Source organism: Myotis nattereri, assembly GCF_964212035.1.
Source record: "Myotis nattereri genome assembly, chromosome: 3".
Lineage (NCBI taxonomy): Eukaryota > Metazoa > Chordata > Mammalia > Chiroptera > Vespertilionidae > Myotis > Myotis nattereri.
In genome coordinates, this window is record NC_138077.1 from 53,740,658 (window position 1) to 53,802,609 (window position 61,952).

Consider the following 61,952-nt stretch of genomic DNA (forward strand, 5'->3'; position numbering starts at 1 on the left):
TGCTTGCTGTCCCTAATTTTATTAGACTTAAGACAAAATATACATACAACCATAACCTAAAAAAGTACAAAGGTTTCACTTGCCTTAGCCAATTCTTATCACAAAGATTTATCTGAAACCATACAATATATACTTTCATACAGAAAGATGCTTGTTTCTCTTCTAACAAAAGAAAATCTCAAATCATATATGTTAGATAATTAATTTGAAAGAGTATTAGTGAATCAGTTATTAGTCAAAAATTCTGAATAGGAATTAATGTTAAGCTCTTTTACAATGAAACCTTCAAAATATTGCCAACCTGAAGTTTTCAGCATAAGGTGTTTTATTTCAAGTCCCATGGGGGCAATTATCTATAATAAGATTAAGAACATTCTTAACCTGGGTTCAGGTTGGCACTGTTCCAGGTGGGTGAGTAAACATTTTCTTGATAACCCAATGAAGAGTTTGAGGCTTAGATTGTTGCATGTTGTAAACAATATGAAATTTTTAAAAAATTATAATATCTACAGCAGTATAAAGTTACAAAATAAAAGGACCATTAATCAATTCTTTTCCTAAGGTCTATGACTAACAGCTGTCATATTTGAGGCCTATAAGAGCAAATAGCAATATTCTGTGTTTTCATGAGACACTTTCTCAGAAGGCCAAAAAAGAAAAAAACACACAACCAAACCCAGATACTATAATGTGGACATTATTATTATTACATATATGATTAGAAAGAAATTTGCCTTCCCTTAATCTTTATCCAGTATATTAGAAGATTTTTATAATAATTTTGATCATTAAAAAAAAAGGACTATAATAGCTGTGGAAGCTGTAAACCAAATCTAACACAACATGAGCCGATACAACACACCTCCTCTTAAAATCCTCTTCTTTGTAGTTACCTAATTGTCCCTAAATGTTATGTTAATTTTGTACCATGTAGTGGTTTTTAAGAAATTGAACTAGAACAAAGCAACCCCTTTGTCCTGTGTTTTTTTTACACACATATTGTATATACAACTTTTAAAATAGCTGCACAATTTTACATCTCATTGTTAAGAGAAGTGCAGTCCGAGCAGACCATGCTTCTCAATATATTAAAAATATTAAATAAAACCCAACCAGTTTCATACTTTTCTAATAGTCAAGCTGGCTGGGGGAAAAAGGGTCTGAAAAAAACAAAACAAAACAGGCAGTTGTAAAACAGTACCAGTCTTTCTTCAAATACACACTACTTTAAAATCTTGCTATTTCCTTCTTATCCCTTTTACAGCATCTCTAAGATCTCACCTTAAAAGTTGGAAATAACACATTGCTAGCTTAGAGACAAATTCTGTTGCAACATGCATATGTCAACTGCCCACTCAACCAACTGCAACCCTGAGGATTTTTCTGGCCCAGTAGAAAGAGGAAACACTAAGATTATCTTTGCTGTAGAGTTGCTTCTACAGTTAACAATTTCATGTGTTTTTCAGGATGTTTCTTGGACATGCATGCATGACACTGTCACTTCATGATTTTACTTTCCACAAGCAGATATCTCCTCCACTCTGTCTTTCATCCCAAGAAAGCCACTGTCATCCATCCAAAGGTTTTCCAAGGTAAACCAAAGTCACTTCTGTGTTGCCATACACAGCAGAAACTGCTGGATACAAGCAGGCCTTTGGAAGTCCTCTGAAGGCAACCCCCAGGAACTCATATCCACGTTCAAAAGCTAAAGTCTTATCTTCCATGTCCAAGATGACTCGAATTCTTTCTCCTATCTGCAAACAGATATCAAAAGAAGATTAGAGAAAAAAACCATCAAGTGCATAGCTAATAGAAACATAATACAAATGAACAAGCTGAAAATATTATTAAGAATATATTACCTATAAAAACCAAAAGAGAAGATTTCTGGTCAGGGAGAAACTTCTAGATTCTAGAAGAATATATATCAATTTCATCATAACTGCTTGATTTGTTTTCAGTTTAAGACTTACATGGAATCTATATTTAATACTGAAAATTCAAATGTCCCCTGGATCAGTACTCTAATCTTATTTACTCTGTTTCAAGGCTTTGCTTAAGAAGAATATCACTAAACTCTATAACTTGGTATCATATTTTACCCAAAAAAGGCTATCTAAGTAATCTTTTCAAATTACTATAGTATACACACACACATACACGGGTATTAGTCATCCATAAAAAAATAGGCACCTTGCCCTAGCTGGTTTGACTCAGTGGATAGAGCATCGATCTGTGGACTGAAGGGTCCCAGGTTCGATTCTAGTCAAGGACACATGCCTGGGTTGCGGGCTTGATCCCCAGTGTGGAGCGTGCAGGAGGCAGCCTATCAATGATTCTCTCTCATCATTGATGTTTCTACCTCTCTCTCCCTCTCTGAAAAAAAAAATAATAATAATAATTTTATATATATATATGAATGACCTGGGTTAGCTTCCCAGTCATCACTTATTAAAAAAAAAAAAATGCACCTTTGATATATGCTACATGGATGCACCTTTAACATTATGCTAAGTGAAATAAATCAGACACAAAAAGACAAATATTGTACGATTCCACTTATAACAGGCACCTAGAATATTCATATTCATAGTCAGAAAATGGAACAGAGGTTACCAGAGGCTGGGGGGTGAGAGTCAAAAATGGGGAGTTATTTTTTTTTTTAAATATATATTTTATTGATTTTTTACAGAGAGAGGAAGGGAGAGAGATAGAGTTAGAAACATCGATGAGAGAGAAACATCGATCAGCTGCCTCCTGCACATCTCCTACTGGGGATGTGCCCGCAACCCAGGTACATGCCCTTGACCGGAATCGAACCCGGGACCCTTCAGTCCGCAGGCTGACGCTCTATCCGCTGAGCCAAACCGGTTTCGGCGGGAGTTATTTTTTTTTAATGAGTACAGAGTTTATGTTGAAGATGATAAAAAAGTTTTGGGTATAGATAATAGATGGTTATACAACACTGTGAATATATTTGATGCCACTGAATTATATACACTTACAAATGGTTAAAATTATATCATTGTATATATTTTACTACAATAAAAAGTACATATCTATATATATAAAAGCCTAAGCGACTATGACATGCACTGACCACCAGGGGGAAGACACTCAACACACAGGCATGGAAACATGGAACAGACTGATGAATCTCAGAGGGAAGCGGGGAGCCAGGAAGGCGGGAAGAGATTAACCAAAGAACTTATATGCATACGGGTTCATGCACTGGTGGGGTTCCTTGGCCTGGCCTGTGGGAATTGGGCTGAAACCGGCAGTCTGATATCCCCTGAGGGTCCCGGATTGCGAGAGGGAGCAGGCCATGACAAAGGACCCCACCAGTGTACGAATCCATGTACCAGGACTCTAGTATACTATGAAATATTTATATAGCCTTTAAAGTTAAAGCAGTTCTATATACAATATGGAACTTATGTAATCATGAATAGCCAAATCTGATTATAGTTTCTAAAGATCATAATAGGCTTTTTAATAGTCATTTTGTGGGCACTGATCTGAAACACTTATAAAAACAACAGCACTGATTGTTAAACTAAACTGGAAGCATAATATATTCAGTTATTTTCCCATTTAGAAAAATAGGCAAAGAAATGAGGATGTTTTTCTCTTTATAATTTGCATCTATTAAAAGTTGTTGCACCTATATACGTGGAGGCAGAAAGTCCTAACATTTGTAATAAAAAATAGCAATTTAATACTTCCCAATTATGATAATTCCTGGTGTTATTAATACTTCCCTTTGTTGTATTTCTTATCACAAATAACTACTAACATCTGTTTTTTTCCTCCCTTTGACCATCACCCCATTTAATGGACCTAAACACATCCTAATTATCATCACCATTTCTACCACCAACAAAACATGAATAACAACAACAAAAATAGAAAAGTTAATATTTTGTTGGGTATTTGTTGTGTGCTTTATTTGCATATCAATCCTAGATGTTATCCCTATTTTACAGAAGATGAAAAAAAGACAGTATCGCTCCTGGTGAAATTTGCAACTTTGCTTCACCTTTGACGGAGTGTACAGCACGCACACAGCAAAAGGAGCAGAAAGCAGAAGTCTTACTAGCTTCAGGTGTCAGAGGGCAAAACTTGGAGAAGATAGAGTAACTGGAACCTTAGAGTAGGAGCTCTAGAAGCAACAGAACCACTAAGAGGATGAGCCCCACAATCTGAGAATAAACCCTGCCCAATTCTGTGTGATTGCTCTTATTACACAGATACAGAGGAAACCTCTAAGGAACTAGACCAGTGGTCGGCAAAAACGCATTAGTCAACAGAGCCAAATATCAACAGTACAACGACTGAAATTTCTTTTGAGAGCCACATTTTTTAAACTTAAACTATATAGGAGGTACATTGTTATTAACTTAATTAGGGTACTCCTAAGACTTAGGAAGAGCCACACTCAAGGGGCCCAACAGCTACATGTGGCTCGCGAGCCGCAGTCTGCCGACCACTGAACTAGGCTGAAAAAAAAAGCAATGAGAAGTAAAAAAAATAAAATTGAACAAAGCCATTAGCTGCTGCACACTATGGGGGAGACAGTTTACAGTAGGAGTCAAGACAAGTTAACTGCCTGCTAGAACAAGAAAACCTACATTCTTTAGACAAAGCAAGTTAGAGGAATAAAACATTCCAGATACACTGCATATAATGTACAATATCCAGTTTTCAATTTGAAAATTGGTGGATATGAAAAGAAACAGTAAAGTGTAACTCCTATTTGGGGGGGGGGGGGTACAGTCAATAGGGGAAGAACCAAGATGGTGGCAGAGATAAAGGGCGGTACTCGCCACTTCTCACAACCACATCAAAATTACAACTAAAATAAACCACCATCATTCAGAACCACCTGAAAGCTGACTGAATGGAAGTCCAACTAGAGAAGAAAAGAAGAAAGCACAGAGACTGACAGGAGGAGGGTGGGGCAAAATGGGCTGGTCCCACACCCACATGTGGCATTTTTCGCAAATGGGAGGGATATCTCAGCTGCAGAGGCCTCCTGTGCGGAGCAAGGATCCCAGCCCCACACCAGACTCCAGCCCATGGTTCCAGAGCTGGGAAGAGAAGTCCCCATAACTTCAGGCTGTACAAACCAGCAGGAATTGCGGCTCAGTGATACAGAGGCTGTCCGAGTCCTAGCAGTTCCTCTTAAAGGCAGGTGCACAAACTTACACAGTCCGCTCTCTGAGTTCCAGCACTAGAACAACGGCTCAGAGAGATCCAGAAGCATACAGGGTGCAACTGGACTGTCTGGCATCAGAGCAAGAAGAGTGTGTGGGACCTGACCGGTTTGGTTCAGTGGATAGAGCGTCTCCCTGCGGACTGAAAGGTCAAGGGCATGTACCTTGGTTGCGGGCACATCCCCAGTTGGGGGTGTGCAGGAGGCAGCTGATCGATGTTTCTCTCTCATCGATGTTTCTGTCTATCCCTCTCCCTTCCTCTCTGTAAAAATCAATAAAATATATATTTTTAAAAAGTGTGTGTGTGTGTGTGGGGGGGGGGACGGGACACCTTTCTCCCACACAGGGGTACCTGCAGGGGTTATTGTTCCTATACTGAGACCTCCCCCATCACAGAGCTGACTGGCAGCCACATCGGAGTTCCTGACAGTGGTTAGCACCTAAGTACCTCCCAGGAAGCTCAGAATTGGCAGACAACACAGTAAGCTGCAATCATCAGAAAAGCAGAATCCAAGGGGAGCTCCAGGCTCAGTGGATAGAGCGTCAGCCTGCAGACGGAAGGGTCCCAGGTTCGATTCCGGCCAAAGGGAGCTCCGTGGAGGCACTAATCTCTGCTGCTGAATGCCACTTCGCTTTCTTTTTTCCTCTTTTTTTTTATTTTCTTTCTGCTTTATTTGTTATTATTTTAGTCTCTATTTTCTCTTTCATATATCTAATTTTTCTCTTCCCCTTTCTTACTCTATTTTTGTCCCCTTCCTCCTGCTTTCTCATCTTTTTTTCCTTTTCTTATTTTTTGGTCTATCTGCTCTCTCCTCTATTTCCTTTTCAAATATTTTTCTTCCTTTTCTCTTTTATACCATATCCTTCCCCTATTCTTTACTCTGACTTTCTTTTTTATCTCTGCCCTTTCATATTCCTTTTTCTTCCCTTTTTTTCTCCTTATATTTTTTTCTTGGTTTTCTTCTATCATTCTTGCTCTCTTTTCTCTTGCCTAATTCTTTTTTCTTTTGTGGTTCCTTTTGTTGTTGTAGGGGTCTTGTGTATCGTTTTATTTTGTTTGTTGTGTTTTTTGCTGTTGTTAATCCTCACTCAAGGATATTTTTTTCCATTGATTTTTGAGACAGAATGGAAGGGAAGGTGAGAGACAGAGAGAGAAATATCGATGTGAGAGAGACACGACTGGTTTCTCCCGCACGTGCCCCTACTGGGGCCAGGGATCAAACCTGTAACAGAGGTACATGCCCTTGACCAGAATTGAACCTTTGATCCTTCATTCCACAGGCCAATGCTCTAACCACTGAGACACTGGCTGGGGCTATTTTGTTGTGTTTTGTTCTGTTCTGTCAGCACCTCCACTAGGGCTCGTACGATGTGGTTGGGGCTAAGCCTCACAGTCAGACAGCCTGAGAGGAGATTCCATTCACGAACAGGACAACATTCAAGACCCAATTACAACAGAACTCAAATAAGTCACACAAGGGACATTCCTAGAGCACCCAGCTCAGGAGATCTAAGAGACTGAGTCACTGGGTCCCACAAAACAATTACTACATAAGACCAACCCACTGGGAACCATAACAGTTTGATCTAATAGATGGAAAAAAATACAAAGGGACAGCAAAAAAAGGAGACAAAGAAACAACCCCGACATGAAAGAAAAGAAGGAATTGCCAGAAAAGGAACTAAGTGAAATGAAGGCAAACAATTTATCAGGTAACTAGAACATACAATGAAGTCAAGGCAGTCTCTTCAATAATGGTGTTGGAATAATTGGACAGATAAATGCAAAATGATGAAACTAGACCACCAACTTACACCATACACAAGAATAAACTTAAAATGGATAAAAGATTTAAATATAACTCGTGAAACCATAAAAATCCCAGAAGAAAGCATAGGCAGCAAAATATTAAATAAACAAATGGGACCACATCAAGATAAAAAGCTTCTGTACAGCAAAAGAAACCATCATCAACTTGAAAAGGAAACCCACTGTATGCGAGAACATATTTGGCAATGATACATCTGATAAGGGGTTAATTTCCAAAGTATATAAAGTATTCATACAACTGAACAAAAGGAAGACAAACAACCCAATTAAAAAATGCGCCCGGTCAGGGTGCCTCAATGTTTGGGTGCCGACCTATGAACCAGGAGGTCACGGTTTGATTCCCATTCAGGGCACATGCCTGAGTTGCAGGTTCGACCCCCAGTGTGCAGTGTGCAGGAGGCAGCCAATCAATGATTCTCATCATTGATGTTTCTCTCTCTCTCTCTCTCTCTCTCTCTCTGAAATCAATAAAATATATATATTTTTTAAATGGGCAGAAGACATGAATAGACACTTCTCCAAAGAAGACATACAAATGGCCAAGAGACATATGAAAAAATGCTCAACATCACTAATTATCAGATGCAAATTAAAATGATAATGAGGTACTACCTCATACCTGTCAGAATGGCTACCATCAATAAATCAACAAACAACAAGTACTGGCAAGGATGTGGAGAAAAAGGAGCCCTGGTACACTGCTGGAGAGAATGCAGAATGGTACAACCACTATGGCAAACAGTGTGGAGTTTCCTCAAAAAATTAATAATGGAACTGCCATTTGACCCAATGATGCCACTTCTAGCAATATATCCTAAGAAGCCTGAAACACCAATCAGAAAGAATATATGTACCCCTATGTTCATAGCAGCATTATTTACAATAACTAACATCTAGAAACAGACCAAGTGCCCATCAGTAGATAAAGGGATTAAAAAGCTGTGGTACATTTATACCATGCAATACTATACAGCTATAAAAAAAGGATCTCTTACCCTTTGAGACAGTATGGAGGGACCAGGAGAGTACTACGCTAAGCAAAATAAGCTAGTCAAAGAAAGACAAGTATCACATGATCTCACTTACATGTGGAATCTAATGAACAAAATAAACTGAGGAACAAAAAAGATCCAGAGACATTGAAGCATGCAACAGACTGACCTATTTTGGAAGGGGCGGGGGGGGAGGGGGGGGGAGGGAGTGGGAAGAGATTAAGCAAGGAACTTACATGATATGCATTGTCCATGGATAGACAATAGTGCAGGGAAGGCCTGGGGAGGGGAAGGAAGAGGAGTGTGTGTGTGGGGGGAGGGGGGTCAATGGGGGAAGGGGACATCTATAATACTTTCAACAATAAAGATAAATTAAAAAAAAAGAAGAAAGTAAAGGAATGGGGGGAAAGAGGCACCTTGCACAAGAAAGTAAACATTAGTAAGTGTAAGAAAGTTCAAGTGGCTATATTAATATCAGACAAAATAGGAAAATAGACTTAAAGACAAGAAATACTGCCCACCTGGTGTGGCTCAGTGGTTGAGCGTTGACCTATGAACCAAGAGGTCCCTGGTTCGATTCCCAGTTAGGGCATGTGCCTGGGTTTTGGGCTCAATCCCCAGTAGGAGGCGTGCAGGAGGCAGCCAATCAATGTGTCTCTCTCATAGATATTTTTATCTCTCTAAGCTTCTCCCTTCCTCTCTCTAAAGTAAAAAAAAAAAAAAGAAAAAGAAAAAAGACAAGGGATATTTCTGGAGTCAAAGAAGGTCATTTCATAATGATAATAGTTAGTCAAACTGGGAGATATAACAATGATAAGTATATACGTATGTATGTGCACCTAAGAAGAGACAGCAAAAACTGACAGAACTGGAAAAAAAAAAAAATTAGCAAGTATAGTGGAAATTTCAACACTACTCTCAGTAAATGATAGAACAGGTAGAAGGAAAAATCAGTAAGGATATAGAAGATTGAACACCATCAATCAACTTGACATAAATGTCATTTGTGGAATATTCCATACAACAATAGAATATATGTTCTCTTCGAGCACACATGGAACACTCATCAAGATAGATCATATGTTGGGACTAAAACAGGTCTCAATAAATTTAGAAGAATTAAAATCATACAGAGTATGTTCTCTGAAAAGCAAAGACCAAAGTTTTTCACTACAAAATCACCACAAGGCTAGTCACAGGATTTTATCGCCAAAGTCCAGACACTCTTCTCCTTAGAGCCTAAAAGCACAGTGAAGAATTCTATGAAAAAAAATCCTCCCAGGTTTTTCTACCTCAGGAAACTGAATATATTTCTTAGTTCTTCTACTTTAGTATTCCTGACTTGAGGTTATTACTGAGGCTAGAGCTTTCAAGCCACATGTTTTTCTGAAATATGCAATCTATAATTCCTTAAAATTTATAATTTCTTATCAGATTACTGTTTTAGACCTATGGGAATCATATAGCTTTTACAAATAGAAACTATAATTTTGACCCTAAAATAACATAAATATGATACAAGGCTAAGATGAAAAGAATTTTAAAATGCAGAAGTTTGCCTGATCTTGCCAGTCGTTATAGAAATTACTGACACACCCAGAGGCTTTGAATTCACAGATTACTAAGTACCAGAGGATATGTGTGTGCATGCACACAGGTGCATCAGGGGGGTGAGATGTCTAGAAAAAGCAGATTTGGATGTGCCATAAAGGAAAAATGACAATCTAGAGCACAAGTTGGCAAACTATGGCCCTGAGCCAAATCTAGCCTACAGCCTATAAATAAGATTTTATTGAAACACAGCTATGCTCATTCATTTACATATTATTTATGGCTGCTCTTGTGCTTTAAAAACAGAGTTGAATAGTTGTGACAGAGACCATTCAGACCACAAAGCTTAAAATATTTACTATCTGGCCCTCCCTGTACAGAAAAAGTTTGCCAACGCCTGATTTAGAGCAAAAATGAACTGCTCAAGGTTGAATATGTATTAGGAAACAAATATTGAGATACTAAAAACTTACTAGAGTAGCAGAGAAAGGCCAGTTACACTATTTAATAAAAAATTACCAAAAAGGACATACAAAGCCACTATATCAAGTTTTGTAAATTTAAAACAAATTAAGGCATGATTAAGGCCCACATCTAAGAAAATACCTAGTTTCTCACCTGATATTTTGGTGCATTATTGCATTGTGGAAAACTGCCATTGACTTCTCCGTTATGTAGTAGATTATTGTCCACCAGATTCCAGCCCCAGCTCTGGTCATCACTGCCCAACAGTGCCACATAACCTTGGCACTGCATAGGGGCCCGTTTTGTGGCAATTCCAATCACTGCCACAGTGCCCAGAGGGCCCTCCCACCACACTTCCCATGCATGGCGGCCCTCACTGAAACCAATCTTGGTCCTTGCACCATCAGTGCTCTGAGCAATGGGGTTTCGATGTAAAGTAAAGCCATTCTTCTTAATGTAGACATTCCTGGAGCAGTCATTAGTGCTGAAGGCATGTTGGAAAGCACGTACCTGAAAAGATGAAAAACAGACCAAAAAATAGAAGTTCGGTTTTTCTTAAATATTAAAAGGTACCCAGCCCTAGCTGATGTGGCTCAGTTGGTTGGCATGTCATTCTGCACACAGAAAGGCTGTGGGTTCGAGTCCCAGTTTGAGCACAGACCTAAGTTACAGATTCAATCCCTGGTCGAGGCATGTATGGGAGGCAACTGATCGATGTTCTGTCTCACATCAATGTCTCTTTTTCTCTCTACCCCCTTCCTTCCCTTCCTCTCTCTCTAAAAGCAATGCATGTCCTCGGGTAAGGAATAAATAAAAATTGCAAGTACCCAAACCTCAGGCTATGTGTTTTTAAATAATAAAGTTACATATTTTTAAGTAATATAATAAACATTTCAAAAAATGGCTAGTTTCAGGATGGGACACTAACATAACATTTAAAATAACTGCCAACTGTTTCATTTCTGACTAAAATTCTAACCCGAGGTATTTCTCCAAATAGACTTCTTAAAATATCAAAAGATGTTATATACAATAATCCATATATTTTAGAGATGATACTGAAATGTTTATACATAACATAATGATATCTGGGAACTGCTTTGAAATATCCAGGGTTGGAATAGGAGATGGGTAGGGTAAACATGAAACTAGATTATCTATGAATTAATCATTGGTAAAGCTTGGTGATAGGTATAGGGAGGTTCATTAAACTATTTTCTCTATTCTAGTTTATATTCAATTATTTTTATATCAAAAAATTGAGATGCACAGTTTTTATGTTGGCAATCCTGTCAACTAAAAAGAATATTTTAAGTAAAAGAGAGAACTTAGTCATAACAGCTCTAAAGTTTTGAAAAATTTTAATAACCACAAACGATATTAGATCCTCAGCCTCCTGGCTAGGTATTAGTCATACACTGAGACAGCACCACTCTCATTTTACCAAATCAAATAATCTCCTAGATAGCATCTAAATTCAACCACTAGAACTTATAAAGAGATAGCTATTCAGAACAGCTTCCCCTGATAGGAAAGGTTAGTTAACCTTCAGTAATTACCACTTTTTTAAGCTTCCAAAATAAAGATAGCATAAAAAAATTGCTACTCTGTACAAATAATAACAATTTTTCATGTTTTAATAATTTAAAGCTTTTGGCTCCCCCACTTTTATTTTATTATTTTTTATTTTCTTTATTGATTAAGGTATTACTTATGTGTCCGCGTTTGGCTTTTTTTAAAAAAAAATTCTACTTTGTTCAAACTACCCAAAAACAGCCAAAGGCTGGGACCTATTGCTTTAGTTAACCCAGCCGTGGGCAAACTACGGCCCGCTGGCCAACTATTGAAATAAAAGACCATACCCTTTTATGTAATGATGTTTACTTTGAATTCATATTAGTTCACACAAACACTCCATCCATGCTTTTGTTCCGGCCCTCCAGTCCAGTTTAAGAACCCATTGTGGCCCTTGAGTCAAAACGTTTGCCCACCCCTGAGTTAACCTGATAAATCAACTCCAGAATCACAGAATTTCAGCATTAGGAAGGGCCTTAAAGGTCACCTAGTACCTCTCTCATAACTAAAAGTCAATAGCTAGATTTCCTGGCAGGTGTGGCTCAGTTGGTTAAAGTGTCAACCCAAAGGGTCACAGGTTTGATTCCCAGTTGGGGCACATACCAAGATTGTGGGTTCAATCTCCAGTTGGGGTGAGTTCGGGAGGCAACCGATAGATGTTTTCCTCCTCTCTCTCTCTCTCTCTCTCTCTCTCTCTCTCTCTCTCTCTCTCTCTCTCAAATCAATGAAGGTATATCATCAGGTTAGGATTTAAAAAAATAAAATATTTAAATAAATTAGTTAAAAATAAATAACTAATTAGAGAAAGAGCCCCAAAGAGAGTCAGGTATCCAGGCCCCTCATCTACTGTTCACTTACTATTAGCAGCCAGTACTTCAGGTTTTTTGTGTTTTTTTTTAAAATATATTTTATTGATTTTTTTACAGAGAGGAAGGGAGAGAGATAGAGAGTTAAAAATATCAATGAGAGAGAAACATCGATCAGCTGCCTCCTGCACATCTCCTACTGGGGATGTGCCCGCAACCCAGGTACATGCCCTTGACCGGAATCGAACCCGGGACCTTTCAGTCCGCAGGCTGATGCTCTATCCACTGAGCCAAACCAGTTTCGGCAGTACTTCAGGTTTTACTGTTGTATTCCAGAGCAGAGAAATTTAATAAAAAACAAACTAACCTGCTTATTTCAGATATCCCATGTTTACATAGAGGCTGTAAAACTGAAGTATTCTTACATTTTTTCCCTACCTGTTCCTATTTATAATAAACTTTTAAAAACCTGAAAGATCAAAACAGGATTAAAGGAGTAAAACAACCCCAAAATATTAACTATTGCCCAAATAACTCACGAGATTACCATAAAGACAATTAACTCATTATAAAAAATTTCATTAATATGCAACTATGCCTATCCCTAATTCTTGTAAATACCAATTTCATTTTCTCTATCCTTATTCTCTTCGTCACACTGACACTGTTGACAACCTCTTTCTCAAAAGTATATGACATTCTCCTACTTCCCAGGACTGATCTTTCATTTTAACATTTTTTTTTTCTTTTCACAAATAGGTTTTTTTAATTGTCATTAAATGTCTGAATTTTAAACAGATTCTTGGACTGGAGGCTCATATCCATCAGCTCGTTCAACTTTAGCACCTGTCTCATCCCCAGTAGCTTTTCCAGAACTGCTACCTTCACCATGAAGCTCCATGAGTTTTCCCAATTCAAACTTGGGCTTCTTCAGCATTTTGACTTTTCTAACAAAGACATCATGGAGCGGATAAATAGATTGGCAAGCCTTTTCTATGTCTTTTCCAATGCTGTCTGGAATCAATTTATTGACCACTTCTTTCAAATCATTTGTCTGCACCTCTCGGGTCATGATTTCCATCATCTTCTTCCGGATTTGGCGAACCTGCTGATGCTGAGCATAAGAGGTCTTCCGAATCTGATTGTTGCGCTTTTTAGTAAAACCAACACAGAAGAGACGAAGCAAATAACCATCGGTAGTCTTGACATCGACATGAGCTTCAATCATGGTCTGCCACTTCTTGACCATTGAGCACATTTTGTCCCGGGTAAGGTCCATGCCATGGAAATTAGTCAGGCAGTTTTTGCCCTGAACATCCTCAGTAATTAGCTTGAATTTTCTAAATGCAACTTCATCATTCTGCAGATCAGCTAGGCTCACTTCAAAAACACGACCCTTGAGACCATCAGATGCAATTTTGGTTCCTTGAGTTCGCGTAACCAGTGTTTTTCCAATGTTTCTTATATTGAACATAGCTGGTGCTTTCACATCATACCAATCTTTCTTAGAAAATGGATCAACCACTTTCTTCTTGGCTCCCTTTTTGCCGCCTTTCGTAAGGCGCTTGTTCTTGCCCACCGCCATGGTGCTGCTCAGAGAGCCAAAAGGGCGGAAGTGCCCATTTTAACATTTTTGGTGACCATTCTACCCCTCCCAATCTCTCCAGCCTCAGTCCTTAAACCTTTACCTGAATTCTTTCCAGACTTTTCTTTTTTCATAGGAAAGGGAAGCTAGTTTATTTTTATTTATTTACTTACTTTTTTTATTAATCCTCACCTGAGGATACTTTCTTTTCCATTGATTTTTAGAGAGACTGGAAGGGAGGGGGAGAGACAGAGAGAGAAACATTGATGTGATTGGTTACCATTCATCCCCACACGCCCCAATCGGTTGGGGCCCAGGATTGTGCCCATAACCAAGGTCTGTGCCCTTGACCGGGATAGATCCTTCAACTCTTCAGTACATGGGTCAATGCTCTAACCACTGAGAAAAACTGGCCAGGGCCAGACCTGTCTTTCTAAAATAGCATCCTTATTACATCTTATCCCAGTTCAGTAACCTTTGATAGTTTCATTGATGACCATATCAACTATAAGTTCATCTGTCTGGCTTTCAAAGCCCTTCAGATCTGGTTCCTATTTTCCTTTCTAATTTTGTGTTAATTTTCCTTGTCTGTAATATCATACCTGTTTTCCTCCTCCCACATATCCTCTAAGATAATGGTTCTCAACCTTCCTAATGCCGCGACCCTTTAATACAGTTCCTCATGTTGTGGTGACCCCCAATTTCACTGTTACAAACTGAACGTAATTAAAGCATAGTGATTAATCACAAAAACAATATGTAATTATATATGTGTTTTCCGATGGTCTTAGGTGACCCCTGTGAAAGGGTCATTCGACCCCCAAAGGGGTCGCGACCGACAGGTTGAGAACCGCTGCTCTAAGATCAGCCCCAATCTTACCACCTTCATAAAACTATTCTTAACCGGGATCACCCAATCTCCCTAATCTCTCTCTCTCCTACCCACCATAATCTGCATCATACAACACAATTCTGAACACACCCCAACCTCTTGATTCTAGTAAAAAACACCTTGTAGGAAGCTTACTCTAACCTAAACTGATCAAACCTCTAGGAAATACAGAGGACAGAAGAGCATGTTAAGCAACACCATGGGAATAAAATACACAAAATTCAGACCAAGGGAAACGACAGGGTAAACTACCTGATTTTTTTTTTAATGTTTTCATTGATTTTAGAGAGGAAGGGAGATGCAGAGAAAGAAACATCGATCGGCTGCCTCCTGCATACACCCTACTGGGGATCAAGCCTGAAACCCCCGGCATGTGCCCTGACCAGGAATCAAACCGGCGACCTCTAGGTTCAAGGGACAACACTCAACGAAGTGAGCCACACCGACAGGGCTTGACAACATTGTTTGTTTGTTTTTATTTTTCATTCATCCTCACCCGAGGATATTTTTTGAATTGATTTTGTTTTTCTTTTTAGAGAGTGAAAGGAAGAAGGGATGGGGGGGTGGGGGGGAGAGAAACATGGAGAGAGACACATCGACTGGTTGCCTCCTGCATGAGCCCGAGGGGTCGGACTGACCCTGCAACTCAGGTACATAACCTAGGCCAGGAATCGAACATGAGACCCTTAGGTCCAAGGGCCGATGCTCTAACCACTTAGCATACCAGCCAGGGCATGACCTGATTTCTTCAACAAATAAGTTGCAGGAATGAGAGATGGGGAGATGGAGGGTGAATTTATAGACTGAGGTAGCCTTAAGAGACATGTCAACTGTTTGCCATTGGAACATTATATAGATCTTGATTAAATAAACTGAAAATTAAAAATAAATATTTAACATTTATGAGACAATTGGAAACCTGAACACTGCATTTTTTTTATATTAAGGAATTACTGTTAGTTGCTTTATACTTTGGAGATGTAATGATATTGTGATTATGTTAAGTGTCCTTATCTTTTAGAGATGGATACTAAAAAATTCAGAAATGGAAAAATACACAAATAAATAAATAAAAACAATATATAGTTCCTGTCCCAAGACTCATGCACAACCTGGATTGTACATTATGGCTAACAGCTTTAAGACCTACTTTAGGATCTAAGTCTGAAATTTGAAGAATTATAGTTAGATGCTAAGTATGACTGAAATAATTGATGCTATTAGGTGACATGGAAAATATGAACTTTGAAAAAGAAGACAAATCCTAAATAGATTAACAGCTCCAAATACTTTCCAGTTTTATATTATCCCAAGCCTGTTCCCATCCTTCTTTCAGTTACCAGACTCCCTGGAAATCTTATCTGACTCTTCCTTCTTCTTCATCTCACTCAGCCAGTCAGTTAGCTGTCCACCTATGTGGATCTGTTCTCTGCAACAGCTCTCCCAACCATCCCCTTCTCTCCTCTATACACTTGTTCATACATTTGTTCTATATACTTGTCTTAAGTACCTCTGGTATAGGCACTAACCCCTGTCCTCTCCAATTCATCTTATAGCCAAGTTTTCCTAAAGCACAGCTCTTATTTTGGTACTCCTCCATTCAAACATCTGTGGTTTCCAAATGTAGAACAAAGCCCAAACTATATACTAACAGACTCAAGGCTATATTTCAAGCACCTCCATGATATGTATCGTTTCAGCTTACCTTTACAATCATATTTTCCACTATTTTAATTCAATCAAATGAAACTTTTCTATTTAGTCTCTCCTCTAAGCTCCAACCTGCAACCGGTGCCTATCTGAAATCTCTCGGATATCTCAAACACAGTCGATTCTATTCTACCCAAACGGAACTAGTTCTTAGTCCTGTAAATCTAGCCCAGGTGATCCCTATATTATGTAAGCCAGGTATCTAGGAGTCATCCTTAGCACCTCCCTCTTCCTCACCCCTAATTCACATCTACTGCTAAGTCCTGTAGATTTTACTTCCAAAATCTCTCCTAAATTTCTCTTCATCTGCTCCACTACCTACTTCCTAATTGACCTACTTATATTTCTAAGGTTCCCTCCACCCTGTGCTCCATACTGAAGTTAGAAATAACCTCTTAAAAAATGCAAACTAATCATATCATTAATCCCCACACTCCTAACCCCCTGTTGCTTACACTTCAGAATGACTTCCCTGTAGTTTAGCCCCAGTCTACCTCTACATCTTATCTCAAACCTGTCTCACTTTTGTTCTCTATACTCCAGCCACGCTGATGTATTTGTGTACCTCATACTCAGCAGGTTCTCCCCTAGCAGGCTCTTCTCACTTCTTGGCTTACATACCCTTATCCTCCAAGTCTCAGTTTATCATTATTTCTTTGGAGAAGGCCTTCCCTGACCTCCCTACCTAGGTCCAATTCTCCATTACTCAAACTCAGAGTGCCAATGTCCTCTCAGCCCAACCATACCTGTTACTTGACATTTTTATTTGCATATGAAGAAGGCAAGAATATGCACAATAAGCTAAGGGAGGGGGGGGGGGGAATGCAACAAAACCGGAATTCTATGACAAATAGAATTAAAGAGACACACCATCAAGGTGGAACTAGGAAGAAGTTGGCAAGGAAGTAGCCAATAATAGTGGGACAAGGCAGTATTTTGATGGTTAAGCGATGCCGATGGATATCCTGAGAGATAGCCGGATGCCCAGGACCACACTCACTTATGAGTCTGCAACATAGCAGAAAGAATTAGAGAACCCCGGGTGAAAATAAAGGAAAAAAATGATTATAAATCAGATTTTGGGAAAGGTTAGGTGCATGTGAGCGTGAAAACCTAAGTACGAAAGCAGGAAGATCTAATAAAGCCTGTTTGGAGGGGGAGAGAGAGAGAGAGAGAGAGAGAGAGAGAGAGAGAGAGAGAGAGAGAGAGAGAAGACGAGAGTATTGAAGGTACAACAATAGGGTGGTCTGTCTTTAAAGGGAAAGACTATGAAAAGTAGAATGAGTGATGGAAACGGTACCACCTGGTCCTTTAAAAAGTATCACGGAAGTGGAGTGGGTTACGGAGCCGAACTTGAATCCGAAGAGATGTTTATGGAGGGGGAAGGTGAGGGAAGGCACTGACTGGTGCCCGGGAAGGCGGGAGGGATGGGGAAGCGAGGCGCCCGACCCAAGCTGCGCCGGGAGGCACTGAGCGCGCGCCGGGGCGGCGGCGTGGCCCGCGCTCCCTCACCTTGGCCTTGTAGCTGGGCAGGTTGCAGAGGATGTCCGTGCGCAGAGCCTCCTCGGCCAGGCTGCGGGCGCACAGGCTCCGCCACACCTCGCTGTTCTCGTCGCCGTGCAGGCAGCGGTACCAGTGCTTGCACACCAGGGCGCAGCTCCGCAGCTCGGACAGCTCCAGGTAGGAGAACACCAACTCCAGCACCCGGCTGGGCAGCCGGCCCCCGGCGCCCGCGGACCCGGAGCCCGAGCCGGCGCCCGCGCCGCCGCCGCCGCCGCTACAGCCCGCGCCGCCGGAGGCTGCCCCAGCCCCCGGGGCCGGCGCCGCCATCGCCTCACCAGCCGGCCCGAGGGCCGCCGCCACCGCCGCCGCTTCCCCCCGTCTCTGCTGGGGAGGCCAAGCCTCGCCTAGAACCCGGAGCAGCGCTCACCGCCCCTTTCACAGCTCACCGCCGTCGCCTCCGCCACTCCCGCCCCTGCCCGGGGCCGTCCGCCGCCGCCCCGCCTCACTGAGGGCAGACGCGCCCGCGCTCAGGCGTCCCCCGCCCCTCCCCCGCGGTTCAGCGCGGGCGCCGGAGCCGCCCGACTCGCGAGGCCTCCCGGAGGCGCGCCCGCCGCCCCGCCATGCGGGTTGAGGGCACGAAGCAAGGGCGCACGCCCAGCTCGCTCGCGGTTCCTCTCGCCCCGGAAGTGACCGTTTGACGGAGGCGCCTGGCGCCCTACGCGGCCCGGGATTGGACGCCGGCGGGTGAGGTCATCACGAGGCGCCGCGGAGGGACGCGGAAGGAGCAGGTAGGAAGGCGTGCGGCGCCGGGGCGGGGCTGGAGCTTGCCTCGCGCGCCTTTTCCTTTCTGGGGCCTGGGGGTCCACGTTGGCTTCCCCGGGCCTCTCTGCCTGTTAAGAGTTTTCTGTGCCCGCGAGGCCCGCGTCGCCGACTCCACCGTAACGCAGGGAGCTTCCCCGGCCGAGCCAGCCTCCCTCCTCCAGCCGAGTTGGACCTTCGTCCCTTACCTTCGGCAGCCACGGCGGTGCTTTCCTGGTTAGGTTCTCATCAGAACGTGTGACCCGGCGTGTGCTCGGAACGTAAGGCCGCCACTTTTGCACTTCCCTCTCCCAACGTTTGGGTAACTACGAAGGGCTACATTCTTTTGGTCAAAATGTGGCCTTTCCCAGGCTCCCCTACAAACTCAGCGGTTGATTGATTGGTAGGAGGATTCAGGCAGAGGGTTCTTCTTTCATTAGACCTTCCGACGGGAGAAGGCCTGGGAGACGTCATTGTAGAGGGCTTCGTGGACGGGAAAGAACTTAAGAAGCGTTATTCGGTCATACTGTTTTCTTCGTTGAAAACTTTACAAAAGGTCTTCTGACAACTTTTAAATATTATTCAGTAAGAGAAAATAATAGCTATCACTCTACTAGGGTCCTTGATGCGGGTTTTTATGTAATTCTCAAATAACTCTATGAGGTCATAATTACGATAACAGGGTTCATACGTTTCTTTAGTAGTCGGTGCCACTGTCTTTATGTCGTAAGAAATCTTTCCTGAAACTCCCTTGCTGTGTATAATCCCTTTCTTGCCTGCCAGTAAAAATAAAGGGACTAGTTGCGTTCTCTTCTTTCCAGGTTTTTTTTTTTCTTCTCCAACACTCTTAGTGACCCAGATTCTTTTCATTCTTGCTAGTGCCAGTGGCACAGCTCTTTAGTCATGTTGGCTGCTAGCCAGCTCCTCCACATCAAGAGCAACTTGGGAAACCCCAAGCATGTGAAGAGAAGCTGACCTATACTTACTGCAGTGATGATGACTATGTGGTAGCGTAACCTCCGTCTTCGGGGTTTTGCTCGTTTTTCAGCTCTCAACCATAGGACATCCGAGGAGGAAGACCAGCATTTCTCTGGGAAGACGCTTAACTTCCTTTTAAATCTTCAAGGATACCCGGAATTGATACATCTGAGAAGGGGGCAAAGAACCAGGCGGAATGACAGTTTTAAAGGCACAGATACTTGGAAAGGACAACTGGGGTGTATGGCGGTATGGCTGGAGCAGAGTGTTTAAAGTAGCGATCACTCAGTTATTAAAGACGTTGCCCTTTATCCTGTTTTTTTACAGTGTAGGTGACGTTGAGCCTTTCAAGGCCCTGGTCAGGCGATTCTGATTCATGCAAATCTTTCACTTGCTCATACCACTCACTGAGAACAGCGCGGTGTGGCGGAGCCTGTGCGCCCGCAGCCTGGCCGAGGAGGCTCTGCGCCGGGCGGACATCCTCTGCAACCTGCCCAGCTACAAGGCCAAGCTGCGGGAGCTCGGGGCCACGCCGCCGCCCCGGCCCGCGCTCAGTGCTCCTCATCTCAGCTTGAGTCAGGCGCCTGGCTTCACTATCCCTCCCGCCTTCCAGGGCACCACACTCTGGATTCTACTCCACTCAGTGAGGTAACTTGTGTGTGGCAGAGTACCTCCCAGGTGGCCCAAGTAGAATTTCAAATTAGGAAAAGATTTTCTTGATCATGCCTCCTTTTCTTTATACAAATCTTTCACTTGCTCATCACCCTCCTGACCATGTCCCTTTCTTCATGTTTAGTATTCTCTCTGGTTGTTCAGAACTGCCAACTTTTGCACTCCACCCTTTCTAAAAATGCTCACAGAGTACCCCACCTTTCCCAACCCACTCTATGATCTCATTAGGTGTTGGAAGGGATCAATTATCTAATTAAAGTAATTCACAATGGGATATGATTAGTTGTTGTGCTTGACCCTTTAGGCATCTGTGTATGAGAGGTTTGTTGACTTGAAACCTCAATGTGGGGATAGTGGCACTTAACCTATTTCTGGTGGGCTTTCCAGTCCTCATAAGAGAATAACAAGAAACAGTAGCTTGACAACTTATTTCTGAAAGATTGTTTTGATTCAATGCAGATTTAATTACATTTTTTCCCACTGCCTTTTACTATAGCAGTTTCATTGTTTAAAACTTTTTGATGGTGGACTTTGGGTATGTGTCAAATAATACCAAATTTTAATCTTGCAGACTAAGTAAAGTAATTTTGGGGACTCTGGTTGAGTTATGGATCAGTACTCTGCGTGATAAATGTTGATTGATTAAAATCAAAAACCTCCAGTGTATGAATTTCTGGGGCTTTCCCAACTCTTTTTAACATTCCCTGTATTAGGTCTCTCTTTTTGTCTTTCTAACTAGCTACGTAATCAGTAAATATTATCCATGTGATATCGAGATTATAAAAAACAAATTGAACTTTTTAAAATTCTTTATTGTTTAAAGTATTACATAAGTCTCCTTTTTCCCCCCATTGACCTCTTCCTGGCCACTCTCACCCCCCAGGACATGCCCTCGTCCCCCTACCATCTGTGTCCACTGGTTGTGCTCAGATGCATGCATACAAGTCCTTTGGTTGATCTCTTACCCCCTCACCTCCCCTGCCTTCCCTCTTAGGTTGGACGGTCTGTTCAATGGTTCTATGTCTCTGGCTCTATTTTTTCATCAGTTTATTTTGTTCGTTATATTCCACAAATGAGGGAGATCGCATGATATTTATCTTTCTTCGACTGGCTTATTTTGTTTAGCATAATGCTCTCCAGGTCCATCCATGCTGTTGGAAATGGTAAGAGTTCCTTCCTTTTTTTATAGCAGTGTAGTCTTCCATTGTGTAGATGTACCACAACTTTTTTATCCACTCATCTGCTAATGGGCACTTAGGCTGTTTCCGGATCTTAGCTATGGTGAATTGTGCTGCTATGAACATAGGGGTGCATATATCCTTTCTGATTGGTGTTTCTGGTTTCTTGGGATATATTCCTAGAAGTGGGATTACTGGGTCAAATGGCAGTTCCATTTTTAGTTTTTTGAGGAAACTCCATACTGTCTTCCATAGTGGCTGCACCAGTCTGCATTCCCACCAGCAGTACAAGAGGGTTCCTTTTTCTCCACATCCTCGCCACACTTGTCTTTTGTTGATTTGTTGATGATAGCCATTCTGACAGGTGTGAGGTGGTACCTCATTGTCGTTTTGATTTGCATCTCTTGGATGATTAGTGACTTTGAGCATGTTTTCATATGTCTCTTGGTTTTCTGAATGTCCTCTTTCGAAAAGTGTCTGCTTGGGTCCTTTGCCCATTTTTTGATTGGATTGTTTATCTTCCTTTTGTGAAGTTGTATGAGTTCCCTATAAATTTTGGAGATTAAACCCTTATCGGAGATAACATTGGCAAAAATGTTCTCCCATGCAGTGGGCTTTCTTGTTTTGTTGATGGTTTCTTTTGCTGTGCAGAAGCTTTTTATTTTGATGTAGTCCCATTTATGTATTTTCTTCTTAGTTTCCATTGTCGTAGGAGCTGTACTGGTAAAGATATTGCTACAACATATGTCTGTTATTTTGCTGCCTGTGGATTCTTCTGAGATTTTTATGTTTCCTGTCTTACGTTTAAGTCCTTTATCCATTTTGAGTTTATTTTTGTGTATGGTGTAAGTTGGTGGTCTAGTTTCTTTTTTTTTTTTTTTTTGCCTGTATCTGTCCAATTTCCCCAGCACCATTTATTGAAGAAACTGTCTTGACTCTATTGTATGCTCTTGCCTCCTTTGTCAAATACTAATTGAGCATAATGGCTTGGGTCGATTTCTGGGTTCTCTGTTCTGTTCCATTGGTCTATATGTTTGTTCTTGTGCCAGTACATACCAGGCAGTTTTGAGAACAGTGGCTTTGTAATATAGCTTGATATCTGGTTTTGTGATCCCTCCAACTTTGTTCTTCTTTCTCAGGATTGCTGTGGCTATCCGGGGTCTTTTTTTATTTTAGATGAATTTTTGGAGAGTTTGTTCTAGATCTGTGAAATATGCCATTGGTATTTTAATGGGGATTGCATTAAACCTATAGATTGTTTTGGGTAGTATGGACATTTTAATGAAGTTGATTCTATCAGTCCATGAATACAGTCTATTCTTCCATTTGTTTATGTCTTCCTCTATATCTTCTTTCAACATCCTGTAGTTTTCTGAGTACAGGTTTTTTACCTCATTAGTTAAGTTTATTCCTAAGTATCTTAATTCTTTTGTTGCAGTGGTAAATGGGATTGTTTTTTTAGTTTCTCTTTCTGTGAGTTCATTATTGGTGTATAAAAAGGCTATAGATTTCTGGATGTTAATTTTGTATCCTGCTACGTTGCCAAATTCATTTATTAGGTCTAGTAGTTTTTTGATGGAGTCTTTGGGGCTTTCTATGTATATCATGTCATCTACGAATAAGGACATTTTACTTCTTCTTTTCCAATTTGGATGCCTTTTATTTCTTCTTGTCTGATCGCTATGTCTAGCACTTCCAGTGCTGTGTTGAACAGGAGTGATGAAAGTGGTCATCCCTGTCTTGTTCCTGTTCTTAGGAGAAATGGTTTTATTTTTTGCCCATTGAGTATGATGTTGGCTGTAGCTTTGTCATATAAGGATTTTATTGTGTTGAGGTATGACCTCTCTATTCCCACTTTGCTGAGATTTTTTTTTTTTTTTTATCAAGAAAGGTGTCAGGCCAAAATCGGTTTGGCTCAGTGGATAGAGCGTCGGCCTGCGGACTGAAGGGTCCCGGGTTCGATTCCGGTCAAGGGCATGTACCTGGGTTGCGGGCACATCCCCAGTGGGAGATGTGCAGGAGGCAGCTGATCGATGTTTCTCTCTCATCGATGTTTCTAACTCTCTATCTCTCTCCCTTCCTCTCTGTGAAAAATCAATAAAATATATTTAAAAAAAAAAAAAAAGAAAGGTGTCAGATTTTGTCAAATGCTTTTTCTGCATCAATTGATATGATTATGTGATTTTTCTCTCTCAATTTGTTTATGTGATTTATCATGTTTATTGATTTTCTGATATTGAACCAGCCTTGCATCCCCAGAATAATTCCCACTTGGTCATGGTGTATGATCTTTCTAATGTAATGCAGGTTCCAATTTGCTCGAATTTTGTTGAGGAAATTAGCATCTATGTTCATCAGGGATATTGGCCTGTAATTCTCTTTCTTTGTAGTGTCTTTATCTCGTTTTGGGATTAGGGTAGTGGTGGCTTCATAGGAAGAGTTTGGAAGTGTGTCTTCCTCTTGAATTTTTTTTTTTAATATTTTTATGTTTTTATTGATTTCAGAGAGGAAGGAAGAGAGAGAGAGAGATAGAAAGATCCATGATGAGAGAGAATTATGGATTGGCTGCCTTCTGCAAGTTCCCCACTGGGGATTGAGCCCACAACCTGGGCATGTGCCCTTGACTGGAATGGAACCTGGGACCTTTCGGATCGCAGGCCGACGCTCTATCCACTGAGCCAAACCGGCCAGGGCTTGAATTTTTTTGAATAGTCGGAGAAGGATAGGTTTTAGTTCTTCTTTGAATGTTTGGTAAACTCCCCTATGAAGCCATCTGGACCAGGGCTTTTGTTTGCTGGAAGTTTTTTTTATTAGTGTTTCAATTTCATCCATAGTTATTGATCTATTCAGGTTTTTTTATTCTTCCTGGTTGAGTTTTGGAAGCTTGTAATTTTCTAGGACTATGTACATTTCGTCTAGGTTGTCTGGTTAGTTGGAGTTACAGTTGTTAGTAGTATTTTTTTCCCCTTATAATCTTGTGTATGTCTGTGGAGTTAGTTTTTGCTTTACCTCTTTCATTTCTGATTTTATTCGGGTCCCCTCTCTTTGTTTCTTGGTGAGCCTGGCTAGAGGTTCATCAGTCTTGTTTATCCTTTCAGCGAACCAGTTCTTGGTTTTATTGATCTTTTGTATTGGTGTGTTGTGGGTTTTTTGGGTTTTTTTGTTTGTTTATTTGTTTTTGGTCTCTATCATTTATTTCTGCTCTGATCTTATTTCCTTCCTTCTGCTTACTCTGGGCTCTTCTTGTTGCTCTCTTTCTCATTCTTTAAGTTGTAGGGTTAGACAATTTATTATCATTTTTTCCTGTCTTTTGAGGTAGGCCTGTAAAGCTATGAACTTTCCTCTCGGGACTGATTTCACTGTGTCCCGTAGATTTTGGATTGTTGTGTTTTCAATGTCATTTGTTTCCAGGATGCTTTTTATTTCTTATTTAGTAAACCAATCTTTGTTTAGTAGCATGCTGTTTAGCCTCCAAGTGTTTGATTTTTCCCCCGTTATTTTATTGTAGTTGATTTCTAATTTTATGCCATTGTGATCTGAGAAGATGCTTGATATGATTTCTACCTTCTTGAATTTGAAGAGACTTTGCCTGTGTCCTAATATATGGTGTATCTTTGAAAATGTCCCATGTGCACCCAAGAAGAATGTATATTCTGTAGCTTTGGGGTGAAATGTTCTGAAGATGTTGATTAGTTCCACCTGATCTAGTGAGTCATTTAGGATTGCTGTTTCTTTGCTGATTTTATGTTTAGAGTATTTATTCAGTGGTGTCAATGGGGTATTAAAGTCCCCTACCATGATTATATTGCTGTTGATCTTTCCATTGATAGCTTCCAGAAGTTTTTTTATGTATTTGGGTGCTCCTGTATTGGGTGCATATGTTTACCAGAGTTATATCCTCTTGTTGAATTGCTTCCATTAGTATTATGAAGTGGCCCTCCTATCTCAACATGGCCTTCACTTTGAGGTCTATTTTATCAGATATAAGTATTGCTACCCCAGCTTGCTTATTTATTTATTTATTTATTTCCATTTCCATTTCCATTTCCATTTGCCTGAAAATTTTTTTCCATCCCTTTACTATCAGTCTTTATGAGTCTTGTTCTGAGGTGGGTCTCTTGTAGACAGCAAATATATGGGTCATGTTTTCTTATCCATTCAGCTATCTGTGTCTTTTGATTGGGACATTTAATCCACTTAAGTTTAAGGTTATTGGTAGGTACTTGTTTGTCACCATTTTATTCTTTATGCCTATGTAACTTCTTCCCTTTCTATTTCTTCTTTTTATATCAGCCCCTTTAGCATTTCTTGCATTGCTGGAATTGGTGGTAATAAACTCCCTTAGCCCTTTTTTGTCCATGAAGCTCCTGATTTCACCTGGAATTTTGAATGGTAGCCTTACTAGGTATAATATTCTTGGATTCAGTCCCTTGCTTTGCATCACTTTGTATATTTCATTCCATTCCCTTCTGGCCAGATGTGTTTCTGTTGAGAAACCAGTTGATAATCTAATGCAGTGATGGCGAACCTATGACACGTGTGTCACCTCTGACATGCAAACTAATTTTTTTTTGGTTGATTTTTCTTTGTTAAATGGCATTTAAATATCGTATCTAATAAAAGACAAAAAGGGTAATTGACCGTACCTTCACTATGCTTCCCATTGGCTAATCAGTGTGATATGCAAATTAGCCACCAACAAAGATGGTGGCTAATTTGCATACTGCAGGCAGGGCGGGACAGCACCATCCCGCCTACCCTGCCACCATCCGTGCCCAATATCTGCGATCCGGGGCGGTGGGCGTCCCGTGTGCGACCTGACCTGGGGCGGCGCCCCAACCCCCAAATCGGCCCTGCCATGTGCGCGACCTGGGGAGGCGGGGCAGGCACCGAGGGATCGGGCCTGCCATCTGCCACCCGGGGAGCGGACCTAAGCCAGCAGGTGATTATCTCCTGAGGGGTCCCAGACTGTGAGAAGGCACAAGTGGGGCTGAGGGACACCCCCCCCACACACACACACCAGTGCAAAGTCTTTGTTTTACTATGGTTGCAAATATCAAAAAATTTCTATATGTGACACGGCACCAAGAGTTAAGTTAGGGTTTTCCAAAATGCTGACACGCTGAGCTCAAAAGGTTCGCCATACTGGTCTAATGGGAGATCCCTTGTAGGTAACTTTTTGTCTCTGGCAGCCTTTAAAATTCTTACTTTGTATTGATGTTTGCCAATTCAATTATGATGTGTCTTGTTGTCAGTCTTTTTTGGGTTCATCTTGTTTGGTTTACTGTGTGCTTCTTGGACGTGTGTGGCTTTTTTCTTCCCAACATCAGGGAAGTTTTCTGTCATTATTTCTTCAGAAAGGTTTTCTATTCCTTGCTCAGTTTCCTCTCCTTCTGACACCCCTATTATGTGGATGTTATTTCGTTTTGTGTTGTCCCAAAGCTTCCTTAGGCTCTCCTCCTGCTTTTTAAGTTTTCTTTGCAGTTGCTGCTCTGCTTGGGTGGCTTAACTTGCTGTCTTCTAACTCCCTGATAAGGTCCTCAGCTTCTTTTAGTCCAGCAGTCGCCACTGGTGATCCATGAGGTCCTAAAGGTTGGCGACCGCTGTATCTAGTCTGCTTTTGAAACTTTCCATTGTGTTCTTTATTGCATCATTTCCTCTTGATTTTTCATTTCTCCTTGATTCTTACATATGTTGTTGAATTTGTCTTTCATCCTTTTCAGTGTCCTTATAACCATTACTCTGAATTCTTTCTCTGACAACCTGCTTGCCTCCATTTTGTTTATTTCCTTTTCTGGTGATTCCTCCTTTTCTTTCAAATGGGGGTGGTTTCTTTGTCTCCCCATTTTTGCTGTTCCTTTGTGATTGTTTCTAGATATTAGATCAAACTGCCATGCCACCCAGATATTTTGAGTTTGTCTTATATAGTAGATGTTTTGTGGGACCCAGTGGTGCAATCCGATCTTCTGGGCTGGGTAATCTAGGGATGCCCCCTACTTGGGATATTTCGGTTCTCTTGGTGTAATTGGGTCTTGAGTGTTATTGTGCCATTCGTGGATGGAGTCTCCTCGCAGAGTTTCTGGTTATGAGGCTCACTCTCTACCACATTTACTGAACAGCACAAAATACAACTTGACAAGTCATGACACAAAGAGAACAAAACACAAATGTACTCACAACACCAATAACCCCAATATAAGTGACCACCAGAGAAAAGAGAATTAGGAGAGAGAAAAGAGAGCAAAAATGATAAAGAGGTAAGAAGAAAAAGGTAAGAGAGAAAAGAAAGAAGAAAAAACATCTAGCAGAAAAAATACCACAAAATAAATAGATAAATGAAAAAATGCAAACAAAAGAACACCCAGAAAAAGGGGTGGGGCAGAATCTGTAGAAGCAGAGCTTATATACAGAAAGTAAGATTAAGGAATTGAATGAATAGGGGAAGGACCTCAGTTCAGTATAGAGGAGGTAGAAAGAGAATGAGTGAATAAGAAGAAAAGAAATGTAAAAATATTTAAATAAAAAGATAAAACAAAAAAATAATATTTTAAAATTTATCTTCATCCATTTTGGGAAAAGAAGAATAGAGAGAGCAGGTAGGCTTGAGTTTAGTGAGTGATACTAATTAAACAATTAGAAGAAGAAGAGAGCAAGAGAGGAGAGGGGGAAAAAAGCATAAAAAATTGGCAAAGAAAGAAAATAGTAGGGTACATGGACTTGGAGCAGAGGAGAGGAAATTAGGTATATGAGTAAGCCAACAGAGACCACAGTAATAATAACATGTCAATAAAGCAGATAAAGAAGATCAATTTAACAAGGGGTAAAAAGAAAGGAAAGAGAAAACAGGATGGAAAAGGAGAAGTAAAGAAGAAAATGGTGGGAAAAAAGATAAAATAATAAAAATAGAATGAAGAAAAAAATAAAGAAAATAAAAAATATCCTATATAGCCCTGGCCAGTTTGGCTCAGTGGATAGAGCATTGGCCTGTGGACTAGAGGGTCCCGGGTTCGGTTCTGGTCAAGGGCACATGCCCAGGTTGCAGGCTCGGTCCCTAGTGGGGGCTGTGCGGGAGGCAACCGGTCGATGGTTCTCTCTCATCACTGATGTTTCTGGCTCTCTTTCCCTCTCCCTTCCTCTCTGAAATCAATCAATAAAAATATATAAAATATATATATCCTATATAATAAAAGGGTAATGATGCAAATTGACCCTAACAGCAGAACGACTGGGAATGACTGGTCACTATGACACACACTGACCACCAGGGGACAGACAATGCAGGAGCTGCCCCCTGGTGGTCAGTGCTCTCCCACATGGGGAGCTCTGCTCAGCCACAAGCCAGGCTGAAGACTACCAGCACAGCGGTGCTAAGGATGTCCAACTGCAACTTGGGCCTGCTCCCTACTGGCAAGTGGACATCCCCCGAGGGCTCCCGGGCTGCCAGAGGGATGTCTGACTGCCAGCTTATGGACATCTCCCGAGGGGTCCCAGACTGCAAGAGGGCACAGGCCAGACTGAGGGTCCCCCCCTCCCCAAATGCACAAGTTTTTGTGCACCAGGCCTCTAGTATTTTTAATAAAAGATAAAGTTAAAAAGTGAAGTGTCATTTGTTTCAGCCAAGTTTTAATGCCCCATGGAGGCTGGTTTAAGACCCCACTCTTCTGTCTGCCACTTCTGTTTCCTGTTAGGTAGTCAGCATGAAGTTCCAGGCAATCCACCACTCCCCTGTTTGTGTCTGTCTCCACAGCCTTGGCTGGAAGCAGGTGGGACTAATCTGCCCGCTTTGTCTATATGCCTGTTATCAATCTTAATTTCTCAAGTGTCTGTGTGTGACATTGCTATAGGTGGGCAGGGTGCTGTATCGCTTTCCAGCCCAGTCCTTGAGGGCTCCTCAGGACTATTCAGAGTTTTTGTGTCCTTTGTACAGCTCTGGGTGTGGCTGTATTAGCTGTCTTGAGGCTGCTGAGAGGGGCTGATTCTTCAGGAGAAAAATGGCTACTTAGGTCCAGAGGGTCAAGAATGTTTCAGTGCCAGATTTCTGGTTACCTCTCCCCAATTGCTCTCCTCCACCGCCTCTCCCCAGACTCCACAAATCCGCACCTCCACCTGCACCGCAGCCATGGGTTAGTGTTTGTATTTGAAGGTCCTATGCACTGGGTTCAGTGAATAAAAGCAAAAACAAAACAGGCAACACAACCGTGGAACTGCTAGGGCAGCTCTTTAGGCCACCTTTCTGGACTCAGCCTCTTGCGGCCATGGACTTAGATCTGGAATCCCCTGCTGCTAGCAGCCCTGTGGACTTCCTTTCCACAGTTGGATGTTACACCTTTCCCCAAGGGATGCAGACTTGGTGCTGGGCAGCTTTCTTCTAACTCTCTTGGCTTGGTGGTCTCACGACTCTCTCCAACCCAGGTCCGCAATCCTACCATTCTCCAGGCGTCCTCTGCCCTTCCCAGCTGTGAATTGTCTCACCAGCTGTGTCTAATTAGCCAATTCTGGGTGGATGTTACTCAATTTAGATGCTCCTTCTATCTGCTCCGGGATAAGACTTGGGACACATCTGCCTATGCTGTGCCATTTTTCCCTCCAATCAGCATTCAAGTTAAACTTTTTTTACTCTGGTGCATAGAGGTTAAAGTATAGCTGACCTTAGTCTTACAAGATTAGTAGACTGAGAGTTACTACTGGTTCTATTATGGAAAAATTTACAGGAGCTATGTTGTTGCCCGCAATAATCCCTTTTTTTAAAAAAAATTTTTAGCACGTTTTTTAAAAAAGTATGTTTTAAGTCAGGGGTCCTCAAACTTTTTAAACAGGCGGCCAGTTCACTGTCCCTCAGACCGTTGGAGGGCCGGACTATAGTTAAAAAAAAAAACTATGAACAAATTCCTATGCACACTGCACATATCTTATTTTGAAGTAAAAAACCAAAACGGGAGCAAATACAATATTTGTATTTGCATGTGGCCTGCAGGCTGTGGTTTGAGCACCCCTGTTTTAAGTGATTTCAGAGAGAGGAAGGGAGAGAGAGATAGAAACATCAATGATGAGAATCATCAATCAGCTGGGCAATAATCCTGTTAATGCAAAATCCATTTATTTCATTGCCTGACCTCACACTTTGACATGGAGCTTAACCAAATCAGTTTTTTAAATTGAATTAATCTTTTCCAGAAAAGAATTGAATTGTATTAGGAAGAAACTTTTGTCTCTCCAGTTGGCATTTACTTAAGTCCCCAGTGCAAAACCCTGCCTCATTTGTATCTTAGAGAAAACCTAAAAGTCCAGCAGCGATCTAAAATTATATGCACACAAAATTTTAAAGCTGCCTTACCCATGTGGCTCAGTAGTTGAGCATGGATGGATCCATGAGCCAGGAGCTAACGATTCAGTTCCTGGTGGGGACAAATGCAGGGCTTGGAGCTTGATCCCCAGTAGGGGGCGTGCAGAAGGCCCCTGATGTTTCTATCCCTGCCTTTCCCTTCCTCTCTGAAATCAATAAAAACGTTAAATTATAAAATAAAATAATCCTAAAGCTATAGAGGACAGATTTCTAGACTTGAATGTTAATACACCATAAAAAAATTAAAACTCAAGGGTCAGCGGGCCTCTGACGGAGTATGTGGCCTCCATCTTCGGCACTAAGAAGGACAAAGTCAACTGTTCATTGTATTTCAAAATTGGAGCATGTCATCATGGACACAGATGCTCTTGGTAGCACAATAAACCGACCTTTAGCCAGACCATTGCCCTCTTGAACATTTACCGTAACCCTCAAAACTCTTACCAGTCTGCTGATGGTTTGCACTGTGCTATGATGATGAGTTTTTTGAGGAGGTTTTCACATAAATGGAGAAATACGGAGAGGTGGAGATGAATATCTGTGATAATCTTGGAGATCACCTCTTGGAAACGTGTTTTGCCGTGAAGAAGATGCGGAGAAAGCTGTGATTGACTTGAGCAGCTGCTGCTTAGATGGCACAGCCCATCTAAGCCGAGCTTTCCCCTGTGACCGAGTTTTGGGAAGCCTGTTGCCACCAGTATGAAATGGGAGAGGGTACACGAGGCAGCTTCTGCAGCTTCTGCATCTTCATGCATCCGAAGCACATTTCCAGAGAGCTGCAGTGGGAGCTATATGGGCACCGGCGCAAGAAGCATCTCAAGGTCCCAGGAGCGTCGCTCTTGGTCTAGAGACCATGGTTGCGGCAAAGGTGGTGGGGGACGGGAGCGTGACAGGAGGCGGTTAACGGATAGTGAGAGATCTGGGTGATTCTGAGCCAAGCCATTTTTACCGTATGTCTGCTAGAAAGTGTTGTAATTGATTGACCAAACCAGTTCATAATGGGAATTAAAAAAAAAAAAAAAATTGAGAAAACAAAGATGAGTTTCTGAATAAAATTTGTAGTGATACAGTAAAAAAAAATAAAAATAAAACTCTAACTTACAAAATAAATGACCAAAACTCTAAAATTCATTACAGAATTTTAAACAAAATGATATGTAACTTAAATGGCCTTTTCAATGTCTAATTCAAATTTCATAATTTAAGGTAGGATATTGACTTTATTATATAAGTTAATCACCACAGACAACAGTTCCTAATCCTAAATATTAATATCTTCCATTTTTAATTACAATAAGTGTCCTCTGGTTTATCAGGAACATTTGGCAAGAGCCTTTGTTATGTTGGAAAGTTATTTAACTAGTATTTCAATACTTGTCAGCAAAAATCAAACCACCCAAGATTCCTTAGCTTTACCTCCTTCTGAGTCATTTTCTCTCCCAAACCTCTCCATTAAAATGGAATTGCTTCAATCTGTTTAATTAGTTTAATCTGTATATTGAGTGCTTCCACTGAGATTTTAAAAAATGTATCTTTTTGTCTTTTTCCCATTTTGTCATTTTTATGAAAATTGCTTTATCTGATTTTGTAATGTTTCTATTAACTTTCATGACTGATTAGTGATTTTTTGCAGTCTAGTTAGTGATTTCTGTGTGTGTGTGTGTGTGTGTGTGTGTGTGTGACCAAAAATAGGAGGGAACATACTTTGTGTTGGGAATAGAAATTTTATGCAGATTGCCAGATTATTTTAAGTGAATTTTCAAAGCAATATTAGGAAATTTATCTGTGTACCATTGGATAAAATTGAGGTGTCAAACCTGAAAATACAAAGCAACTATGGCAATTTTTCACTAGGTAAGTTCTACCTTGGCTTGTGAAATGAAAAATTAAATTTGTCCAAATTTGTTTGTTTCCTCTTATTTGACCATTAGAGATGTATAAATTGCCCTGATTTCCTTTTTTGCTTTGCCCATGGGCAATTACAGCAGGGAAGTATGTGGCAATTCCAGTTTATAGATTGGGGTGCCTCGTATATCGGGAACCTAAATTTTGTATATAGGTACTACTATTGTATAAGTGCAAGTAGGTAATAATGTGATTAAAAATTTGTCAGTATGAAATCTGTGGACAAAAGGGGCCACATGCTAACTTGACAAGCTCAGGGAAGGCCTGCATGGCAGTCTTGCAAACTCAAAGACCTAAAGTAAACCACAAAGGATGGTCTGAAGTTAAACTTTGATTAAAGGCAGTTATGGTAGGTAGTCACCTCCTAGGCCAGTATCTTCCCTGACAAGGTCAATCTTTAACTGAGCTTATGGTCTTTTTGCATCTACAATAACATATTGAAATGTCAGAGTAGCTTGTAACTTCCCTTTTTTCTGGACCCATCTGGGCACAACCAAATGCCCTGGGTGCCGGGACAGATACCACAAATTCCTTCATTGTTATCATGTTAATTGTTGACTGTTAACTATCCTGTACCCACCTAAGTAAAAGAAGTATGTGTCCATCATTTTACTCTTTATCCAATCCCAGACTTCCCCCCTCCTTTGCTTTCTCTCACCTCTCTAATCTATCACCAATGGTTTCATGTAAACCACCTACGTCTCCTCCTTTGATTGCAATGTATAAAATAGATGAAAAACTGCCATTCTTCTTGAAATATTAATGTTTATTGCATGTAACATTATTATATTTAAAATTGTTTTTCTTGAAAATAAATTTTAAAAAGCCATTATCCAGAGCATTATCCCAGGTCATTGAGATTCTGTTTACTGGCAGTTGTCAATTGTCGACAATTTGGCTCAAGTAAACTCACAAAAATTCTTTACAGGTTTGAATGTTTTTACATTAATAAACTGACAACCAATGGGTCCAGGCTGCCTGTCACTACTTGAGGCAATTAAACAGAGACAGGGTTGAATCATATATGAGCATTTATTCCAATAATGCTGGCAGTATGGGAGAGCAGCAGGTCATCCACAAAATCTGCTCTGAAACCCTCCATAGCCAGCTGCTTATATTGGGTTGGACAAAGATTACATGGGGAAGTAGGCAAAAGGAGTAAGAATGGGTATGCAAAATGGGTATTACAGGTGGGGAAGTAGGTATTGTGTGCTGGGAGGGACTCCATTGTTTGGGCAACCGGTTGTTAATCCTTCCATGATAATAGGCAGTTACTGTATGAGTCTGTTCTGCATTCCAAGGTTGACTCCCAGGTTCCTGGGCATGCACTGCTCCCAGCCAGATTAAAATGTCCTTTCTTTAATCAGAACAAGGCAATCAGAACATGTTTAATAAAAGGGTAATATGCAAATCGACTGAACGGCGGAACAGACGAGTGCTGCTCAGCCACAGGCCAGGCTGATGGCTGGTGAGTGCAGCGGCAGTGGTGGGAGCGTCTCCTGCCTTGGTGGCAGTTGGACATCCTCTGAGGGCTCCCGGATTGGGAAATGATGCAGGCCAGGCTGAGTGACACCCCCCGCCCCAGGTGCATGAATGTCATGCACCAGGCCTCTAGTGTTTAATATTTCTTATAACTACCGCTAGTTCCCAATATTCTATTTTTGCCCCTAACAAGTACATTTAAAAGCAATAATGAATTAGTATCTTTTAGTCATTTTCTGTACTTTAAAGAATACTAACAAGCCCAGCTGGCATGGCTCACTGGTTGAGCATTGATCTATGAACCGGGAGGTCATGGTTCAATTCCCAGTCAGGGCATATGCCTAGGTTGTGGGCTCAATCCCAGGTGTGGGGCATGCAGGAGGCAGCTGATCAATGATTCTCATCGTTGATGTTTCTATATCTCTCTCCTTCTCCCTCTCTAAAATCAGTAAAAATATGGGGAAAAAATACTAACAAGTAAATTGTTTTTAATTAAGTTTTTAAATAAATTTTGTAAAATTTCTATTGATTTTTTAAAATTATTTTTGTTTATTTTTAGAGAGAGAGAAACATCAAATGTTGTTCCACTTAGTTATCCATTCATTGGTTGGTTGGTTTTTTTTTTTTAATTAAATATATTTTTATTTCAGAGAGGCAGGGAGAGAGAGCTAGAAACATCAGTGATAAGAGAGAATCACTGATTGGCAGGCTGCCTCCTGCACACCCCTCACTGGGGACCAAGGCGGCAACCCGGCATTGTGCCCTGACCAGGAATTGAACCATGACCTGGTTCATAGGTTGACACTCAACCATTGAGCCACACAGGCTGGGCTATTGGTTGACTCCTGTATGTGCCCTGACCAGGAATGGAACTCTCAACCTTGGCATACTGGGACAACGCTCTAACCAACTGAACTACCCAGCCAAGGCCTGGTCTTCATTATTTATTTAAAAGTTTAGTATCCCTTGATATTGGGTCCCTGTACAAATTTTAAGGGCCAGGAGACTTTGGGAAAATTATTGAACATTTCTGAAACTTAGTTTTATCTTTTCTAATAATAGACAAACATGGTAATTGACCATACCTTCACTATGCCTCCCATTGGCTAATCAGCACGATATGCAAATCAACCCAACCAAGATGGCGGCCCACAGCCATGGAACTGGAGTGAGCAGGAGGCTTGCTTGCTCCAGTGATGGAGGAAGCCAAGGTTCCCCACCTGCTGTGGCCGGCTCTGAGCTCCGAAAGCAACAAAGTTTCAATTATAGAAGCTAAATAGACCCCAGATACCTCCTTTCAGCCGGCCATTGCCACGGAGCTGGAGCGAGCAGGAGCCGGCTCTCAGCTCCAGTGACAGCAACAAAGTTTCAATTATAGAAGGTAAATAAATCCCAGAATTAAAAAAAAAAAAAGAAAGAAAAGAAAAGGAGAGGCTGGGAGCTTTAGTGGCCAGCCAGCCTGAAAATGTCCCTCAGCCCCTCACCCAGACTGGCCAGGCACCCCAGTGGGGACCCCCACCCTGAAGGGGTGTGACCAGCTGCAAACAGCCATCAGCCCCTCACCCAGGCTGGCCAGGCACCCAAGCGGGACCCCCACCTTGATCCAGGACACCCTTCAGGGCAAACCAGCCAGCTCTCACCCATGCACCAGGCTTCTATCCTATATAGTAAAAGGGTAATATGCAAACTGACCGTAACAGCAGAAAGACTGGGAATGACTGGTCACTATGACACACACTGACCATCAGGGGGCAGACACTCAATGCAGGAGCTGCCCTCTGGTGGTCAGTGCGCTCCCACATGGGGGAGCTCAGCTCAGTCACAAGCCAGGCTGATGGCTGCCAGTACAGCGGTGGTGGTGGGAGCCTCTCCTGCCTCCTCGGCAGCGCTAAGGATGTCCGACTGCAGCTTAGGTCTGCTCCCCGCTGGCAAGTGGACATCCCCCGAGTGCTGCCAGGCTGCCAGAGGATTGTCTGATTGCCAGCTTAGGCCCAGTCCCCTGGGGAACAGGCCTAAGCCAGCAGGTGGTCATCCCCCGAGGGGTCCCATACTGTGAGAGGGCACAGGCCAGGCTGAGAGACCCCTTCCCCTCCCCCCACCCCCATCCCCCAGTGCACAAATTTTTGTGCACCGGGCCTCTAGTTATCCATAAAATGGAATAATACCAAGCAGAAAGGTTTCAAGAATAAAAGTAATATTCTGTTGATTTAGTCTCTGGTGCTAAGACCTAGGGGTCTGCATTTCTAACCAATTTCCCAAATGATGATTGGTGTAGTACAGGTTCTCAGATTCTAACATGCATCAGAATAATCTGGGAGGCTTGTTAAACATATAGCTGGGCCCCAACTCCAGTTTGTGATTCAGTGGGCCTCAGGTGAGATCTTGACAATTTTTATTTCTAACAAGTTCCTAGGTGATACTGATGCTGTTAGTCTGGAGGCCATACTTTGAGGACCATTGGTTTAATATATATGATGCCACTTTGACCAGCTTAATAAAAATGCAAAAAGGGATAATGGTAATTATTGATCACTCATTACTTACCAGGCACTATTTTATGTGCTTTACATAGATTACTTCATTTAATTCTCTCTGATTCTATGAAATAGGTGTTATCATTATTATCATCTCCATTTTTATAGAGAAGGAAAGTGAGTCACAGAGAAGAGGTCTTGTAACTTGCCCAAAGTCATCTAGCTAGAGACTAACCTGGGGACTCTAGTTCCAGAGCGCACACTCTAAAACATTATTCTGATAAAAAAATAAACCTGATTGTTGTGCAGCCCTCTCTTAAAAAGAATTTTTCCTAATTTAAAATAAATATATTTAGTGTTTATTCTTTTTATATATATATTGATTTTTTACAGAGAGGAAGGGAGAGGGATAGTTAGAAACATAGATGAGAGTGAAACATCGATCAGCTGCCTCCTGCACACCCCCACTCGGGATGTGCCCGCAACCCAGGTACATGCCCTTGACCGGAATCGAACCTGGGACCCTTCAGTCTGCAGGCCGATGCTCTATCCACTGAGCCAAACCGGTTAGGGCTTTAGTATTTATTCTTATGTGAGCCTCACACCAAAGGCTGGAGAACCAGACTTACTTGGGTTCCTGGTTGCAAGGGAAGCCCATTTCAGCTTGTGCTAGCCTGTTGTGCCCACAATCCTGTGTTCAGCTAGGCTTTTGTAGACTTCTTCAGTTTTCTTTTTGTTGTTGAGTTGTTTAGATGTCTTTTTAAAATATTTAAATGAAATATTACTTATTGCATTTGTCTCCTACCATTAAGTTCTTAAGTAAAATATGACATATTTTTTTCCTCCTTCACAGTCTCCTCAGCCATTATGGCTGTCAAGTGGATTGGTGGACATTCTTCTCCTATTCTCTGCCTGAATGCAAGTTCAGAAGGGCTAGTGGCTTCTGGAGCAGAGGGTGGAGATCTCATGGCTTGGGGTGAAGATGGGACTCCATTGGGACATACACGCTTTGAAGGGGCCAATGACGTTACCTGTGTCTTATTCTCTCCCTCCTGCCCCACCAAGCTCTATGCCTCACATGGAGAAACTATTAGCATACTGGATGTCAGATCCCTCAAAGGTTCCCTGGACCATTTTCATGTGAATGAAGAAGAAATCAATTGCCTTTCATTGAATGAAACTGAAAACCTGCTGGCTTCTGCTGATGACTCTGGAGCAATCAAAATCCTAGACTTGGAAAATAAGAAAGTTAGCAGATCGCTGAGGAGACATTCCAACATCTGTTCTTCTGTGGCTTTTCGGCCTCAAAGGCCTCAGAGCCTGGTGTCATGTGGACTGGATATGCAGGTGATGCTTTGCAAAGAATACTTGGGTAATGTCTAGATGGGATTTGTTAGCAGAATCAAATTGATCAGACTAAATATATATCTTTGAATTTTTTATTTTCTACTAACATGAGCCAAAGCTTTACTTTTAACGCATATTTTATGCTAACTTGACAAAGCCTATTAGATTTTATTCACAAAGTAATCGTTAATTCTTTAGTCTTTTCTCTGTGTTTTAATTCAGAGAATTTGATTCAGATATTTGATTCTAAACATTCAGAGAATTCAGATATTTGATTCTAAACATTTTTTAAAAAGGGGCATGCTGAAGGAAGAGTTCATCATCCACTTTCTAAAAAAAAAAAAAAAGTTGGAGGGACTGGGTCTGTTGTTTTATTTTGTTTTTGTTTGGCCAGGGTGGATCTGTTGTTTACTTTAAAATTCTGGGGTGCATTGCCCAGCTGGTGTGGCTCAGTGGTTGAGCATTGATCTATGAACCAGGAGGGCACGGTTCAATTCCTGGTCAGGGAACATGCCCGGGTTGCAGGCTCTGTCCCCTGTAGCGGGTGTACAAGAGGCCCCCAATCAATGATTCTCATCATTGATGTTTCTCTCTCCCTCCCCCTTCGTCTCTAAAATCAATAAATTAATATATATTTTTTTAAATTCTGGAGTATGTTAATTGCATATTGTATATTGGTGGCCAGGTTTGAAGCATTATATTCATGCTGAGTTTTGAAAGGAACATCACAAAATAGCTCATATTCAGAGGAGAGTAGGTATATCTAGAAACCCCATTATGTCTGGAACTGTAGGTGTTTAAATTTTGGTTTTCATGAGGGGGAAAAGTGGAATATGCTGGTCTAAATAGAAGTCATAGGGAAGCAGATTTTTGGTTTAATTAAAGAAAACACTCTCACCCTGATATGTGTTGTTCAGTTGGTTAGAGCACTGTCCTGTACACTGAAAGGTGTTGATTCCCGGTAGGGGACTTATGGGAGACAGCCGATCAATATTCTCTGTGTTCTCTCTCGTTCGTTTGTTAGTTCTCTCTCTCCCTACCGCCCCCTCCCCCCACTTCCTCTCTAAAATTAGTACAAGCATGTCCTCAGGTGAGGATTGAAAAAAAAACCACAACGCTTTCAAATAGCCAAATAGCTTGAACTTTCCCATAGCAGATGTGCTTTCTCTTGAGAGTAAATCTCATATCACCGGAATGAGAATAATCATGGCTTCTTTTTGGTGAGCACTTAGTACTTGCCAGTGTTTTACATATATTAGCTTTCATTCTAATTATGCCCTGCTAGATAGCTATTCTTTTTTATACATGAGGAAACAGATTCAAATTTAGTGTTCACACAGCTGTATGAATTGGGATTCAAACCGCAATCTCTCTGGCTCCAAAGCCTATATTTTATCTGCATGATATTTCAAGCAGAATACCATGAATAATGTGGTAAAAAAACGTTTTTGGTTTGGGAACACATCACTTCCAGAAAAAGAACCATTGTTTATTAAATGACCTATATGCCCACCACTATTCTAGGCATTTCATCTACTTTTTCAACTATAAACAGTATCTTTCTTCTGAGACTCTGTTAATCACATCAAATATTTTGTCTTTCCACCTTCTTGGCCAGTGATCTTTGCTACTCCCCCTCTACCCTCCTCACCCCTTCAGAATTTAGAAATAGATGAAGCTGATTTTTGTTGTCATTGTGACTGCCACTTCCCCTCTCTCAGGCTACTGGCATTTAGTAGGCAGAATCAGTGGATGTCCTGCAGTCCCTAAACAGTGAAGAATTGTCCTACCCAAAATACCTATTTAGAATTATTCTAAACTTATTGGGCACAGTGAGTCTATAACCTCTAAAGTCTTTTTCCACTCTAGGTCTTTTTTATTTTTTAAAAAATATTTTTACTGATTTTTAGAGGAAGGGAGGGGGGGAGGGGGAGAAACATTGATGTGAGAGGATGGAGCCTGAAACCTGGGCATGTGCTCTGACTGGGAATCGAACCAGCAATCTTTTGCTACAAGGGATGATGTCCAACCCACTGAGCCACACTGGCTGGGGCTCTACTCCTAGGTCTTGATCAAGCCCTTTAAGACCTACGATTTTCTACTGTAGTGGTGATAATCTTCCTACTTGGTTGTGCAGAAAGATCTACACAACCAGGTGGATATCTGTTTTAAGTAGGCAGATTGTACAGTGTCTCTTTGACTAGTCCTCTTATCAGTTTTCAATCACTGGTTCGTTATTTAATTACTAGGCATGGCAATAATGCAAAATGACCTGTATTCTTCAGATTAGAAAAGAAGTGTGGGCATCCAGAATTTACCATTTGCATCCAGTTCTAGGTAGGAAGCTTTAGTAGCGGCAACTGCTAGAGCAGGATAAGAAATAAATATTTTATGACAAGGAGGCATAGGTCCTTGCTTGACTGCTAAGAATTGTTAAAAGTTCACTGTAGATTACCTTTTGCACTGGTTGTGATATAGCAATAGTGGCTAAGACAACACAACCATTCTTTTAAGAAATTATTTCCTTCGTACAATCTGCCGAAACCGGTTTGGCTCAGTGGATAGAGCGTCGGCCTGCGGACTGAAGGGTCCCAGGTTCGATTCCGGTCAAGGGCATGTACCTGGGTTGCGGGCATATCCCCAGTGGGAGATGTGCAGGAGGCAGCTGATCGATGTTTCTCTCTCATCGATGTTTCTAACTCTCTATCTCTCTCCCTTTCTCTCTGTAAAAAATCAATAAAATATATTAAAAAAAAAAAAAGAAAAAAGAAATTAATTCCTTACTGAAGGTGAAACTCTAATTTCTTCCACAATTTACCTTTTAAAACCTGATTCTCCTTTATACTTTAAGAATATCCAGCCTATAGGGGAGTCTAAGAATCCTATATAATAAAAGGCTAATATGCAAATTGACCAAACAGCAGAACAACTGGTTGCTATGATGCGCACTGACCACGAGGGGGGCAGATGCTCAATGCAGGAACTGCCCCCTGGTGGTCAGTGTGCTCCCAAAGGGAGAGCACTGCTCATCCAGAAACCAGGCTCATAGCTGGTGAGCACAGCGGCAGTGGTGGGCCTAAGCCATCAGTCAGACATCCTCTGAGGGCTCCCAGACTGTGAGAGGGTGCAGGCCATGCTGAGGGACACCCTTGACTGCATGAATTTAGTGCACTGGGCTTCTAGTATAGTTATAATATTGGGAGGAAGTTCTTATCAGGTTAATTTTGAGTTATTTCTCTCTGAGCAAATGTATTTTATCTCAAGGCAGAAATTTCATTACTACCATTCACAGTAGATATGTTCAACACACCTATCCTTGTTATTATAGAAATTATAAAAATTATATCTTTTGATTTAGGTAGGTTTAAGTAATTAGGCAAAGCATACTCAGAGAGTTAGAGATTTATTTATTTGTTTAACTCTCCAACCCCATGCTCTCCCAAAGGAAGAGAAGAACGGTCATCAATGGGCAATAGCATTGCAAAAGCAACATCAAAAGCCAGCTTCACGCCGAAACCCGTTTGGCTCAGTGGATAGAGCATCGGCCTGTGGACTGAAAGGTCCCAGGTTCGATTCCGGTCAAGGGCATGTACCTGGGTTGCGGGCACATCCCCAGTAAGAGATGTGCAGGAGGCGGCTGATCGATGTTTCTCTCCCATCGATGTTTCTAACTCTCTATCTCTCTCCCTTCCTCTCTGTATAAAATCAATAAAATATATTTTAAAAAAAATTTAAAAAAAAAACAACACTCAGAAATGATAAAAAATTAAAAAAAAAAAAAAGCCAGCTTCACACTCAGGAGAGAACGCTGCACCTTTTCCTCATGGTTTCAGGTGTTCCACATGTTCAGAGAAACTTCTTTAGTAACGAACTGTAGAAATCATCCCTGAAAGTATAGTCTTGAGTGTCCAAACTGTGATTAATTAAGACACTTGAGACCACTTAGTTTTATATTAGATGCAAATAATAATTATAGTGTATGTGAAGGTATAAAGAATAACATTAAATAGGCATGCTCGCTATCCAGGAGCACTGGAAGTATGTTCCAGTCTTTCCCTCCCCCCTCTTCTTCCCTTACAGGCTCCCCTCTTCTCTCAGTGCGTGCATCTCCCAACTCTAGGGGACCCCATGAGACTTGCAACTACAGGAACAATGGGCAGCAGCAGCTTGTCCCAGGCTAACCCCCCAAACCTGTCTCCAAAGCCCCTTTTTCTCTGACTTTCCAGTGAGCCAAGCAGCCCCACCTAGGCTCATTTCTTTCCTATAACATTTTTAGAGAACCAAAGCAGCCCCACCTAGGCTCTCTCCTAATGCTGCTTCTATCCAAGGCCCTCCCTTGTTTCACTATCCCCAGCTTTAATGACGTACTGTACTCTAAAAGTCAAAATGAAAGGAAAAAAAAGAATGAAATAGTTTTTTCTTTGGAAATCTGAAACCATCATATATTTCTATAGTATACATGACTCCCCCCTCTTCCCCTCTCCCCCCCAATATCCACACCTGGAAAGGTTGTTCTTGTTTCTGGAGTTTGAAAGGTCATTAGTACTAACACAAGGATCAGGATGATGGAGGAGACTTTTTTTCCTTTAAAATTAATCTTTACACTTGATTTTAGCCAAAAGGCTGAGAAGTGATAAATGAATCTCTTATGTGGAAAGAAATGGTTTTTGTAGGGGAAGAAATAGTGTGCATGTGTGTTTTTATTGTAGGGGGAGTAATTTTTGAGCAGGGTCACTTTGATATGATTGCATTCACTTCTAAACATTGGCCAGTTGTCCACTTTCTCTCCCTTTTAATGTTTTATAGGACTACTAGAGGCCCAGTGCATGAAATTCGTGCGGGGCAGGGGGGGCATCCCTCAGCCAAGCCTGCACCCTCTCCAATCCGGGATCCCTCTGTAGGTTTAGGCCCGATCCCTGGGACATCCTTCTCACAATCTGGGACCACTGGCTCCTAACTGCTCACCTACCTGCCTGCCTGCCTGATCACCCCTAACTACCCCCTCTGCCAGCCTGATCACCCCTAATTGCCTCTGCCTGCCAGTGTGATCGCCCCTTACTGCTACCCCCCCCACTGGCCTGGTTGCCCCCAACTGCCCCCACCCCTGCCGGCCTGGTCGCTCCCAACTGCCCCCCCCTGCTAGCCTGGTCACCCCCAACTGCCCCCCTCTGCCAGCCTGGTTGCCCTTAACTGCCCCCCCCCAGCCGGCCTGGTCACCCCTCACTGCCCCCCACCCCCTGCTGGCCTGGTCGCCCCCAACTCCCCCCCCTCACCCCCCGCATCAGCCTGGTCGCCCCACGCAGCCTGCTGTTCAGTCATGTGGTCGTCCCTCACTAACCCCCCTGCCAGCCTGGTTGCCCCATGCAGCCTGCTGTTTGTTACTGTTACTGTGACAGTGTCCTGGACAATTTGCATATTCCTCTATTATTAGTATAGATAACCTCCAGATCTTTTTGTTTTTGTTTTTGTTTTACACCCAAACTCTTGTACTTTTTTATTCTTCATTATCTCTAGTTCTCCTACTTAGGTGATACAGCTTGAACAGGTGGTTGAGAAATTGTAAAACACCTTGGAATCTTTAGCAGTTAGGAAGAACAAAGAAATATGAAGAGAATGTACAGACAGGAACAATTTGGGAATCTTCAATACTTGGAAATGATTCTTGAATTGGTAGAAACTGGGATGGTTATTAACACATGTAGATGATTTAGTTAATACAAAAATGTTTAAGCTGCTGAAAACACTTTGGGTATAGTTCATGTTTGGATGTCTTAGGAGGATAATAAATATAATCCAGATATTATGGGGCCTGTGTGAGAAAGAACTTGGGGGTAATTGCCAGTACAGTTAAGCTAGCAGATTCTGGAATGTTTATTTTCCTGTGTTCAGGGTGGGGGGTTTTTTGTTGTTTTTGTTTTGTTATTGGTTGTTTTGTGTGTATATGTTTTATTTATTTATTTATTTTTTTATCGATTTCAGAGAGGAAAGGAGAGGGGGAGAGAGAAACATCAATGATGAGAGAGAATCACCAATCTGCTGACTCCTGCATGCCCCACACTGGGGATGGAGCCTGCAAACCAGGCATGTGCCCTGACCAGGAATTGAACTGTGACTTCCTGGTTCATAAGTCTATGCTCAACCACTGAGCCATGCTGGCCAGGCTTTTTTTTTTTTTTTTTTTTTTTTTTTTTGAGAGAGAGAGATTATTTTTTTTTAAATATATTTTATTGATTTTTTACAGAGAGGAAGGGAGAGGGATAGAGAGTCAGAAACATCGATGAGAGAGAAACATCGATCAGCTGCCTCCTGCACATCTCCTACTGGGGATGTGCCCGCAACCCAGGTACATGCCCTTGACCGGAATCGAACCTGGGACCTTTCAGTCCACAGGCTGACGCTCTATCTACTGAGCCAAACCGGTTTCGGCAAGAGAGAAATTATTTTGACATCAAGTTTTAGTACTCATTTTTTGTTATATTTTCTGATATTTCTGATATAAAGTTACTTTATTAGTCTGTTGGCTTCACCCTAATAGCAATTACTGTCCACTTAGTATAATGTTATAAATCCAATCCAAAAGGATTTTCAGTTCTTTTCCTACGAGAAGTAGAAAATAAATGTTACTCTATTTCACTTATTTGGAAAGTAGACTTGATGAAAGATAACCTTCAGTAGAAAACCAAATTCTTAATATCAGCAGTAGTAATCTTATCAATTCAGATCTATGGTTTTTTGTTTTTTTAATTTATTGATTTTTTTACAGAGAAGAAGAGAGAGAGATAGAGAGTTAGAAACATCGATCAGCTGCCTCCTGCACACCTCCCACCGGGGATGTGCCCGCAACCCAGGCACATGCCCTTGACCGGAATCGAACCCGGGACCCCTCAGTCTGCAGGCCGACGCTCTATCCACTGAGCCAAACCGGTTTCAGCTAGATCTATGGTTTTGACTATGTCTAAACAAAGTCTTGCTTACCCTACTATCCATTTTAAGTTGTGAGTCATAATTCAGGGATAATACTAGATAGTATAATAAAGCTGTATATTCTCTCTAAAAGTATTAAAAATATTTTCCTTTTCAAATTGGTTACTGCAGGGAGAAAATGAATCACTATTGAGTGAAATCAATTCACAAACCTTATTGTTTCATTTTAATTAGCACTTCATTTAAATAAATTTAGTAGGTCTGAGATCGTGGTAGGGAACAACAAAAAGCCAAATATACCAAGATGTCAAATTATTCAACATATAGGTGTGGAATTTCTGCTCTTTTCCAGGCATTATACTAAGCATTAGCAAAGATGTATTAAATCTCCAAAAACTGACAAACTATTAATGTTAGTTAATAGAATAGGAATTAAATATGGGAAAGAGAAAAGCAGGCTGGAATAGTGAGGAAAGCCTGCTTGCAGAGACAGGGACTTGAGCTAAGCCCCTAGAATGGATAATTTGGGTAATGGGAAAGTAAAGGAAAACATTCCAGATACAAATTATTGCAGTGATAATCCAGATAGTTTATTTTGTTGATTTTTACTTGTAACCAGCATAGACTAAGATTAATAAATTTCATAATCTTTAATTTTATTTGCAGAGAGGGTAGAATGACCTAAAGAAAACTGGCAACTGCTTAATAATTTAGATTACATTTTAATAGTCTGGTTAATCGAAAGTTATTCAGGACCTTGTTTTCTAAATTCTATCGTACTGCCCATTGGCATTCTAGTTTTGGCACCAGGGTAGCATTCCACTGTCATTTTGTAGTGCCCTCTAAATTTTTTCTTAATATTGCTGGAAATATATCCTACTAATCAATCTCAGACTATTTTGATGATTTTATTAGAAGCAGAATAAGCATAGTAGTTTAGCAAGATGGCTAGAACTTTATTTGACTGTGTAACATCCTTTTGTTTAAAGGTGATGCTGTGGAACCTTCAGAAAGCCCGGCCACTCTGGATTACAAATTTACAGGAGGATGAAACAGAAGAAATGGAGAGCCCACAGTCACCGGGTCAGCTTTTAAATCCTGCTCTCGCCCATTCTGTGTCTGTGGCATCGTGTGGCAATATTTTTAGTTGTGGTGCAGAAGATGGAAAGATTCGAATCTTTAGGGTAATGGGAGTCAAGTGTGAACAGGAATTGGGATTTAAGGGCCACACTTTGGGAGTATCCCAGGTCTGCTTTCTGCCAGAATCTTATTTGCTGCTTACTGGAGGGAATGATGGGAAGGTAATGATGTGGGATGTAAGCAGTGAAGTTGAGAAAAAACAGAAGAGTCCTACAAAACATACCCACAGGAAAAGCACTAAAAGGGCAACTTATACCAACCAGGGTGGAAACACTAATACTTCAGTAACACATGAAGAACAGGGCAAAATTTTACCAAAGCTAAGTATTGAACATGGAGAAAAAGTGAACTGGCTCTTGAGTACAAAAATAAAGGGTTGCCAAAATATATTAGTAGCTGATCAAACTAGTTGTATATCTGTGTATCCCTTAAATGAATTTTCAATCCAATAAAAACATTTGAATAAGCAGTCAACTTTTTAGGTTTAAAAATCTTGTTTCTTTGTTTAAACTGTTTGTCATATGTAGAATAATACCATTCCATTGTATAAATTTTAAGACATTTGAGCAAAAGAAGACAATTGGGTAATACTTCATATAGTGAGTGACATTAAAATTTAGGGGAAGGGAACTAACATTAGCTCAGTACTGAACATATGCCAGTGATTTTACATATATTTCATTTTTTATTCCAAATCAATGATTTCCCCCTTTATTTTGGCACAAGAATTGAGACTTAGAGATGTTAAGTAACTTGAAAACCCAGGAAACTTGCAGATACAGTTACTTGCCTGCAAAGGATCTCAGTTGTCTTGTTAAGTCTCCTACCTCAGGGAAGCCCACATCCTGACCCAAATGTGGTCACTACACTAGTTAGAACATAGTTATTTTGGATTCTAGGATGCTATGAGGAGCCTTACCAGGCTGGAAGAGGAAACTTGTTATTGTTTGTTCTGAGTAAAGCCTAGAAGGCTTTAGTGACAATTTACCTTGTGCTGTTTCTAAGAAGAAAGTTTTAGAATGAAATCAGTTTAGTATATTTGCAGCAATCCTGGCCATGATGCAGGTAGGACCAAGAATAAACTGAAGTCACAAATAAGCTCAAGATAATAAGATAGAAAAAAGACAGAAAAGGTAGAAAGTAGAGGCCAAGATAGAGTATCAGTAGTAAACTTTTCATGGCCTGGATTGCTGTCTTCCTTGCATGTTCTTTCGACTTCTGCTTATACATCCTACTCTTACATTCAAAGTTTTGAAGAGAGAATCTGATTGGTTACCATTATCCTTGTTTGAGGAGAACCCTTTAATAAGCTTCATTTCTGTCAAAACACTTGTTACAAGTGACAGAATTCAAAATTGAATTAGTTTCAGGGAATAAAAAGGAATTTATTGATTCACATAATTGAGAAGTCTAATGATAGCTGACATGTACTACTGGGGTAGCTACACTGATATTAGTCTATAGGTGCCCCTCCTTGTGGAAAGTTTTCTTAGAGGTGAAGAGGTAGAATCCTCACAGTAATTTTGAGCCTGGAACCAGTCATGCCTAAAACAAGTGTATTCCTGAAGCCTCTTTTTTAAAAAAAAAAAAAAGCTTAAGCTATTTGAGCTAGATTTGTTTAACTTACAACTAAAGGAGTCCATTAATTGGGCAATCAGTAAATATTGTTTAGTGATTTCCCTTGGAATTTAAAGAAAGGAGAATATCTAGGCCCTAAAAAATTTATTGACAAAGGACCCTAGCTTGAGTACTGAAAGAAAGAAGATTCTAATCCCAAGACTAGGCAACTTTCTTGGCCATGTTGGGCTTTAGTTTCCTTATTTGAAAGTGAAGGGATTAAATTAGATACTCCTAAGGGGATATACCACTTTTTATTTATTTTTTTGATATGCCACTTTTTAATGAAATGTAGATACTGATATCATATCCAAGAAACTTAGCAATAATTCACATTCTTGCTCTTGACCACCCAGTTGTGACTTAATACCACCCTCTCTCACTAGTCTGGTGATAGGAGCTACAACTGCAGAAGACAGGCCCTTAAGCCATGAGCAAGGCTTATGAGGTGAAAGTCTGGGGCCAAGTAGGACTTTGGCTCAGTCAGGGATCTGAGCAGAAGTGGGTTTCCTTTGTAGCCAACCCTCTTCCTGTGGGGTGCTCCCAGTGGGGAAGATAGCCCCTTCCACTGGGCTAAAGTTAATGTTTCTCTTATCAAGTTAATTTTAAAGTAAGTTGCCAGAGGGATATTGTGGAAGAGTAAACGAGGTACCCTACTGTCACCACCACCAACCACAGGCCATACCCAACCAGAGGAGCAGAATTTTTAAAAAAATATTTCATTGATTTTTAGAGAGGAAGGGAGAGCGAGCTGCCCCCTGCACAGCTCTACTTAAAAGCTTCTGCACTGCCAAAGAAACAATTTTCTTTTTAATAGATTTTCATCGATTTCAGAGAGGAAGGGAGAGGAGAGAGAGAGAGAAACATTAATGATGAGAGAGAATCATTGATTAGCTGCCTCTTGCATGCCCCCTACTCTAGTGGGGGAATCGAGCCCACAACCCAGGCATGTGTCCTTGACCAGAATCGAAGCTGGGACCCTTCAGTCCGCAGGCCGATGCTCTATCCATTGAGCCAAACCATCTAGGGCCAAAGAAACAATTTTCAACAAAATAAAAAGGGCAACCTACAGAATTGGAGAAAATTTTTGCAAACCATGTACTGGATAAGTGGCTAATATCCAAAATTTATAAATCATACAGCTGAATAGAAAAAAATCTTAAGCTGAAAAAAAGGACATTTTTTCAAAGAAGATGTCCAAATGATTAACAGTGCATAAAAAGGTACTGAGCATCACTAATCATCAGGGAAATGCAAATCAAAACCAAGACCAATTATTACTTCGCACCTGTAAAAATACTACCATCAAGGAGACAAGATAAGTGTTGGTGTACATGTGGAGAAAAGGAAACATCTGTGCACTGTTGGTGAGATTTTAAACTGGTTCAACCACTGTGAAGGACAGTATGGAGGTTTCTCAAAAAATTAAAACTACCAAACAATCCAGCAATCTTGGTATATATTCAAAGGAAATGAAGACATATGGCCCAGCCGGTGTAGCTCAGTGGTTGAGTGTCATGGTTCGATTCCTGGTCAGGGCACATTCCTGGCATGCAGGAGGCAGCCAATCAATGATTCTCTCTCATCACTGATGTTTCTATCTCTCCCTCTCCCTTTCTCTCTGAAATCAATAAAAAATATATATATATAGCCGAAACCGGTTTGGCTCAGTGGATAGAGCATCGGCCTGCGGACTGGAGGGTCCCAGGTTCGATTCCGGTCAGGGGCATGTGCCTGGGTTGCGGGCACATCTCCAGTGGGAGATGTGCAGGAGGCAGCTGATCGATGTTTCTCTCTCATCGATGTTTCTGACTATCTCTCTCCCTTCCTCTCTGTAAAAAATCAATAAAATATATTTAAAAAAAAAAATATATATATATATATATATAAAGACATAGCACTCCCATGTTTATTACTTTTTAAAAATCCTAATTGTTGCAAGTATTAGATATTTTCCCCTTATTGCAGCATTATTAATAGCCACAATATGGAAACAATCTAAGTGCCTGTCATCAAATGAAAGGATAAAGAAAATGTGATACACACACACACACACACACACACACACACAAATGGAATACATGTACTATCCAGCCATGAAAAAAGGAAATTCTGCCATTTGCAGCAACATAGATAGACCTTTAGCACATTATGCTAAGTGAGATAAGTCAGAGAAAGACAAATACTATGACACCTCATGTAAAATCTAGAAAAATCGAAATCATAAAAGCAGAGAGTAAAATAGTGGTTACTAGGGGCTCAGGTGTGGGGGAATGGGAAAGATGTTTAAAGGTACATGTTTGCAACTAGTAAAGTCCTGGAGACCTAAAACACAGTACGGTGGTTATAGACAAAAAAAAAAAAAAAAACTGTTATGTTAAACTTGCTGAAACTAGGTTAAGATCTTAATTGTTCCTAACACTAGAAGTTATGTGATACAGTAGAGGTGTTAGCTAACACTACAATGTCAATCATCGCAATATAACTATCAAATCAATATGTTGTACACCTTAAACTGATTTTTTTAAAGGCTGCTGTTATAAAAGTAAGTCTCAAGACAAGTTTCTTGGTGCTCTTTCCAAACTTACAACCTCTCAGTGCCCTTGTATGTGGGAGATTTGGAGCTTTCTCATCGTTAATGTTTGTCTTGTTTAGATTTATCACTACGAATTTTTCACTTAAGATAAGAATATTTTTCCTTAGGCTTAACAACTTAATGCGTTTTCCACCCTTTATTTTTGTAGTTTAAAAGAGGATGTTAGGCCCTAGCCATGTAGCTCAGTTGCTTAGAGCATTGTCCTGATACATAAAGGTTGAGTGTTTGATTCCCGATCAGGGCATGCAGGAATCAACCAAGAATGCATACATATGTAGAATAACAAACTTCTCTCTCTCTCTCTCTCTCTCTCTCTCTCTCTCTCTCTCTCTCTCTCATTAATGAATTTAAAAAATTAAAGTTAGGCCCTGGCCAGTGTGGCTAAATGGTTAGAGTACCGACCTGTACACCAAAGGGTGGTAGGTTCAATTCCCGCTTAAGGGCAGGTACCTGGGTTGTATCTGTGGGAGGCAACCAATTGATGTGTCTCTCTCTTATGGATGTTTCTCTCACCCTCCCTCCCTCCCTTCATTCCGCTCTCTAAAAATCAATGGGAAAATAAATCCTTGAGTGAAGACTAAGAAAAAAATTTTTTAACTTAGGATATTAGAAATAATACAAACGAGTTATAACTGGGCAGACACAGGTCCCCCAAACCCAATAGAGTCACTCAAAAAAAGTGTCAATAACCCCTCTCCCCAGTGTCCCATTATCAATTTCCCACTCATCAATAGCAGTAGCAAAAGTAATAGGAAGAATTTATCTTGTATGACATGTTATATAGTATCTTTGGTTTGAAAAAAACTCAAAATATAAAAGTTTTAAAATAAATGGCAGGTGATTTATTTTAATCTAAAATTTACAAACAATGCATAAACCAAATGATGGATGTAACTCATTTAGAGAAAAGTTGTATATGAGTCATAACTCTGCCCAAGGTAGTATCAACTTGCCAAATTCAAAAGAACCTTCTTTAAAGCAGTTAATGCTAAATCCATGATGTGAGAAGTGATTTAGTATCAGCAAAACAGCATCAGCCATCATAATACATTAATGTTGACAATTTTATTAGTTGTAATTTGGGTTGTATTTAATATGTAGATTTGTTTTGATTTTATAGTTGCATAAGCGTTCTAAGAAGTTTATGCCTAATACTGGGTTTGATATTAAAGCAACATTATATTAAAGTAGTTTTAGTATAATAATTAAAAATAATAAATCCTAGAAGTCTAATAATTTTTTATTTTAAAAATACACAGCACTGAAGCTTGAGTGCGTGGACTTGTCGATAATGTCCCGGAAATCCTCTTTAGTGGCCTTTAGCATCTCCTGTTAAGACTAGGAGTGATGTTGCTGGGGAGCGTAGGAAAACAGCAAGGCTGGAACAAATAGCTTGCTCTGAAAGAAGGTATTCTAGAGAAGCACATGAATTTTCTGTATAAATTCTAAGGTAGCTAGGTAGGGAAACTAGTCACATTATCAATAGGAGACTTTGGGATCAAGAATGAAATCCAGCCGAAACCGGTTTGGCTCAGTGGATAGAGTGTCAGCCTGCGGACTGAGAGGTCCCGGGTTCGATTCCGGTCAAGGGCATGTGCCTGGGTTGCGGGCACATCCCCAGTGGGGGATGTGCAGGAGGCAGCTGATCGATGTTTCTCTCTCATCGATGTTTCTAACTATCTCTCTCCCTTCCTCTCTGTGAAAAATCAATAAAATATATTAAAAAAAAAAAAAAAAAAAGAATGAAATCCAGCCTGGCCGGCATGGCTCACTGGTTGAATGTTCACTATGAACCAGGAGGTCACGGTTCGATTCCATGCCAGGGTTTCGGTCTCGATCCCCTGGGGCATGCAGGAGGCAGCTGATCAATGACTCTCTCTCATCATTGATGTTTCTAGCTCTCTCCCCCTCTCCCTTCCTCTCTGAAATCAATAAAAAATGTTTGTTTTTTAAATAAGTATGTCTTAAGGTATGGATTTAAAAATATATATCTAGATCCCTGGGTCCTCTAAAAAATCTGAATCAGTACAAGTTATAGAGGTTTAATATTTACAGATGGGGAAGAGCGACCAGGGAGAGCTCAATGAGGGGAAAAGGAGACATATGTAATACTTTCAATAATAAAGAATTTAAATAAATAAAAATATTTACAGCCGAAACTGGTTTGGCTCAGTGGATAGAGCGTTGGCCTGCGGACTGAAAGGTCCCAGGTTCGATACCGGTCAAGGGCATGTACCTGGGTTGTGGGCACATCCCCAGTGGGAGATGTGCAGGAGGCAGCTGATCGATGTTTCTCTCTCATCGATGTTTCTAACTATCTCTCTCCCTTCCTCTCTGTAAAAAATCAATAAAATATATTTTAAAAATAAAAAATAAAAATATTTACAGATCAATTCACCCTTCAAAAATATTTAAAAATCTGGATTATATATTTTTATTGATTTATACATCTGTCATAATGGCTAATATTTTAAAAAATGGTGAGAACACCAAATGCTAGTAAGGATTAGAGAACTAGATCTATAATTTGTTGCTTGTGAGGATGTAAAATGGTACAGCCATTCTGAAGAGGTTAGCAAGTTTCTTATAAAACTAAGCATGCCAGTACTGTATGACCCAGCAATTGCACTCCTGGGTATTTATCCCAGGAAAAAACATATGTTCGCATAAAAACCTGTACATGGATATTTATAGCAGCTTTATTTCTGATAGCCCCAAACTAGAATCAGCCCAGATTCCTTAAACAGGTTAATGGCTAAATAAACTGTGATAATATCCACTCAATGAAGTACTGCTTAGAATAAAAAGGAACAAACTGTTGGTATATGCAGCCACCTGGATGTTCATATAGATTTTCAAATTTATTGCATGAATTTGTTTATAATACCCTCTTAGCTTTAGCCCTAGCCAGTGTGGCTCAGTTGGTTGAGCATCATTCTATGCACCCAAAGATCACAAGTTTTATTCCCAATCACGCACATACCCAGGTTATGAGTTAGTTCCCCGGTCAGGGTGTGTGCAGGAAAGCAACTGATTGATGTTTCTCTCTCTAAAAAAATCAATAAAATGTGACTTTATTTAAAAATATATCCTTTTAGTTTTCCTTTTTTTTTTTTTTTTTCTGTAAGCAAACAGCAGAATTAACAACATTTAGCAACTCCATACTGGCTTTTGTTACACCAGGGAAGAGTGATAAATTGAACAGGCACAGACTAACAGATATCAGATAGCCCCTCACCCAGCCCTGCAGCGCTGCAGGAAAGGGACTCTCCGATCGCTTGTCCAGCGCCGCTCTTCAGAGGATGCGCCTTTAAATTCTGGGTTGTTCTTATATTATCAATCTGATGACCACATCATAGTACCAAAATAGCCCCCAAAATGGAGTTCAGATTTGATCAAAACATAAATCCAGGGTGTGTGGCCCTGTACAGTTATAAAGGACAGGTAGAAGGAAAAGACACCGTGCAGCTCTATCTGCTCAGGTCTCGCCTGTGAGAGTGGGAACAGGCAAGAGGAGAAATCAACAGGCATCACTGAACTTGAGAACACTGCTTGGGGCCCCGGGTGATGTCTGTCTCCTGGCTTTCCCCTATTTCCCGGCCAGCTGCTCATAGAGCTTGGCACAGTCATCCCATTCCGCCTGGTAACACGTGCCTGCCGCTGGGGGCCCGAGGTCGTACTTTTTGCGGAAAGATGCCACCTTGAATTTGCCACGGTGGTCTCCAGATCGGTTGCTGAGAACAGGCTCGTCACACTTCAGGGGGTTGGCCTGCTCATAAACCAGCCAGACGTAGCGGTGAAGACCTGTGCCCTTGGGAGGCCCAGAGCCCACATAATCAGGGAGGACGGTGCCACTGCTGATGTCGTTGCCCTTCATGTTGACCGCCAGGAAATGGTGCCATTCCCTAAATTTGGGGTCCTTTCTGCCTGGAGCATCTGGGTCTGTCAAGACCAGGGTGTAGAGTTTACTTGAATCAAGGCCATCCCATGAAATACCAGCGGGCCGGTTCTTAACCTGGGTGGGCGTCAGCACTTTGCCCAGCTCGGCGACCTCCGCCCCGGAGTATCTGACCTGCAGCGGGTGCTTGGGACTCTCGTCCACCTCCTGCAGGCTCAAGGGCCCGGACCGCTGGCTGAGGTCCACCGGCATCGCGCGGCCGAGCGGGGACTGCCCGGGAGACGCGGGGGAACTAGGAGCAGGCCAACAGGCCGGAGACCCCTTTTAGTTTTCTAATACCTGTTTACATGTATAGTGATGTCCTCTTCTTCAATCCTGTTATTGCTTATCTGGTTTCTCACTTTTAGTAGTCTTATCAAGAGCATGTCTTTTTTTTTTTTTTTTTTTTTTTTTTTCCAGGAGCATTTCAATAGTAATAGCCTTTTCAAAGAACCAATGTTTGCCTTCGATAATTCTATTACTTAGCTATTTTCTGTTTCTCCTTCAGTCTATCATCTTTAGGTTTAATTCTTTTTCTAACATCCTAAGATAAACACTTAGCTTACTTATATTTCAGCCTTCTTTGCATATATGCATTTATATTAAGTGTACAGAATAGACAAATCTATAGAAACAGAAAGTAGGTAAATGGTTGCTAGTGCTGGTGACAGGGAAAAGGAATTAGGAAGGAATGGGGAGTGATTGTGGTGATGGTAAATATACTAAAACCTCTTGAAATTTATATTTAAAATGAGTCAATTGTGTGATATATGAAATAAAGCTGTTAAAAATACATACTGCCTGATCCCATTTACAAAAAGTTCAAAAACAGACAAAACTAATAACTAATGTACTAGTATAATGAGACATAGTGGTTATCTTTTGGGAAGATAAGGAGAACAATGACTAGGAAAAGTCCCAGGGGTTATGCCTGCGAGAGTCCACGGCCAGCGTTGCTTTCGCACAAATGATACACAAGACGAAATATTATTTTGAATACCGGGGGAACGAGAGGACAACTTAACCATGGAAGTCAAGTTCTCTCCGTTGCTCCTTTCCCAGCTGCTTTTATTAGCTAGAATACAATTTAACCCAATTTTGAAACTAACTGCCCAGAGTTAGCTTGGACCCCACAGGTTAAGGAGTCAGTCCCACAAGTCTGCTCCCACTTCAGATGCCAATCAAAAGTCCCAAGTTGTCACCTGTACTTCTGACTGTCTGGCTGTACATCAAGGGTTCCCATGACCCTCTCCTCAAGTTTGATAATTTGTTAGAATGGTTCACAGAACCCAAGGAAACAGTTTACTTACTATTACTGATTTATTACAAAAGATATATTGAAGAATACAAATGAATAACCAGATGAAGAGATGCATAGGGTGAGGTCTAGAAGTGTTCAAAGCATAGGAGCTTCTGTCCCTGTGGATTGGGGGTACTCCACCCGCTCGGCATGTGGATGTGTTCTTGTTCACCAAACTTCAGGTTCTCCAAACCCCTTTGGTCTGGGTTTTTATGGCTACTTCATTACAGTAGGCATGGTTGATGAAGTCATTGGCCACTGGTGATTAACCTAGTCTCCTGCCCTGACCCCTTTCCCAGAGCTTCAGGGATGGGGCTGAAAATTCCAACCTTCTAATCATGAGGTTGTTCTGGCAACCAGCCCTACATCCTTAGGGGCTTTCTAAAAATTGCCTCATTAATATAAACTTGGGTGTGTTTGAAAGGGGCTGGTTATGAATAACAGGACATTCCTTTCACTTTAATCATTTCAGAGCTACTTTTAACTGGAGGATTAAAACCAAATATAATAAAAGATGCTCCTTTCACCTGTTTCTGGAGCTGGGGACAAAGAAACAAATATCATAACAAAAGATGTCCCTTTTGTTCTTATCACTTAGAAAGTTACCAATGTTTTAGAAGCCCTGTGCCAAGAACCATGACAAAGACCAAATATAAATTTCTTATATCACAGCATCACCGACATTAAGTTTGTAAATACTTCAGTTTTTGGAAACCATTATTAATTTTTTAAAAATATTCCTGTAAAATATTATGCTAAATGAAATAAGCCAATCTGAGAAGGACAAATATCACATGATCTCACTTATTTGTAGAATCTGATGAACAAAATGAATTGACCAACAAAAGACCAGAAGCATGGAGGCATGGAACAGATTGATATACCCTGATGTAGGGTTAGGGGGACTGGAAAAGACAAACCAAATAAGTTATATACTTACTAGAGGCCCGGTGCATGAAATTGTGCGTGGGTATGGTCCCTAGGCCGAACCTGCAATCAGGGTCATCTTGCCCCACCCACCCCGGTTCCCTGTTCGCCATCTGGTGATGGGAGCCTGAGGGCCAGGAGAGGGACTGAGCGGTCAGCCGTTGCTGCCTGTGTGTGGGGGGCGACCAGCAAGGCAGAGGCCTTGGCCTAGTGCCGCCTACATCCCCTGCCACCCAACCCGGTTCCCATTCACCATGGGCAAGTCAGAGCCTGCCGTCTGGGGAAAGGGACCAAGAGGTAGTCAGTGTACCTCATAGTGACTGGTCAAGCAGTTGTTCAGGTTGTTCTGCCATTATGATCGCTGGTCTTTTATTATCTAGGACAGTGGTCGGCAAACCGCGGCTTGCGAGCCACATGCGGCTCTTTGGCCCCTTGAGTGTGGCTCTTTCACAAAATACCATGTGTGGGCGCGCATGTACAATGTGATTGAAACTTTGTGGCCCATGCGCAGAAGTTGATTTTCGGCCTGGGTGAGTCTATTTTAAAGAAGTGGCGTTAGAAGAAGTGGGGGGTGTTGGTTGGACAGAGACGCTGCGCAGGAGGGCCGTGGGATATGCAGCGTGGGGGGGAGGGAGGTGTGCGTGATTCATGCAGGAGCTGAGTGAGCCAGTCAGTCAGCAGTCTCATTGTGCAGTGGTGAGTGCTAGTCGTGTCCGCAAATCGCGCGCGGGTGACAAAAGTACCTACTGGAAGCATAAAGTTACCTGTATTTTTCCAACCAGCTGCAAATCCTACAGGTATTTTTGTCATCAATTTAAGAATTGTAATTCTTTTGTGTTGGTGGCTTTATTATTATAAAATGAAACATTTTTTTAGGTGCCCTGTTTGAGATGGCTTCAAAGAAGAAGCAAAGAAAAACGGAAGACAAAAACCGTGAATTTAAAGTTGAATGTACCTACCTATATAGTTTAAGTTTAAAAAATTTGGCTCTCAAAAGAAATTTCAATCGTTGTGCTGTTGATATTTGGCTCTGTTGACTAATGAGTTTGCCAACCACTGATCTAGGATATGCATAGCCCATGGACACAGGCAATAGGGTAGTGAAGACCTGGGAGGGAGGGAGGGAGGGAGGGAGGGAGGGAGGGAGGGAGGGAGGGACGGAAGCCAGTCCATCCTTGCTGCTTGACACAGTCGCTGCAGGAAAGAAACATCTGTATAGCATATGTTTCAAGGGACCTGGCATATATAGCATACTGTTCCTAATACGTTTGCTCCCCTTAGTGCTATGTGCTTTAACCAAGGTCACCTCTCCAAGAAAGGTTGTTTCCCCAGGTAACGATTTTTCCCTGAAGTTAGGGAGGGGATAAAACCCCTTAACTAAATGCCAGGCGGGTAGTTAATCACTTGAACTACGAACAATCACCCTTAAGCTACATAATCTTTACTCCCAGGAATGGAGATCAGAAATGCCCTAACCTTTGGAATAGAAATTGACAGGATTAAAATCGACTGGTATAAATACAGATGTAACAAGACAATAAAAGACACACAGAACCTGGCGACCGAACCTGGCAGAACCTGGCTGAAGAACCTAGTGAGAGAACATGGCAAGAGAACCTGGACAGAACCTGGGTGGAGATCCTGGTCAGAACCTGGCTATGCTGATCATCTGAATGCTGCCTCCATGTCATTCCTTCTTCGCCGACTCCGTCCACACCTTTGGGAACCCCTGGACCTGCTGGGGCTGGACCCCAATAGAGGGAGGGAGGGGATGAGAGGATGGGGGCAACAGGGTAGAGATGGGAGATATCTGTAATACTAGCAACAATAAAATATATATTAATAAATAAATAAAATTATTCAATAGATTGATAAGTAGATAAGCCATATGTAAAGAACTGCTTTCACCAGTTCCTTAATGGAAGCTCCCATAAGAACCCCACTGTCTGTTGAGTATGTCTATACATCTATAATAAATGTGAAAGTAACACATTTTGGGGTCAATGGCTGATCTTGCTGTAAGTACATGTAAGTCTTAATTTGATGTACACCAGAAGCAGGACCTAAGGAGAGAATTACACATATTTTGTGAGGTGATTCTATTGACAGGGAACTGCACCAGATGTTAGACCTCAGTCCTTGGGTTCAGCTAAGAAAAGAACTCAGGCCCTGGCCGGCTTGGCTCAGTGGATAGAGCGTCAGCCTGCGGACTGAAGGGTCCCAGGTTCAATTCTGGCCAAGGGCACATGCCTGGGTTGCGGGCTCGTTCCCCAGTAGGAGGCAGCCAATCAATGATTCTCTCTCATCATTGATGTTTCTATCTCTCTCTCCTTCTCCCTTCATCTCTGAAGTCAATAAAGAAATATATTAAAAAAAAAAAAAAAGAACTCAGAGCCAAGGAACTAAAATACAACCAAAGTTTATTTAGAAAGTCACAGAGGTAGCCCTGGCCAGGTAACTCATTTGGTTAGAGCATTATCCTAATACACCAAAGTTGCTGGTTCAATACCTGGTCAGGGCACATACAAGAATAAACTAATGAATGCATAAATAAGTGGAACAAATGGATGTTTCTCTCTCTTTCTCTCCCTCTCCCTCCTTACCTCCCTCTCAGCTGTGTGGACTCCGGGAAAAAGTTACAGAGCGTTCAGTATTATTAGAGGTTTCACAACATCCACTGGGAGTCTTGGAAAGTATCCTCCACAGATAAGAGGGGGCGGGGGCCCTACTGTATATTATTTTCAGGGTTACAACATAATGACCTGGTAAAAAAGTATATATTGAGTTATTATCAACACAATAAATCTAGTTAACATCCATCACCACACAGAACTACCAATTTTTTTCTTGTGATGAAAGCTTTCAAGAACACTCTTAACAACTTTCAAATATACACTGAGTGGCCAGATTATTATGACCACCTGACGTTTGTAGGCAAATTAGCTATAATTTCGCGCTGAAGTTGCTAGGGGGCCAGACCATTATAAATAGGGAAGCAGGTTGTTTACCACAATAGTAGAAGTGATTTTTTTTTTCTGAAGATATGGGTAAACAATGCAATTTAACAGCCTTTGAATGTGGGAAATATATATATACACATATAGTACATTATTATTAATTATAGTCTTCATGCTGTTCATTACATACCCAAGACTTATTTTTTTTTAATATATTTTATTGATCTTTTACAGAGAGGAAGGGAGAGAGATAGAGAGTTAGAAACATCGATGAGAGAGAAACATCGATCAGCTGCCTCCTGCACATCTCCTACTGGGGATGTGCCCGCAACCCAGGTACATGCCCTTGACCGGAATCGAACCTGGGACCTCTCAGTCCGCAGGCTGACGCTCTATCCACGGAGCCAAACCGGTTTCGGCCACATTTTCTTTTTAAAATTTTTTTTTTATTGATTTCAGAAAGGAAGGGAGAGGGAAAGAGAGATAGAAACATCAATGATGAGAAAGAATCACTGATTGGCTGCCTCCTGCACACCCCACACTGGGGATCGAACCTGCAACCTGGGAATGTGTCCTAACTGGGAATCAAACAGCAACCTGTGTGCACAGGAGGACACTCAACCAACTGAGCCACACCAGCCAGGGCCACATTTTTAAAGTAAAGTCCTATCTCCCCAAGTAGAGTTTGAATCCCTTAAATTCCGGAATCCTGTTTTATGCCTGTTTTTATTTCCAATACCTAACCTAATACTAGAAGCTCTCAATAAATGGTCTGGGGCTTTCTTTAAACCTAATTTAGATGACAATTGAATAATGTTAAAATTTGAGTTATATTTCCATCAAACTTAATCCTAGTATATGTCTACCTTTGTGTATCCATATATACATTTACCAGAACATACTTACTAGAACCACAATTACATCTGATTTTTGTGCTTTGTTGATGTACTACAGCTCATTTTTCAGAGGCAAACATCATAGTGAATTCCAGGACACCTGCGTCCACACGATCATTTCATTGAAACTATATTTGGATGTACAAGCTATTAAAAGCTTCTTGTACTGAGTGACCTTTCAGGCAGAATTCAGACCTAATACTCACGCTGGTGCTGCCTGTTGCTGAGTGGAAGACAGCAGGAAATCCTGGATTCAAACCTCTATTGGGTTTTTGTTTTGCTTTTGTTTCCTTTCATTTTGCCTTAAGAAGATGAACAATGAAATCGCAACCCTGATATCCTTGAAAGAGACGATGAAAAGGTTGCTAAGGGCTACAGGGAGGGAGCAAGTATAAGCCTTCTTTACTGGGAAGGTGGGTTAAAGAAGTATAAGGATTAAAAATAGGAAAAGAACTATAGACATGCCAATTAGACTTCTATGTCTGTTAAAGTGGTGTAAGTCTTCCAGGTTAAAAGAAATATGTAAGTTAATAATAAAGAAAACTGTACTCCCAGGTACAAGCATTCCATTAAATTATGCATGTGCTATATGGTAGGTAAAAATAAATGAAATGTGGTTTCTGCTCTGAAGGTGCTCACTGCCTGTAGGGATAACAAAAAGTATTCAAAAATACTTAAAATTTATTGTGATTGGCCATATAATGGTCATGTTCCGAAAAGGCTATGAAGAGAGGATCAATTAATTTTGTCTTTTATTCTAGGAAAAGGAATTCTTCACAGAGAACATTTAAGCTAGATCTTAAAGTGTGAGTAGGAGTTTATAAGAAAAATATGGAAGGGAACTCTAGACTGGAGAAGCAGTACATGTAAGCCATATAAGCTTGGAATCGCATACCGTATTCAGTCAGCAGCTAGATGTCTCAATGATTGGTGGCTAGGCTGTGGGAGGAGTGGCAAAAGATGGGAGCACAGGGTAAACGATTTTATGTTTCCTGCTGAGGAGATACAGCTTGGATCTAACAGTATCACTGGGCAAGTCAGGGTGGCATAAAAAGTTGAAGGACATGATCAGAAGTGTGTTTCAGGAGCATATTTCTGGAGGATGGGTTGGACGTTGCAGAAATTGATAGCAGGGATCCAGCTAGGCTGCTGTAATCCTAGGTCTCTCTTCCTCTCCCTCACTTCCCCCTCTCTAAAAAAAAAAAAAAAAATGTACAAGAAAAAGACTCTGAACCCCTCCCTCCAAGAGCGTACAATTTTGTTCATGAAAAACAAACTCAAAATAAAGCAGTAGGTGGGAGTGACAGGTGATAGAGGTAGTCCTTGTGAGAATAAAGTATGCAGGGAGATCTTCA

At 41.2% G+C, this 61,952-nt stretch overlaps 4 protein-coding genes and 1 pseudogene across 9 annotated transcripts; 2 read left to right on the forward strand and 3 right to left on the reverse strand.

Moving 5' to 3' along the window:
- Positions 1-1,568: 1,568 nt before the first annotated feature.
- Positions 1,569-18,453, reverse strand: FBXO45 (F-box protein 45; the record flags this gene model as incomplete). The annotated part of the gene is made up of 3 exons (XM_081085352.1): positions 1,569-1,754; positions 10,209-10,565; positions 18,136-18,453. 3 exons carry the CDS (start codon positions 18,451-18,453, stop codon positions 1,569-1,571), a joined length of 861 nt encoding a protein of 286 aa, XP_080941478.1.
- LOC308514989 (small ribosomal subunit protein eS1) lies at positions 13,172-16,625 on the reverse strand. The gene has a single exon (XM_081085353.1). It carries the CDS (start codon positions 14,019-14,021, stop codon positions 13,227-13,229), a length of 795 nt encoding a protein of 264 aa, XP_080941479.1. The 5' UTR covers positions 14,022-16,625; the 3' UTR covers positions 13,172-13,226.
- Positions 18,454-18,883: 430 nt separating the features above from the next.
- On the forward strand, positions 18,884-46,836 carry WDR53 (WD repeat domain 53). 5 transcript variants are annotated; one of them, XM_081085356.1, is made up of 5 exons: positions 18,884-19,205; positions 35,545-35,863; positions 36,889-37,000; positions 37,810-38,303; positions 46,217-46,836. In XM_081085356.1, exons 4-5 carry the CDS (start codon positions 37,824-37,826, stop codon positions 46,817-46,819), a joined length of 1,083 nt encoding a protein of 360 aa, XP_080941482.1. In that variant the 5' UTR covers positions 18,884-19,205; positions 35,545-35,863; positions 36,889-37,000; positions 37,810-37,823; the 3' UTR covers positions 46,820-46,836. The 5 variants fall into 5 exon arrangements, with proteins under 5 accessions (XP_080941482.1, XP_080941481.1, XP_080941480.1 ...); XM_081085355.1 differs by lacking the exon at positions 36,889-37,000; XM_081085354.1 differs by lacking the exons at positions 35,545-35,863; positions 36,889-37,000 and having other exon boundaries at positions 18,889-19,205.
- LOC308515350 (splicing factor U2AF 35 kDa subunit-like) lies at positions 20,279-32,074 on the forward strand (annotated as a pseudogene). Its single transcript has 2 exons — positions 20,279-20,550; positions 31,350-32,074. The product of its transcript is annotated as a splicing factor U2AF 35 kDa subunit-like (transcript).
- Positions 46,837-54,169: 7,333 nt separating the features above from the next.
- Positions 54,170-54,730, reverse strand: LOC308516832 (phosphatidylethanolamine-binding protein 1-like; the record flags this gene model as incomplete). The annotated part of the gene is made up of 1 exon (XM_081087961.1): positions 54,170-54,730. One exon carries the CDS (start codon positions 54,728-54,730, stop codon positions 54,170-54,172), a length of 561 nt encoding a protein of 186 aa, XP_080944087.1.
- Between the last annotated feature and the right edge of the window lie 7,222 nt (positions 54,731-61,952).

Bases quoted from the DNA above. Each gene is read 5' to 3' on its own strand.
- LOC308514989 (XM_081085353.1), bottom strand. From the start codon at position 14,021: ATGGCGGTGGGCAAGAACAAGCGCCTTACGAAAGGCGGCAAAAAGGGA.
- WDR53 (XM_081085356.1), top strand. From the start codon at position 37,824: ATGGCTGTCAAGTGGATTGGTGGACATTCTTCTCCTATTCTCTGCCTG. The intron at 38,304-46,216 runs GTGATGCTTTGC...TTTTGTTTAAAG, and splicing joins CATGTGGACTGGATATGCAG to GTGATGCTGTGGAACCTTCA.